Raw genomic sequence first — 71,434 nt, forward strand, 5'->3', positions numbered from 1 at the left:
GACATCTATAAAGCTGCAGCTTTTAAATAAACTCACAAAATGCTCGTGAACGTTGGCAGAGATGGATTTACGGGGCTTTTAGCTTACCCTGTTCCATATACAACTTAATCTCTCCTCACCCAAAGTGATAGCAAGAAATGCAAAAATTTCAGCTTGTAAAAAGAAGTCTGCACCTACCTTAGCCCTAGGAATGGAGCTGAAGAGACGAAAACCAGATGCCATGATCAAAACTCCCACATTCCCCCTCCCTTTTCCTGCTACGTAACAAGCTGCTCCTGAAACTCTGGGGGCTATTGAGCATAGTCTCCAATACACCACAACAAACTATGGTCAGAAGAGAAAATCTAGTGCTTCTCATGAAGAAGCATTTGGACACCCCATACACATATAAAGGTAAAGGGACCCCTGACCATTAGGTCCAGTCGTGACCGACTCTGGGGTTGCAGCGCTCATCTCGCTTTATTGCCCAAGGGAGCCAGCGTACAGCTTCTGGGCCATGTGGCCAGCATGACTAAGTCACTTCTGGCAAACCAGAGCAGCACACGGAAACGCCGTTTACCTTCCTGCTGGAGCGGTACCTATTTATCTACTTGTACTTTGACATGCTTTCAAACTGCTAGGTTGGCAGGAGCAGGAACTGAGCAACGGGAGCTCACCCCGTCGCGGGGATTCAAACCGCCAACCTTCTGATCGGCAAGTCCTAGGCTCCACCCACAGCACCACCCACATCCCATCTACACATATAAATACCATAAATATGGGGCAATATGGATCTGGGGGTAAATGCTGTATGTGCCCTGTAGCCAATCAATCCAGGGGGTGAAGGGGTTTTTTGGCATATTTTCTAGAAAGTTGTTTCAAGGAGATATTTCAACCAAGATGATTAAGGGTCTGGAAACCAAGCCACATGAAGAATGGTTGAAGGAGCTGTGTATGTTTATAGCCTGGAAAAGAAGAGGCTAGGAGGAGATACGAGAGCCATCTTCAAATATCTAAAGGGCTGTCAAATGGAGGATGGAGCAAACTCGTTTCCTTCTGCTCCAGGACTCAAACCAATGGCTTCAAGTTACAAGAAAGGAGATTCTAACTAAACATCAGGAAAAACCTTCTGACACTAAGAACTGTTTGACAGTGAAATGGTCTCTCTCAGGAGGTTGTGGATTCTTCTTTAGAGGTTTTTTTAAGCAGAATTTGGATGGCTATCTGTCATGGATGCTTTAGCTGAGATTCCTGGATTGCAGAGGGTTGGACTAGATCACCCTTGCGACACCTTCCAGCTCTACAATTCTCTGATTCTAGGGACAAGGAGAAGCAGTTAAAACTATTTCCAATTAAGAAAAAAAAATTTACTTTACTCAACCACCTTACTAAGTCTGCTCCCTTTATCCCCTCTACCTCTCAAATAATCAATTTGCCCCAAATTATGTTGTATGAATGTATTCCAACAGTTTGAACTACAACTGTAGTACAAAACAAAACAAAACAAAACGAGATAGCACTCTCACTTTCAACAAAATTCTAGCCTTGCTCTTGAAACTCCCTGAAAAAAACAAACATAAGGCATCTTTGATCAGATCCCAGCTGCTCTGCGGTCAGAACACACACAAGCCATTCATTGATTTGCTGCTTACAAATCTGCTCTCTTTGCCATAATGAACCAGCAGGCAAGCTGTCAACCGAGGCCGCTGGGCCAAAGCCTGCTCTGTCCAACCAGATGCAGAAGGCTGGTGGAAGTTCTTCCTGAAGAAAAGTCTGGCATAGTCTGTGTTTCAGAACAGGCTTGGTTCTTCACTGCTGGTAGATTCGTTTTCTTGAATGTACTGGAGGATATCAACTTCGCCCATGGTCTGAGCCTTTACTTCAGTTGGCTTTGTTTTGGGGGCTGAGGAGAATGGGGGTTTTGCATCAGTTACTGCTGGCTTCTTTGGTAACGCTGGCTTAGGTGGTAGCTTGGGCTTGGAGCTTGGTTTCCACATCTTCTCAAAATCCTCTTCCACTCTGAGGAGGAAGAACAAGTTCAGAGACGTGAAGCGAATCTTATTCCAATTGTGGGGGTGAGGGAATATTTATTTTTGGGTTAAAGATGAAACTTCTACTTCAAAACCTCACCAACACATAGTAGTAGTAGTAGTAGTAGTAGTAATAATAATAAATCATTTTTAATTTGTATACCACCTTTCTATCTTACAATACTCAAGGCGGCTTACAAGCTGAAGAAACAAAAAATGTACATCTTATAACAATCTAATGCAATACAAAAATGTGATAATAAAACATAACTTTAAAATAGGCAACCTACATCAAAAAAGTAACATTCAACAATCATTAGAATAGTATAAAATTTTATTTATACCCCGCCCTCCCCAGCCCCGACCGGGCTCAGGGTGGCTAACACCAGGTATAAAACAATTGATTAAAATACAACTTAAAAACAAGATTAAAATACAACATTAAAATGCAGCCACATTTCAGTAGAAACTCAAATCAAAAACTTTTTTGGGGATGAAAATGTCATATCTACACCAAGGCCAACTACCCAGACTGGTCCTACGTTGGCCTGGAAAAAAGCCAAGGAAGTCCCCAAATAGGAGTTCCATCACAGAAGGAGAAAGGAAAAAGGATAGAGGAGGAGGGGATCAAGTTGATTCCAAGCCAAAGGCCAGGTGGAACAACAGTACTCCTGCTACATTAGACTTTTCATACAAGTTTCACTTTATCACGTAAACCCTGAAAAATAATTGGGTGATTTCCAGTGCCCTCATTCTATCCACAGAAGGATTTTTGCTTGTGCAAAGGACCTTCTCAAAGGTACAGATTTAGGTTTGGTCAAACTGTGTGCAGAGCCTTGGGGGCATTGTAACCAGTGCGATTTTCCTAGAAAAAGGGGTGCCGGGGCTCACCACGAACTTCTCCTTTGTTCTCTTAGAATGGCAGAGAGGTGCCAGAGCTGTAAGCTCCGGCTGAAAAAAGGCCCTGGCTGTAACAATGATGTAGAATGGAAAGCGAGAGGCACCAAATTTTGGCAATGTGCAGGGTGTCGCTGAAATTTGAGACTCCAAAATCCACCACTGTTTCTCCTCTCTCCCCACCCCCACCTTCCCCAAATCTGCTCCAGAGGGTTGGGAAGAACACCTAGAACATATTGAAGGGTATGAGGGGGGGAAGTTTTCTGTTACACTGATGGAACAATAAAAAGAAGAAGAAGAGTTTGGATTTGATATCCCGCTTTATCACTACCCTAAGGAGTCTCAAATCAGCTAACATTCTCCTTTCCCTTCCTCCCCCACAACAAACACTCTGTGAGGTGAGTGGGGCTGAGAGACTGCAGAGAAGTGTGACTGGCCCAAGGTCACCCAGCAGCTGCATGTGGAGGAGCGGAGACGCGAACCCAGTTCCCCAGATTATGAGTCCATTGCTCCTAACCACTACACCACACTGGCTCTTAGCACTACTTTGCATACAACTCGTGACTCCTATGAAAGAACGAGATACATCAAACCCAGGCCAATAGAGAACAGTGTTTTCTGATATTTTATGCACACTCCATAGAACACAGGAGGCAAAGCAACTATCTGAAAAGTTTAAGAAAAGGAAACAAAAAGTGTATCTCATTGTTTATAAGTGTTATAAAGAAACATGGGCGTTTGCTGTCTATTTTTAATTTTAAAGGTTTATAAAGAGCACAGAAACCCACATTCTATTTTTAAATTTAAATATGTTAAGTTTGGTTTAAAAAAGGAAAGCATGTGTTAGAACTTCTTGTCGTAATACTGTAATGGTTTACTAGCAGCTGGGTTTGCATGGAAAATATCGGCACTTTCTAAGTAGGTCAAATAAGCTAGAAACAAGAAGTTGGTTGCCATGCCAGTTCCAAAGATTCAGCATCTCCACCACCATTTAAAAAGAGAGCAAGAAACAATTATATTTGTCGTAAGAAAATACCAAAGGATCACACCTCAGGGATCAGGAAAAGAAAGAGTGGTTCTAATCTACACCACAAGTTTCCCTATTCTGCATAATGGATGGATGAGGTTGAATCCTGACAAGACGGAAGTAATGTTTTTAGCAGACAAGGGGTAGGCGGATGTGGGGGACTCCCTGGTCCTGAATGGGGTAACTATGCCCCTGAAGGACCAGACGTGCAGCCTGGGAGTCATTTTGTACCCACAGCTCTCCATGGAGGCACAGGTCCAGGGTGGCTGTCTACCAACTCCATCTGGTCTGCCAGCTGAGACCCTACCTGCCCCCAGACTGTCTTGTCAGAGCGGTACATGCTCTGGTTATCTCCCTCTTGAACTACCGCAATGTGCTTTATGTGGTGCTACCTTTGAAGTTGACTTAGAAACTACAACTAAACCAGAATGTGGCTGATGGCTGGGAGTGGCCGCCAGGACCATATGCATAACACCAGTCCTAAAGGATCTTCACTGGCTCCCAGTACATTTCCAAGCACAATTCAAAGTGTTGGTCCTGACTTTTATTGCCCTAAAAACAGCCTCGGCCCTGTATACCTGAAGGAACATCTCCACCCCCATCACTCAGCTCCGAGGTTCAGCTCCTCGGAGGCCTTCTGGCGGTTTCATTGTTGTGAGAAGCGAAGTTACAGGGAACTATGCAGAAGGCCTTCTCAGCAGTGGCACCCTCCCTGTAGAACACCCTCCCACCAGATAAAGAACTACACAACTTTTAGAAGACATCTGAAGGCAGCCCTGTATCAGAATGTTTTTAATGTCTGATGGTTTCTTACATTTCTGTACACTGGAGCCAACTGCTTTGGCACCCACAATAATGTATTTGTGGGGGCTGCCCCCCCCCAGTCAATGGGCAAAGCTGAAGCCTTTCATTGCGGGCACCCACAATATTTGGTGCAAGATGGCACCTTTGTTTCTATATGTTTTGGAAGCTGCCCAGAGTGGCCTTTTTCTTACTTTACCAAGCTGGAAGAATCCGTATAATGTGATGCATATTCATCTGACAGATGAAGAAGCTGTTTGCAGTGGTTTATGCTTAAGGTTGCATAAGGTGGTGTTTTGCCCATACATACAAAATGTCTATCTTTGATAACTGGGATGAGACAGAAGAAAAACAATAGATGGCAGTTAATGACTGTGTGTGTTCTTCCTTCTCAAATATTCCACTCCAGTAACAATCAGGCTGTGCCCTGAAGACATCATGCCTTAGAAGATCAAATGTGTTGCCAATGCACAAGACGCAATGTGCAACTAATTTTTTACCTCCGAGTAGATTAAGGTAGGTGTTGCTGATGTGACTTGTTAATAAAAGTACTCTTTGTATAAACAAAGGAAGGCCCACACTCACATCCCAAGGGACCTCACACAGTGGATTCCCCACCCCCACCCCACTCACATTAGAAAGTAATCATTAAAGCTTTCGGAAAATCACTCAAAACATGACTTTTGGCCTGGACATTTTGCATGCAAGTGCATTCCTGTAGTTAATGAAATGTGAGTCTGTAAAATCTCCCGGATCGCTAATAAAGTGTGCAATTTATTCTAGTCACCTGAAATTCTAAATCATGTTATCATATACCTTTAACCTGCAAACAACATATTTTTTGCTCTATAAGATGCACTTTTCCCCTCCTAAAAAGTAAGGGCAAATGTGTGTGTGTCTTATGGAGCGAATGCAGGCTGCTCAGCTATTCCTGAAGCCAGGAGAGTGAGAGGGATCGGTGCTCACCGATCCCTCTCGCTCTCCTGGCTTCAGGGATAGCCGCACAAAGCCTCTTCAGGGCAACGGGAGGAACACTGCCCCTGCCCTGAAGAGGCTTGGCACGGCTATCCCAGAAGCCAGAACAGTAAGAGGGATCACTGCTTTCGCTGCACAGCGATCCCTCTTGCTGTTCTGACTTCGCTTCACTGGAAAGGCACTGCGCAGAGAGAGAAAGCTGTGCAGCGCCCCTTCAGCAAAGTGGGAGGAAAAATGGAGCCTCTTCCATTTCTCTTCCTGCTTTGCTGGAGAGACGCTGCGCAGAGAGGAAGAGAAAATATTTTTTTCTTGTTCTCCTCTTCTAAAACTAGGTGTGTGTCTTATGGTCGGGTGCGTCTTATAGAGCGAAAAATACGGTAATTGCTAAGCCAAAACTGACCACAAATATTTGTGCTACAGATGATGAGTAAGGTTGGTGCCACAATGGACAAAACTATTAACAATGGGTATTGTTACTCAGAGTGGGCCCATTGAAATCAATAGACCTCACTTAGTCGTGTTCATTCATTCCAATGGGTTTAACTCTGAATAAAGCTAAGTTGTATACTACGGTACCTCATCCACTATGAATCCTGAGGCCTAAGGGTAGCATCCAGTGAACTTATCCTGCTCACCCAACGACTTGTACAACAGAACTTCCTCTCCTTCTCCCTTTGTACCATGTGCCCCCCAAATACAATGGGGATTCCCACAACCCTCCAGAGCAGATTTACAGGGTGCACAAGGGGCGGAAGTCCCATTACACAAGTGGAAGTCCTTGCACCAAAAAGACAACTTTGTTGGATACACCGTAGCACTGAATACACCTCAACGCTCAGGCTTCATATACAAGTTATTTGCATCATGCGTTAAAAAATACAAATTCTTAGTAAGGGCTACATCAGATACCAATTTACAGATAATGAAAATCAAGGCCTCGGGCTATCGTTTAGCCTGTTGACATTTCTGAATGCGAACCCTTCCAGCATAAGAGTTGCTACATGTTTGTTGCTCTGCAAAGCTAGGGAGCACTGAAGACCCTACAACTTCAGATGCATCCAAGATTAATACTGTACCTCAAGAGCTCTTCAGTGTCCTCCTCAAGGCTACCACTTAATGCATGTTCTGTGCTTGCACAGGCGGTTGGCAACAGCAGTGAGTCACCCAGAGTCACCACTCCACCAAGGTCTGGATCTTCAAACAATTTCAGATCTGATAATTGAACAAAGAGATAACAGCTACATTTGACTTGTACACAGCAGTAGCCTGAATATCGGATCCTCCAAGTGTCCCTGTTTTCCAGTCCCGGATTTACAGAAGCCATCCCAGTTTCTGATTTGATCCTGGAATGTCTCATTTTTCCTTAGGATGTCCCTATTTTCATCCAAGAAATGTTGGAGTGTAGGGGACGCAGGTGGCACTGTGGGTTAAACCACAGAGCCTAGGACTTGCCGATCAGAAGGTTGGTGGTTTGAATCCCCACGATGGGGTGAGCTCCCATTGCTCGGTCCCAGCTCCTGCCAACCTAGCAGTCAAAGTGCAAACTAGTCAAAGTGCAAGTAGATAAATAGGTACCGCTCCGGCGGGAAGGTAAATAGCGTTTCCGTGCGCTGCTCTGGTTCGCCAGAAGTGGCTTAGTCATGCTGGCCACATGAACCGGAAGCTATATGCCGGCTCCCTCGGCCAATAAAGCGAGATGAGCACCGCAAGAGTCGGCCATGACTGGACCTAATGGTCAGGGGTCCCTTTACCTTTACCTTTTTATGGAGATATGAGACCCACAAGTAACTATATAACCTTTAAAATACAGGCAAGTTTTTAAATGTTTGATGTTTCATGATATTCTTATATATGTTGGAAGCCACCCAGAGTGGCTGAGGCAACCCAGTCAGATGGACAGGGTATTAATATAATAATAATAATAATAATAATAATAATAATAATAATAATAATAATAATAATATAGGATGCCCCTATTTTAATCAGAGAAATGTTGGAGGGTATGGAATATTGGCTTCCCGTCTTCCACCCAATGGGCATAAGCCACCACTGATGACCTCATTCAGCTTGATTCTGAATGCGTCCTCCCCACTGCTGGTCTGTAGCCACTGGAAGAATATCCCTAAGGGAATGCAATTCTCATAGGGAGAAAAAGAAGGAGATAGGGGTCTTCGCTTTTAACTCAACTCAACCATTGGAGTCATCACACATATCTAAATGAGTGTACTAAGGCATTTTCCATCTTGGAATAAATGACTGTATGCACAAGCTGGCAAAGAATGATTTGGAGTTTTGCAACTAAGCTTTGCGAAACTTTGGCACATGTTTTCGGAGCGCACATCAAGGAGCTGACTAGAAGTACACTTACTTTTTTCGGCTGCCAATATCCTCTTGCTGCTGCTGAATGAAAACCCTTTAACTGAGCCAAACAGTCCTTCATCGGGAACAGCTTCTTCGTCAAAAATCGTTAACTTGGGCTTCCCGTCTTTGGCTGGAGGAGGTGTGGGTTTCTTAGTCTTTTTTGATCTAAAGGTTTAAATGACAGCAGAAAAATCCAGCAGACACTGTTAAGAGTGTTTCTTTTTTTTCCTCTTTTCCAGAGGAACAGCCACCCTGTGGACTTACAAATTGAATTTTGGGGAGGTGGGAGATTTGTGGCCTGGAGGATGTGCCCTTTAACATTCTCCCCCATGTCTCTAATAAAAAGCAGCTATTAGCGGCAGAGAGGAAAACACGCTGGCACAATTCCACTCGACAGCTGCTTTTCTAAGAGAGAGAGAGGGGAAAAAATAACAGTGGTAATTCTTACTGTGCTGAAAGATAAGAAGAAAGCAGTGCAGAACCCTGCAATGTGCTCCTAATGGTATGAAAAGCACCAGTACCCAAAATTGTAATGGAAGACCATTCCAAAAAGAGAGCCTTCTCTGTGCTTTCTGGAGAGGGAGCCACTGAGTAAAGCTCAGGTGAATCCTGCAAAGGATTCACAATCAACCCCAAGATGTTATCTTAAAGTAGGCTTTGCATAGCACTGATCCATCAGGCTGTTTGAACTGGAAGGGATCGAAGCTAAATAAAGCAAGGTCCGAACGGCCACCCACTGTCAAGCCTTAACAAAATTCTCCCCCAAAGCTTGTGCTCATTCCAATCAACGTCATATTAGATTTCAATAGTGATCCACCTTAGCGTTGGACACAACTGCCACAGAACTTCTTGAAATGTTGCAATGATCACACTATGCTCTCCTTATTTACAGAGATGCCACATCTTTCCGATTCTTTGTAAATGTTACCATTGACACTTCCACTTCCCAAATCTGATGCTACTGGAGGTTTCAAGTGCAGAAGAAACGGCAGATTAATATTCTACAGCCTTTAAAACATGTCTTTGAGAAGGGGGAAGTTGTCGTTTTGCTGTTTTGTTCTACAATGGTACCTCAGGTTACATACGCTTCAGGTTACATACGCTTCAGGATACAGACTCCGCTAACCCAGAAATAGTGCTTCAGGTTAATAACTTTGCTTCAGGATGAGAACAGAAATCATGCTTTGGCGCCGCAGCAGCAGCAGGAGGCCCCATTAGCTAAAGTGGTGCTTCAGGTTAAGAACAGTTTCAGGTTAAGTACGGACCTCCGGAACGAATTAAGTACTTAACCCGAGGTACCACTGTACTTATTTACTTGTCTTTATCCTATATTTTGTTCTGTGAACCGCCCTGAGATCTTATGATGAAGGATGATATATAAATTGTAATAATAATAATAATAATAATAATAATAATAATAATAGGGCAGTCACAGACACTTAAGGACAATGGAAGTTTTTTTAAAAAACAACAACAACCAACCAATAATCCATCTGCAAAGTCAAATAATTTGCTGGTTTGGTGACACATCTATTTTTAGATATGCTGAAATAATAAAGACACTCGCACCCCAATTAATACATTTTAGCTACATTTCTGTGTGTGTAAAAAAAGAAAGAATAGGTGTGTGTATATCAGTGTTGCCAGTTTCTGCAACCATGTTTCATCCTGCCAATTCCCTTCTATGGAAGGGAACCTCTCATGAACTGCTTGGTGACTAACATTTTACCAGCGACATGGTTCTCCTGAGGTCACTTCAAAAGAAGGAGGCACCGTTCCCACAAATCTGCATTGAGAAAGTAAGTGCCTTCTCTCCCAACCTTTTGCAATAAAGAGTATCCATCAGCAGTGTAAAATGTACAAATGCAAAATTGTAGGGATTTGTGGGAGAGATGAATGGCGAAGCCAGCAGCAGCCAAAGGGGGATGTCTGTCCTGCTCCAAATAAGGGTGGCTGCTGAGTCAAAATCCAGTAAGAGGGATTAAACTGAGGAAGTGAAATTGATCAGAAGTGCCACCGAGCGCCCAGCATGACGTCACCACAAAGAGCCAGGAGAGCACAATGTTCCGTGGGAACAGACAGAAGCCCTCGCATTTCGCCCTGGCGCTGGTTTATTAATAGCACTGTTTGCAGCTTCCCTGAAGTAGCCCTTGCTTTTCACAAAACTGGGCCTTTGTCAAGCTTACTTCAAGAGGCTTGTTGCTGGTGGAGAGGCAGAAAGTTGGCTCTGCCAACATCCCAATGTCGTTTTTACCATTATTGGCTCATTGGTGCTATTTTCCGGAAGCAAAATAGCGATGGGTTCACAGAACGCATTCAAGGTCTAAATGCAGCAATTCTCAAACTTCTTTTTCTCTGGGTCACACACTGGGTCAGAATAAAAATTTGCTCACACTACACAGTTGTTTTTTCTTTAATTGATACCTTGGAAAGCGAAAAGGAACAACTCTTAGCAGTGATTGATTTAAAAGCATAGAACACAACCACAGTGGTACCTCGGGTTAAGTACTTAATTCATTCTGGAGGTCCGTTTTTAACCTGAAACTGTTCTGAACCTGAAGCACCACTTTAGCTAATGGGGCCTCCCGCTGCCGCCGTGCCAGCAGAGCACAATTTCTGTTCTCATCCTGAAGCAAAGTTCTTAACCTGAGGTACTATTTCTGGGTTAGCAGAGTGTGTAACCTGAAGCATATGTAACCTGAGGTACCACTGTACTTTGTAATATGATCATGGGGACTCCAAATAGTATAAAACAATGCAATGACAAGAACATGCCGCATTCATTGTGGGGGGGGGGGAGAGACAAAAATGTTACACAAAACTCTAGCTCTATTTTTAGCACTCAACGTTTCTTGCCCATCCCCCACACTCCTCCAAACATTGGTCATCTGCAAGATGCTTTATGAAACATGACAGGCCAACCTCGCTAGCTGGAAATTCTATGATGATTTCAAGCATTCCCCTAAAATTGTTTGAATGTGTTCACAACTAAACAATTGTTCACAAGAAACTGATTGGGATGGGGAGACGTTTCGGGTTCCAGCCTTCCCTAAGCTAGTGCCTTTCGCATGTTTAACCTGAAGGGCACTGGGTTGGGAAAAGATGCCTTAACGTGTTGAAACTTGGAAGCCCTGCGTGTCAGTCTCACATCTAGATGACCCTTGAAGTCCTTTCCAGCTCCATGATTCTATGTATATCAACTCTTCTCAGGATCATAGACATGACAAAGGATACCCTTGCAAATAGCCACTTGCCTGGTAACCAGTGGTGACTCTTCAGGACACCAATACAGATGACTAATGTAGCCGAATGGCCTTTGTGGGCTTATTTGCAGGAGCATTTGCAAAACACTGAGAAGCATGAGGAAATGCCCGTCGCAAACAGTCAAGACCAGACTTCTGCTAACCTACATACACTTTCGCTGCTGTGAATAAGCCTTTTCAAAAGCCAAGCCAGTTATTCATTAAAGGCTCAGCAAAACAGGCCACTGAAATCCACCCCCTATTAAGGTTTACCATTGTCAACAGAACCCACTCTGTGAATCGAGTGATTCAACATTTCCTGTTCCTTGGGCAGAGGCTTGGGAAGCTGGTGGATGAGGTAATGCCCATTCCAAATTCTATTTTGAGAGCTGAGTCATCCTATTATTGCAAAGTCCCTAAGACAAAAGGTGCTTCAATCTGCCCAGTTTGCTCAATTCCAAAGCTGCAGAAAGAAGCAGCCTTGAATTGTACTTACCTGTGGCACTAAACCTTCTTAGCTTTTTTAAAAGATCCCATTCCACATAAATTACAGATTAGCTACCAAACCTGTATCTGGGCTCTTCAATTTCCGACTGCCAACGCTCCCCCATTTCATCCCCATGGTTTGTTTTTTTTTTAAATGAATTTCAAATCTATCCCTATTTTCCATCTGTTCATTCTTCTAAATATCTAATATGTCTTACAAAAGCGATACTACATACTACTTGTGTGATGTGCAATAAATAGGATATAATGAACATACATAAGAACACACAGAATATATTTTGTTATCTTTGCTTATAATAAAACTTAAGTTCTCTCTTTTTTTCAAATAGTTCAACAGACAACCCTTCATCCAGTCTTTATTTACCATTTCCATTTTTCTTTAGAATTACTGCTAATATGACTATTGCCATCAGCTCCCACAAATGTTAAACCAGTTCTCTTTTGCTCAATTTGTGCTCATCTTTCCATTCTTTTGCATGGAACTCTCTCCCATTTAAACACAATAACTCTGTGTTAAAGAAAACCCTACATTTTTGGTAGGATTAAAGCCTCACCTTTTCCCTTACAAGACTAGTATTTCACATGTAGGAACCGATTTTACGTAAGGGGAGCATTTCACAATGTGAGCCCTGCCTGCTCACCTTGCAGCCTGAAATGTCCACACAGATAAGTGTGTCTGGCTGTTAACCAGAAGGTTGATGGTCCAAGCTCACCTAGGGATAGCTTGTGGGATGCAACCCATTGGAGCAGTCAAATACAACATTCCTTGGTTCCCTAGAGTGGACAAAGGCAGGGGGATGTTACTCCAGCCAATATAACTTCCTGTTTCACTGGTCCGGAACATTCTCCCCCTGCATGTGACCAAGCAGATGGGCATGACCCTGGCTGACTCAATGAAATAGCCGAACCATGCTGCCATCTTTCTCTTGATGCCATTTTCTTCTCTTAACATATTTTGCTGTCTGTTGGCTCTCAGCCAGCAACACATGGGCTCCATCCCCATACGGGATGAACTCACAATTTGTTCTGCAACTACTAGCGAAAGCCTGCCTTCAGGGATCATACTGTGAACTGAACGTGAGTAAACTTCTTGTTACTTTTAAGGAAAGTCTCTTGTGTCTTCATTCTTTTAAAAGAGATCAACGGGGACTTAACAGGAATAATCCAATCTGGGCAAGCCAGAGTGGATTGCTTGACTAAAGAGACTCAAACAAATCTGCAAACTAGCTTCTTGCTATGAGACACACTAGCGTGAATGAAGGATGATATTTAATCAATATATCCTCTTCTACTATCCTTTACATTCCCACACAGCTTGGGCAGCATTCCTGCATTGCAGACGGTTCCCTTCCAACTCTACAATTCAGTTCAGTTCCGTGCTACAGCTTTACCACCTCAGCAGCTGTTTGTGGAAAACAGGCTTTACAGGGATTCTCTGTATTTTCACAACAGCACAGGCCTTGGCGATTCCGTTTTTTCCACTCAGTGCAAAACTTTCCCAAGCTGCCTGCAAGGACATTAGCTCAGGCTTTATCTAGCCCTCGCATCACCATCATGTCATCTGGTTTCCCACAGCTGCCAAGCTACAAAATGTGTGATTGTTGCTAAATATACTATGAAGAGAAGGGGAGGCAAAGGGGATACAAAGACAGCTGTGGACCTGAAGCGACCAGCAAGCATTACTGCTGCCCTATTCTACATAAGCAGATGGTGTGGCAGTCCTGGGGTAGATCTGCACACAGAAAGAAAAAGCACTATAAATAAGTCAGAAATTTAATCGTTCTAACAAAAAAAACCGCTATGAAGAAAATCGCACAGAATTTCTTTGCTCTCTGGCGCCATCTGCTGTTGCAGGCTTATAACGCATTTGAAATGTTTTTTTATTATTATTAATGTGGTTGAGTGCCAGCATAGGCAAGGTAGATACAGCCTTCAGCATGGGTGAGGACTGGACAGCCTGTTCAGCCATCTACAAAAACAGAACCACACTCATTAAGTGGGGAGGACTTTGTACAACTATTTAACAGCTACCTTACCTCGCATCTGAGAAGAGTCTTAAACTGCACATTTAAATTATACTGGAGAAGGGATCCCCCACTCATATGTCTGTTTTGTATTAAACTAAGGGGATTTGCACAATATAAATAAAGTACTTAGTTCAACGGCTGCCAGATCAAAGTACATTGCTGTGCCAACATGTTTGGAGGGGAGCAAGGAAGTCAGGAAGCGACTCTGACACAAAAGGGTGCGTCACAGGGATGACAAAAGTTGCGTGTGTAGGTCCCCAGGCCACCCCTCAAATAACTTCACACATAACACATAATTTTAGTTTTGGTTTTTGGGCACTATTTTGGCCACAACTTTATTAAAATACAAAATCAGTGAGTGGTTGTTTGGACATTGGTTATGACTATCTGTCCCCCCGCCTGGGACAGAACTGACATCCCGAGGTCCGATCGGTAGCCAGTAGAAGGGAAAGTCAAACTTGGGGGTCATCTGAGCTAAGCGTCGGACCCACGCCGCTCACCCCAGCAGCTCCCCGAAAGCTTGCCGGCCCTGATCCCATGACAGGGATTCCCATGACAGGGATTGGGCGGCCCTGGTCCCATGACAGGGATTGGACGAAATTGTGGCAAGCCCCAGGATTCCTTTAACGGAATTCCCTTCAGCGCAATAGGAGGGGCAGGCACAGCCTATCCTGACCCCTCCACCACCAGCATATTATAACCAATGCCTAACCGCAACCTTACAAGTTGTGACGAATTGCTGAGTAGTAGGCAAAACCCAAATGGCACAGCCAATCACCAAATGGCAAAATTCCTACTAGGCCCCTGCGCCAAGGCAGACGACCCCATGACAGGCAAAGCAAGGTCAACCGGAAAAGAGGGTGGGCGGGCAGGCGGGCGGGTGATCCGATGCACTCTGCAAAGAGAAAGAGAAACCAGAGTGCACCAATATTTAAAGACTATGGTCCCGCCCACACAATTTGCAACATACAATTTGCCCCAGCAACCCGGTTACCCAATCACAATGCCAGGCAACAACTATTAACCTGCCTGGCAACAAGAGGGCTGGCCCGGCGGCCCACACCGCAACACGTGCTCTCATTTATTGGAGAACACGCTTTGTCTAAAAATCTGACAAGAAGCAAGAAGCTGGGATTCAAAGCACTTTCAAACACTTGCATCACTTGGCACTCGCTCAGTGGCCGAGCCCGCTTGAAGGCTTCGGCCTGTAAGCCAGCGATTGTCAAAAGTGGGGGGGGGGGGCGGGACGGGACTCCAGAGGCTTTGCAGCTGTGTGTGCTTGAAGATGTGGAACCCTTTTGAACAGGTGGCTATGTAAGTTGCATGCTTCGCACTGTGCCTCAGGACAGAGATAAGTTTTCTTGTCATTATTGAGGGTGCAATCCAGGCTAAGTTAGCTCATTCATTTATTTCAACCATTTACAGGCCCTGCTTCCTCTCCTATTTTGAGGCAGCCTACTCATTGACAAAAATCAGTTAACAGGGTGACCACCCATGCTTGCAACTAGGAGGGCAGGATTGGAAGTCAAGTAATTCAGGTCCACATCAAAAGCAAATTTGTAGATACATACATCGTTTTACAGTGGTACCTCTGGTTAAGAACTTAATTCGTTCCAGAGGTCCGTTCTTAACCTGAAACTGTTCTTAACCTGAGGTACCACTTTAGCTAATGGGGCCTCCCGCTGCCACTGCGCTGCCACCGCGCGATTTATGTTCTCATCCTGAAACAAAGTTCTTAACCCGAGGTACTATTTCTGGGTTAGTGGAGTCCGTAACCTGAAGCGTCTGTAAACTGAAGCATCTGTAACCCAAGGTACCACTGTATTTGTATGGTGCCTTTCCATAGTTAGAACCATGGCCCCTGTGGCCATATTGGGGCCATTGGGTCCAACACATTAAGCCCACTTTGCTTTGGATGTGAGGGGTATGTTTAGCCTGGAAGAGAGGAGACTGAGAGGAGATACGAGAGCCAGCTTCAAATAGCTCAAGGACTGTCACATGGAAGATGGAGCAAGCTTGTTTTCTCCTCTCTGGAGGGTAAGACTCAAACCAATGGCTTCAAGTCACAAGAAAGGAGATTCCGATGAAACATCAGGAAAAATTTTCTGACAAAGCTGTTTGCCAATGGAACGGGAGGTTGTGGACTCTGCTTGAGAGCCAGTGTGGTGTAGTGGTTAAGAGCAGTAGTCTCGTAATCTGGGGAACCGGGTTCGCGTCTCCACTCCTCTACATGCAGCTGCTGGGTGACCTTGGGCCAGTCACACTTCTCTGAAGTCTCTCAGCCCCACTCACCCCACAGAGTGTTTGTTGTGGGGGAGGAAGGGAAAGGAGAATGTTAGCCACTTTGAGACTCCTTAAAGGGAGTGAAAGGCGGGATATCAAATCCAAACTCTTCTTCTTCTTCATTGGAAGCTTTCAAGCAGAGGTTGGATGAGCATCTGTCATGGATGCTTTAGCTGAGATTCCTGCATTGCAGGGAGTTGGACTAGATGATTAATTGGCTTAGACTATCTACTGACCAGTCACAAATATCTCCTTTTCAGGGAAGGTAGCAAAAAGGGTCATGGCAGGCCAACTACAGTATACATATTCTTGAATGATATGAATCATCTAGCCCAAATTAAATCTGAGTTTGGGCCTGGTGATGGGACTGAATCAGCCTTGGTCACCCCGACGGATGACTAAGAAGAGGACAAGCAGAAGACGATTCTGTTCCTCCTTGATTTCTCTGCAGATCTTTATACCATTGACCACTCCATCCTCCTGGACAGACTCTTTGAGATGAGTATCAGGTGCATAGCAGTTCTGTTCTCACATATGGGGTTGCATGCAGAGAACCATGTTGGAAGAGTGCTCTTTGGACCCCTGTCTGTGGGGTATCGCTATGGTTATACTCCCAATGCTGTTTAACATCTACATGGAGCAGTTGGGAGAGGTCATTAGAAAATATGGCGCAAGATGTCATCACAATTCTGACGACACTGTGCTCTATTACTCCATTAAAACTGAAATGGGAGAGGCTGTGAAGGCCCTTCACCAGTGTCTGGGTGCAATGTTTTGTTTTTTCAAGCCAGAGCTCCATGCTCCATTGATGTTTACAAAAGTTTGCCCAGGTTTCAGGAGTGGCCTGTTGAATGAGGAAAGGTGGCAGAGGCTTCACCGGGAAGAAGGCCTCCCTCTCTCAGTTAGAAGCTTTCCTATGGTCCTCTGAACCCTGAACAAAAGGCTTTTAAGAAAACAGATCGGCCAAAGCCCAAGAAGCAGGTTTTCTGTTTCTTTGGACATTGGGATATTATTATTATTTTAACTACATATCTTTCGTTTCAGCAGAATATCCAGGAAAACATAATGCCCAGTTCAGAAAGACCTTTTTCCTATCCAAATAAGGACACTCCCTTTTGTATATGCCTGCAGCCAATGACCACTTCACGGAAAAACAATGCTTTATCAAGGTTCTCAGCAAAAATAGCAACCCAGCTTGTGGCGTGTGTGAGTGTGTTTTAAATCCAGGCATTCTGGAATTTTAGATATCCAGAGGGACAGTTTCAGTTTTGAGCAATATAGAAGTTGTTAAATGAAAATGCTTAGAGTGCATAATGACTAGACAGAAAATGATAACCACTCAGGAATCTTTTAGGAATCGTAAAATCATTGCAGTATGGCTATATACCTTAAGCAAAAAAAGGGGGGGATCCCATATCAATTCTTAATTACCAAGTAACATTTTGTTCTTATTCTGAGTTGCCAAAAATAAAAAGCATTCCTTCTTCCTTTCTTGCATTTTCCATTTTGAAGTGGAACACATGAGGAAATGCCTTCGTTTTGGGCCAACATGGATGGATGCAGATTTTGGAATTAACTGAATACTTTTTGTCAGGGATGTGCAGAAAAAACAAAGGAAAGTGAAAAAAGTGAAGACACACTATAGCCAAAAGTTTAAAACTTCAAAGTGCTATTTACACATGCTTAACATTGGCTGGGATTTGCCCTAGTTATGACCATCACTCCTGCTCATATGTTTTCATGTAAATAATCTAGTCCAGCTTGTGGGGGCTTCTCATAGAGAATTCAGAGGATTAATCAAGAGCTCCTGATAGCTCCATCCTTGGATTGGAGCCCCACATTGCGCAAAAGATTCCTAGGTGATCTAGGTGCCTTCTTTGATTGCTACCAGCACTGAACACAAGCAAATATCTTTAAGCACCTGTCAGGTGGTGGTGTGGTTGCTCGAGAGCAAACAGGCAAGACTCCAACCTGTCTTTTCCAGGCTTTATTATCTGTACAAACTATTTTATAGTGCAGAGCGTCGCAAGTCCATGTCTGCTCAGTCGCTAGCAGAATCTGGGAGTGGGTGGTCCTTATACCTTCCCCAGCATAACAGTTATGTGACCCCCACCCTTCTCCTCCCCTCTCTGCACGCAAACCTACTGCGCAAAGTGGGCGTTGGCAAAGGGGGACTTGCCTCCCCTCCGCTTTGCTCAGACTCGGTGTTGCGGCTCTCCCTAGCATCTTCTGATCCCTGCGCCCCTTCCCCACTGGAGGCAGGGCTTCCCTCCTCGCCAGAGGAAGAACTGCTTCGCAAGATCTTCGGAGGCTCCCTATAACACAACTGCCCTTCCACCTCTTGTCTCTGAGCTGATGGCAGTTCCCTGACAGCACCTGAATTGGAGATGCTGCAAATGGAGAGATCTTCCCCATACAATTGAGTTGTTTCTCTCTCCTTTCTCTAGCCTTTCTTCTTTATTGGGCATCAACGCAGCTACTACAGCTCAGAAGTACACACTAGGACAGTATGGCAGAACAGATTAAGTTTGAATTACTGATGGACATTTTGCATAAGGAGCACGGTAAAATTAAGAAGTCATACTTGATAACACCAAGTGGGTCTCCATCGTCATCCCCGTCCTCCTCTTCCTCTTTTTCTTTTCTCTCTTTAACACCCTGCTCTTCTGAGGATTTGAACAGGGGAACGGGGTCAGGCGTCCTTTCCTCTTTGAAGAAATCAAAGGCTTCGTTTTCGTCGTCCTTGTCTTCCGCATCGGGGAGGTTTTTACTTTTGATGTCCGTGGCACTGGTGGATCTGGTTCCTGCAGAAGCACAACATGGAAAACTGAATGCAGAGGCTTCAAGAGAGGGTATTCTGGTCCCGTGCCAACGTCACCAACTTCTGACTGTTTGGCAAACAAAATGAAGAACTATTTCATCAGTAGCAGCAGCATCATTAATTAGACTTGTTAGCCACTTGTTGGCCAAAGGCCTCCAAGTGACTTACAACACATTTAAAAACATGAATATAAATACTTATACAACAAAAATAGAACAAAACAACCCTCATAGCAGCTGCAGGAATCTTGGCAGCACATTAGAAAACATAACAGCATCCCAGTCTACTAAAGGCAGGTGGGGGAAGGTGCCAGGCAGACCTCACTGACAACATTGTACTGTATATGGAATTATTATTATTATTATTATTATTATTATTATTATTATTATTACCCCGCCCATCTGGCTGGGTTTCCAGACATTTTAAAATTTCCCCATTACAGGGCCTCAAAACAGTACATTTGAGCATCATAGAGTTTGTCTGGCTCAGTTGTTAGTTGCCTGTCATTTTTAGCCACTCTGATGTGTGATTTCAAAGAGTGCCATGGACACATTGCAATAAACCACCTGGAGATCTCAAGAAAACAAGATAGGCTTCATTTTTGTAACCTTGCATCATGGCGCCATCTTTAATAAAATATCCGGGGGGGGAGGGGGAACAAGTAAGCCCCACCCCACACAATCAATCACATGACAGGGCACACCCACATCATTTTAATGGCAATGTCCATCAACTTTGGGGCCCCAGTCCCCTCAAATGTTTTAGGGGGGGCAAAGAGACCTCAGCCCCTAGGAGTTGGCGCCTATGCCATGTATATACACCAATGGGATGCGGGTGGCACCGTGGTCTAAACCACTGAGCCTCTTGGGCTTGCTGATCAGAAAGTTGGTGGTTCGAATCCCCGCAACAGAGTGAGCTCCTGTTGCTCTGTTTCAGCTCCTGCCAACCTAGCAGTTCGAAAGCACACCAGTGCAAATAGATAAATAGGTACTGCTGTGGCAGGAAGATAAACGGTGTTTCCGTGTGCTCTGGTTTCCGTCATGGTGTTCCATTGTGCCAGAAGCTGTTTAGTCATGCTGGCCACATGACCTGGAAAGCTGTCTGTAGACAAACGCCAGCTCCCTCGGCCTGAAAGCGAGATGAGCGCCACAACCCCATCATCGCCTTTGACTGGACTTAACTGTCCAGGGGTCCTTTACCTTTTTACATTTATACACACTAATGGCAGTGTCATAAATTGTTGAAAGAAATGAATGCTTTCCTGTAATTCAGATAGAATTTTAGAGTTGGAAGGGACCATGAGAGTCATCTAGTCCACCCCGCTCCAATGCATGAAGATGTTAGAGCCCCAGACCAGCAGTGTTTTGGAGGCTGCTATGCAGATGGTCACCTTGCCAACAAAGGTCCGTATAGTTAAAGCCATGGTTTTCCCAGTAGTGATGTATGGAAGTGAGAGCTGGACCATAAAGAAGGCTGATCACCAAAGAATTGATGCTTTTGAATTCTGGTGCTTCTTGAGAGTCCCATGGACTGCAAGAAGATCAAACCTATCCATTCTGAAGAAAATCAGCCCTGAGTGCTCACTGGAAGGACAGATCCTGAAGTTGAGGCTCCAATACTTTGGCCACCTCATGAGAAGAGAAGACTCCCTGGAAAAGACCCTGATGTTGGGAAAGATGGAGGGCACAAGGAGAAGGGGACAACAGAGGACGAGATGGTTGGACAGTGTTCTCGAAGCTACAAACATGAGTTTGACCAAACTGCGGGAGGCAGTGGAAGACAGGAGTGCCTGGCGTGCTCTGGTCCATGGGGTCACGAAGAGTCGGACACGACTAAACAACTAAACAACAACAACAACATGCAGATGGTTGCCTGCCACCCAGTTTCAACCCCAAACAGAAGCTACTCTCAAAAGTAACCAGGCGCCTAGTCTTCCCACAGTGCATTTGAAGCGGGAGTGATGAGCTTGTAGCCCTCCACAACAACTCCCTTCCCACCTGCCCACACTTGGCATGCTGACTAGGGCTGGTGGGAGTTGGAGTTCATCCACATCCTAAGGGCCAGAGGTCAGCCACCCAATTTTAAGCCATGCATACATATAATGAGCAGCTGTGCAGGTCCACCACTGGCAATATCACTACAACAATGGCAGTGCGCATCCTGCAATTCTGCTATCATCTGGTGCAAACATAGTAGCTGCATTCCATGAAGAACTCAGTGTTTTGAAAATGCCAGGGGGGTCTATCTGGCATCTATCTCATTGTGTGGATAACGCCTAGAGAAATCTCAGTGGAAAGATCCTGAGTGATTCAGACAGGGATTTTACACTTTACATCGCTCTCTGCCCTCCGTACAGTGAGCAAGCCGTATTGAATAAATTATATAAAACAGGAAAATACACACACACAAAATTAAGGCTGCAAACTCTTACTGGAACACTTGGGTTACCTTAGTGTAGAATTCTGGCCTTTTTAAAAAAAGAAAATTACACAGCCCATGTTGCCTAGACAGTTTCTCATATTAATAACGAAGGTGTGATTTTTTTCTTCTTAAATCACATTAACATGTCTAGGTCACGGGGTGCTTTTACAACCAAATCTCACAATGAGGCAATGGAGTATTTATGAAATTCAAGACCAATCTGAGCACAGGGTTTGTAGGAAAGCAAATCTAGCAGGTTTGCAGAGGGGCTTGGACATGAGAATTTAATACCTGAAGGGGAAAAGTGTCTTGAAAATTGATAGGAGATGCAGCTGACTTTGCTAAATTTCTCTGGTATTCAAAAGCTTAAAGGGTCACTGGATATTGAATAAATGACATGTTACGATTACAAAAGCATGCTTGGGAGTTACCTAGGAATTCCATTAACTCGGGACTTGTTGCTAGATCTGTGTCTTTGGAAATGGATCTCATGATCTCATTGAACGCAGCTCTCCGTTCCCGGATGTCAAACTCCCCAACAAACAGAACTTTCCTTGGCAGTGGTGGCAGAGAGGATTGTGGGTAATGTGTAGCCAGCTTCTGATAAAACTCCTCAATCTCACTGTACTTCTTTGAAACCTGTAAGCAGAATAGGCAGAATTTGTCTTGCTTGTTAAATGATAAATATGGAGAAGCTTGAAAAGTATAAATAAGAAAAGAAAAGAAAAGAATGCTTGCAAATTTTATGAGCTTAGGAAGGCAATGGTTGCCAATGAAGAGCCCATTCTTCTGCTGGTGGCTGCTATATGGGAGCTTCTGAACACAGTTTCTGCCTTGTTTACAGAAGTGCCTTTGTTTGTGGCCCCAGAAATGCTTACAAGGGATTATCTGTACAAGGAGCAAAAAGCTTCTGTGGATTTGCATTGACCACTTTGACAGTCTGTTCACACGCTGATTTAAGGACAGGGCTATTTCTTGGCTGACAGAACTAATCAGCAATATTCTGAGCAAGATACTTAATAAGTGATACATGAGTGATACTTATTCAGAGCATGGGTGGCCAACTGTCAGGAATGCTTTATTGCAGATTCAAAGCTCCTTCCAACTCTATAATTTTAAAGACTGAGAAGAAAACCATAGTAGTACTGAAACAAACAAAATCTGAATGGGAACACAGATCCATAAATCTCATTTTGTATTTTAGGATGTAGACCATGGGTAGGCAAACTAAGGCCTGGGGGCCGGATCCGGCCCAATCACCTTCTAAAGCCAGCCCGTGGACGGTCCAAGAATCAGTGTGTTTTTACATGAGTAGAATGTGTCCTTTTATTTAAAATGCATCTCTGGGCTATTTGTGGGGCATAGGAATTTGTTCATCCCCTAATAGATAGATAGATAGATAGATAGATAGATAGATAGTCCGCCCCACCCCATAAGGTCTGAGGGACAGTGGACTCCCCCCCCCCCCCCCGCTGAAAAAGTTTGCTGACTCCTGATGTAGCCTAAGCTCACCACCAAACGAATAGGAGCAAATCTGGTTTGAACCAACACCAACTTTTAGTTTCCAAGTATGCTTGTATTTAACCTTAAAGGGCAGATCTAGATGGGCAGTTTATTCACACAAACTTTGAGTGCTAACTTGCACTACCTAGTACAAACATTGAATGATTTTTCTTACTGGAAAAAACTCTGATAACAAAAATGATAGAAAATTGCACTGGAAAAGTGTGAGATAATCACCAGAACCTGGCAATTTCATATAACGTCCATGATAATGTATCAGGATGAATGTTTAATAAACTGGTGGTGTTGCAAGCTTTATGCAAACATATTATTTTCAATAAACAGCCACACTGGAAGCTCCCATTCTTATAAATTCATGGAACAGAACTCCTTCACCATCACATTGGATAATAAACAGATTGATTGGTGTAGAAGATCCATTGATTTCAAATAAGAACAAGCTTGGATACCTCAATCAGTAGAGCATGAGACTGTTAATCTCAGGGTCATGAGTTTGAGTCTCGCACTAGGCAAAAGATTACTGCATTGCAGGGGGGCTGGACTAGAAGACCCCTGGAATCCCTTCCAACTTTACCATTCGGTGATTCTACGATTCCAAGCACAAGCACTCAGTGCATTCCCTGTTCTTAACATCACCAGAATGAACTCTGTCTTTCTGGTCACCTCCAGGCCTAGGTAAGTATGCTCTTGAATGGTGTTTGAGTGCCCTCTACTGGAACCACCCATCATATACCGCTCAAAAGATTCAGGCTCTTCTACATTTCTTAGTTTTCCTACAGAAATGACATCCTTAAAAATAAACCTGTACACACAGAGAACAGTGTATGCTCCCTATTAATGGTCGATCCAGCAAGATATGTCACAGTAGAGCTTGTCACTGCATCAAAGGTGCTATAAATATGTCTCCAACCCTAAAGTACAACATAGGAAGAATAATAGCTGGGAGAAAGTTTGCATTAAGTTTAGCAACTTAGGCAGCAAAGTGGGTGTCTCCTGGTCTGAAAGCACCGAGAGCTCATGGTCTCACTTCTGCACAAGGCAGGGTGGCCTATGGAGTCTGAGGCCCATATCTTTTGCTCCAGCCCCTTCTCACCCCTTTTTAACTGCATTTTCTTTTCCAGGGGTGGCTGGTGACATGGCAGTAGATTCTGCCACCCTCCATGCTGATCTGGCCAGAGGCAAATTTATCCATGTGTCCAAAGTCTTTTAAAGTACCTAAAATGATAGTATCATAGAATTGTAGAATTGTAAGGGACCACAGAGAGCCAGTGTGGTGTAGTGGTTAAGAGCGGTAGTCACGTAATCTGGGGAACCGGGTTCGTGTCTCCGCTCCTCCACATGCAGCTGCTGGGTGACCTTGGGCCAGTCACACTTCTTTGAAGTCTCTCAGCCCCACTCACCTCACAGAGTGTTTGTTGTGGGGGAGGAAGGGAAAGGAGAATGTTAGCCGCTTTGAGACTCCTTAAAGGGAGTGAAAGGCGGGATATCAAATCCAAACTCTTCTTCACAAGAATAATCTAGTCCAACCCCCTGCAATGAGGGAGTCTTTTGCCCGACGTGGGGTTCAAACCCACGACCCGGAGATTAAGAGTCTCATACTGACTGAGCTGTAACGCCCCTGGATGTTAGCCTTCAATCCTATACTCACTTGCTGGTGGTCAACAAAAAAGGTTTAAAGACTCGCTCAAGGCAAATCTTTAAAAATGTAGTATAAACACTGACAACTGGGAAACACTGGCCTGCGAGCACTCCAGTTGAAGAACAGCCTTTACCAAAGATGTCATGAACTTTGAAGACACTCGAATTCAGGGTGAAAAGGAGAAACGTGCGAAGAGGAAGGCAGACTTGGCAAACCCTCACCGTGATCAGCTCCCATGCGGAAACCTATGTCCCCACTGTGGAAGGAGGTGTGGATCCAGAACTGGCCTCCACAGTCACTTACGGACTCCCTGTTAAAACCGTGTTCATGGAAGACAATCTTACTTGGTTAAGAGTGATCGCAAAAGATGACGACTTGCCTGTGTGTAAGCTCCACTGAACTCAAGGGCGCTTGCTTCTGTGAAGACATGTATGAGAGTCCAGGCCAGGGGTCAGCAAGGTTTATATTGCCTGGGCTGGATCGGTCCCACAGAGATCCCTCTGTGGGCCGGATTGCATGCGCACCCGCAATTTTTAGCATCTGCGCAGACACGATTTTCAGAGCTGCGGAAGTGAGTCTCTGTGCGCTGCACCAGGGGCAGCTTGTGGGCCAGTCAAACAACCTCCGCAGGCTGCTTCCAGCCCATGGGCCTTAGGTTGCTGACCCCTGGTCTAGGCTGTTGGCTTTGTATGTTTTTTACAGTGGTATCAGAATCATAGATAAAAATGCCACCTAAATGTGTTAGGAGAAAAAGAGAGAAAGAAAGAAGAGAAGGAAAAGAAAAGATCAAATTCAAGACAGCAAGGAAAAGAGTAAGGAATGCTCAAGCATAATTTGGGGAGGGGGGGAACTGCAGCTTTTGCAAGCTATGAGGGTTCTGGGAAACCTTATAAATGTTTACTCAAAGAATCATAGAAATGTAGAATTGGAAGGGGCCCTGGGGGTCATCCAGTCCAACCCCTGCAATGCAGAAATATGCAGGTGTCTCGTACGGGAATCGAACCTGCAACTGTGGCATTATCAGTGCCACACTCAGAAAGTAAAGCCCACTGTGTTTAATGGACCTTACTCTCCAGATAGTATGCACTGGATTCTGGTCTCAGATTTGCTACAGTATATAATTGTGTGGCGTGCTCTGGTCCATGGGGTCACGAAGAGTCGGACACGACTAAACAACTAAACAACACAACAACATAATTGTGTGGATTTTTATTTCTGAGGGTGGAAGCATACATTGCACCCAAAAGTATCTAAGAGAACCCAACTATCTGATAAGCCCACCAGCAAATACATGAAGCAAACCCACACTGAAAGAATGGGTGAACATTGGCTAAAGACATAGCCCTGGCATAAATGCTATTGAAAACTCACCCTGTTTATGTTCCCAGTGCCGCTGGCAAAGGAGAAGAAATGGAGAAATGAAAAGACGGGTGGTGGGATTAAATGAAACTACGAGGAAGAACAAGCCCCTGAGATAGAAAGAAGTAGAGTAGAAGGAGAAAAATCCCTCTTGCCCTCTGCAATTTCTTTTCAGACTTCACTTGTGCTTTATTATCCAGTGTTAAAAACTCAGATATATTAACTAGGTGCCAAATGGCTCCTAAAACCAGGGTTTCAGACACCAAAACAGAACGTCTAGTTGCCATTTGGGGGCCGGATGGCTCAAAGACTACTTCCTGGTTCCTGAAATTCGTTCCGATTGTGCAGATAAATTATCGCAGAGAGAATTCTAAAGGATGTGTTGTCGGTGTGTGAAAATAGGCAAGATCCTAGGTTCCCCAGGAATGCACCTCCAGATGGGGGAGACGTCAGGCGCCATCCTGGCACCTGGGCATCGTCACTTGGTCGCAAGTGGCCTATAGCCAGGCACCAAATGCGCCTGGCGCCTGGCAAATTTTGAATGCTGCTAATCTCTCCCATAAGGGACACTGGTGGCACTGTGGGTTAAACCACAGAGCCTAGGACTTGCCAATCAGAAGGTCAGTGGTTCAAATCCCATGATGGGGTGAGCTCCCATTGCTCAGTCCCTGCTCCTGCCAACCTAGCAGTTCGAAAGCACATCAAAGTGCAAGTAGATAAATAGGTACCACTCCAGCGGGAAGGTAAACGGTGTTTCCGTGCGCTGCTCTGGTTTGCCAGAAGCGGCTTAATCATGCTGGCCACATGACCCGGAAGTTGTACACCAGCCCTCGGCTAATAAAGCGAGATGAGCGCCACAACCCCAGAGTCGGTCACGACTGGACCTAATGGTCAGGGGTCCCTTTACTTTTACCTTAATCTCCCCCATCAGACTTCTACTGAGTCAGGTGACTGCTCCCTCTAGGTCAGCACTGGTTACAATGCCAGTCAGGGCCTCCCTAGGATTTGAGACAAGGCTCTCTCTACCTGGAGATGCCAGGGACTGAACTTAGAACCTTCTGCATGCCAAACACGAGCCCTGCCCCTGAGCCCTACCCTAGGGCCTAGGAGATCTCAGGTTCGTTATGGTCGTATTCCAGCTTTTACTTATTGCTTAGGCTTAAAATGAAAACAAAAATAAAAATAGAAGGAATTTTACTAAGTGTGCTGCTGTATATAATTACAAACATACACAAGACTTCAGAGGTTGGTGGCTGGCAAGATGAAGCCGCTCAGATAAGCTTTAAATAGCTCTGGATAATGTAACGGGTCATGGTGAAACTGAGTAGGTTTCCATGCCACAACTACTTTGGTTGGAAACACCAACGCAACAGAATGTGACATCTCTCACTCATGTGGGGAAAGAATACCTTCTTTCCCTTTCAACTGCCTGCAACAAGCTCAGAAATTAAGATTAGCTACACCGGCTAAACTATTTAAGGTATTTGACCATGCCACAGCGACCCAAAAATATTTCGCAGGATGAAAATACCATTCCAGTGGGGGACTGGAATGTTTAAATTCATTATCTCCTGAGAAAGGGATGGAAATCGGAGCAGCCGAGGTGTCTAACAAGGAACCAAGGAACAAAGTCGCTTTAATGTCACATGGCTTTGTGCAAGTATAGGGGACATGTGGTGTCATCAGTGCCAGATTACCAAATAGGCAGAGAAGGCACTGCCCTATGGGCCCCACACCTTTTAGGGGCCCTGCGACAAGGGATCAAAATAATATTGACTACAATCAAGTATTAGGAGATAATTTGCAAGGCCAGATTTTGACTGCCTAGGGTCTCCACAGGGTTTAATCCCGCACTGGGTGTCAATAGGACTACACCTCCCATCATGCTTTACAATGCTGGCTAGGGATGATGGAGCTTGGAGTCCAACAACTTCCAGAGGACCGCAGGTTTGCCATGCCCTGCATAAAAACTGAAGCTGAAGAAAACTTAAGCACTGTTCATTGCCGCAGATAGGGGTGTTGCAAGACTCCACTTCCCATTCTCTCTGGTGACTGGGCATATTGGCTGGGACTGATGAAAGCTGGAGACTGACAATATCTGGAGGTTGAAAAATTGTCCATCCCTCCATTAGAGGCAAAGGAATGGTTCACAAGCATTTTCCTCACTTGATGGCATCAAGTGACGGCTTGCATGTGTGTGAATGAGTCATGACAGAATCCTTCGTCTCACATTAAATGCAAAGGTAAAGGGACCCCTGACCATTAGGTCCAGTCGTGACCGACTCTGGGGTTGTGACGCTCATCTTGCTTTATTGGCCGAGGGAGCCGGCGTACAGCTTCCGGGTCATGTGGCCAGCATGACTAAGCTGCTTCTGGCAAACCAGAGCAGTGCGTGGAAACGCCGTTTACCTTCCCGCCGGAGCGTTACCTATTTATCTACTTGCCCTTTGATGTGCTGTCGAACTCCTAGGTTGGCAGGAGCAGGGACTGAGCAACGGGAGCTCACCCGGTCACGGGGATTTGAACCGCCAACCTTCTGATCGGCAAGTCCTAGGCTCTGTGGTTTAACCCACAGTGCCACCCGCGTCTTCTCACATTACCTCCATGCAAATCATTGTTTGACAATACGGTTATCAAAGGATGGGCATGTATGTAGGAACCAGCTTACAATTATCCATTAACATAAACTGCCAAAAAGCTTTTGGTTTCCTCTGTGCTACAGGCAAACATCTTAATTTGTCTTCTAAAATCAAATGCTTTCTTCACACCCAAAGTCTATTGGTGCAAGATATAGATCTTTCCCTATGAAACAAGAAACCTGCACAAATGGCCGGTTTCTTAAACCGATCTGCTTCAGATATTTCGCAGTATGAGCATTTGTTTGCAGGGTGTGCTTACAACATAAGTAGCTGCTACATTGTTCCACTGAATACTTAAGGCAACTCTTCTTCTTATTTTTAATTGAACCAATTTTTGTAGCAAAAGGGGATACAATCTGTCATGTTTTCCCTCGAAATACAGTCACACCTCTTGTTGTATTTGCTTCACGTTGCGGCTTTTCGGGTTGTGAACACTGAAAACCTGGAAGTATATACTTCCGGGTTTCGCCCTGCGCGCGCGCACAAAAGCGTTCTGCATACTTTGTGCATGTGCAGAAGCATTCTGCACATGCACAGAAGTGCTCTATCGCCCTCTGTGCTTGTGCAAAAGTGCTGCTCTAGTTGTGGACTTTTCAGGGTGCGAACAACACCCTGTAATGGATTCTGTCTGCAACTAGAGGTACCACTGTAGAAACATAATGCCTTAAATCAGTGATAGCCAAACTTGGCCCTCCAGCTGTTTTGGGACTACAATTCCCATCATCCCTGACCACTGGTCCTGTTAGCTAGGGGTGATGGGAGTTGTAGTCCCAAATCAGCTAGAGGGCCAAGTTTGGCCATCACTGCCTTAAGTCCTAGGAGAAATTACCAGACAAAGGTCCTTTAAAGTCCAGGGTCCCTTCCTCCCCACATTGATCAGAAAGGGGCCCCAAGCCCCCAATGAGGCTCTAGTCATGAAATTAAAAGGTAAAGGACTCCTGGATGGTTAAGTCCAGTAAAAGGTGACTATGGGGTGCAGTGCTCATCTCACTTTCAGGCCGAGGGAGCCGGCGTTTGTCCACAGATAGCTTTCTGGGTCATGTGGCCAGCAGGACTAAACTGCTTCTGGCACAACAGAAGACCATCACGGAAACCAGAGCACACGGAAACACTGTTTACCTTCCCACCACAGCGGTACCTATTTATCTACTTGCACTGGCGTGCTTTCAAACTGCTAGGTTGGCAGAAGCTGGGACAGAGCAACAGGAGCTCACTCCATTGCGGGGATTTGAACCGCCAACCTTCTGATCAGCACACCGAAGAGGCTCAGTGGTTTAGACCACAGTGCCATCCGCATTCCTACACCCGCATCTCTAGTCATGAACATCCTAGATTCACAGTGTCGCTCATGAATCCATATGCACTCTCTCTGTTACATAACAACAGCTCAGCAGAAACAACAACTGATTCACAATGGATTACCATAAACTGAATTATGTCTTCTGGCTTGTGCTTTGCTGATTTGAAAGCAGGCAGCTGCGTCACGGCGACAATATTATATTCCACATGGCCTGACATCATCTTCCCCCGGATTTCCTGGTACTCTGGAACGGACAGATCGATCCCTGTGTGGGTGTTTTGAAGAGGTCTGCAAATGAAAACACAGAAAGAGTTCAATCAGAGTTCAATGCCACATTTCAGTGCCAACTGACTCCCAAAGCTGGCATCAGTTTTTGATCCAGAGTTGGGCAAAAGGACTCTGTGTTGCGACTCCTGCATTGCAGGGGGTTGGACTAGATGACCCTCAGGGTCCCCTCCGCTACAATTCTACAAATCTCCATTCAGCCATGAAGCTCACTGGGTGACCTTGGGCCAGCCGCTCCCTCTCTGCCTAACCTACCTCACAGGGTTGTTGTGAGAATTAAATGAGGAGGATTCCACCAAAGAAGAATGGGTAAGTAAGATAGCAGGTGGTGCAGAACTGGCAAAATGAACAGCAAAATTAAGAGAATCCAATGAAGAGTGTTTTATGGGAGAAAGGATGCCTTTTTTGGACTACTTAAAGAAATATTATAGTACGATGAACTTGAGAGCAGGATTTGAGCTAAGAGCAACAGAAGTAATGAGAGTATAATAATGTGGTTATGATTTAATAGATAGAAGACAGGGTGAAGCAGAAGGGGAGAAATAACAACTCCATTGAAAATGGGGTGGGAAGTCAACAAAAATAGGAGAAAATAGTTGATTGTGTTTTGATTGTATATGTTGAAAATGTCGAAAGGGTAACATGTAACTGAAAAAATAGAATTTGAATTGCTACGTAACAGTCCTAGCCATGATATGAAAGGGGCTGTTTCTTTAAATATCATAATATTCATTTAAAAGGTAAATATAAAGGTACCCCTGACAGTTAAGTCCAGTTGCGGATGACTCTGGGGTTGCAGTGCTCATCTTGCTCTATAGGCCAAGGGAGCCAGCGTTTGTCCACAGACAGCTTCCAGGTCATGTGGCCAGTATGACTAAGCCGCTTCTGGCGAACCAGAGCAGCGCACGGAAATGCCATTTACCTTCCCACTGGATTGGTACCTATTTATCTATTTGCACTTTGACATGCTTTCGAACTGCTAGGTTGGCAGGAGCAGGGAGCGAGCAACGGGAGCTCACCCCATCGCAGGGATTCGAACTGCCAACATTCTGATTGGTAAGCCCTAGTCTCTGTGGTTTAGACCACAGCACCACCCGCGTCCCTCCAATATTCATTTAGCCAACCTTAAAATATCAGTGACTTCCCTTCTTCTCTTTCCATGGTTCATTTTGCATAGCAGAAATCCCTGCATGTTTCATATAAACTTCAGTATTCTATTGTTTCTGAAAGGGGCAGTTTCAGTGATATATGGTATGATATTAGACAACTTTGTGGGCAACACAAAAGATATTTGAATGAGATGGGAAACTGACATAGAAATTTCAGTAAGTGAGAAAGCATGGGAATCTATATGGCGTAATCCATTTTTAAAAACAATTTTGGCTCACCTTCAGGAAATTTCCCTTAAAATTTTGGCGGTATTGGACCCCCACATGCCTTGCAAAGATAAATTCTTCAAGCTCACCATTATGTTGGAAGGGCTGTAGAGATCAAGGGTCCTATATTCATGTTTGGTGGGGGCGTACCATGGTCCATGCCTTTTGGGAAAAGGTTTTTATCTGACCTCCAGCAATCAATCCCTCTTAATTTGGCACTTGCCTTATTATCACTAGATTTGACCCCAAATTCTACCTTTAAATCTAAAGAATTAATTTCCTTCCTGTTCAACCAGTAGACTAGTTATTGTCAATGATGAAAGGAAACCTCTAATATACCAATAGAGGCTTGGGTTAATAACATATGGAGCATTGCTCTATCAGAATGCCTCACATACCATCAATGACTAATCAACCAGATTGGTAGTTGGGTTCCTATTGAGGGTATTTGGGGAGCCAACATGACAGTGATGTGGGACTGAGGATTGAAATGGTCATTCTGAGATATTATGGCAGTGGACAAAGCTGTATTGTAACATTTGAATAATCAGGGAAAAGAATGAATTAAATGAGGAGGAGAACCATAGTGGGGGGGGGGTACTGATTTTGTTTTGTTACTATGTAATGCATTTTGTGCTTTTCTATTGCAAACTGCCCTGTGATCCTTGGATGAAGGGCGGTATAAAAATGTAATAAATAATAACAATAAAATGCACGCCCCCTCCAGCTCCTTGGAGAAAAAGGCGGGGTGGTACCACTGCACCGAACAATAAATTAACCCCCCACCCACCCAAGGCTAAGATGGAGGGAGCTGGCTGCCAGTTCCACACGCTCTGGACTTGCTTGTAACCGAAGCAGGCGGACGGGTGCGCAAAGATCCCCGTGCGCCCTGACGCACCAGCTACCCTTTGGGACAAGGGGAGCCGCGGGGGAGAAGGAAGGAAGCGCACTGGACAGGCAGGAGGCGCAGGCAGCGAGGCTCGTCCTGCTCGGCAGGAGGCGGAAAGGAAGCCCATGCCAGCTGCGCCGGGCCCAAGGCGCACATCTGGATCCCGGGGATTGCTCGGCCAGGAAGGCTCCCCAGAACTCTCCAAGCCCCGCGCCCTCCTCGCTTTGGGAAGCGGCAAGAGGCAGGCCGGCAGAGCAAAGCGAGGCCCCTGCACTGCAAGCCGCCTTACCTGGTGGTGACCAGCACGGCAGGCCCCGAGCTGGGCTGCATGGCGTCGCCAAAGCTCCAGCGGCGCAGCGCAGACTTTGCTGGGAGTTGCGCGCAGCGAAAGTGCCGCTGCTGTTGCAAGGCTGGAGAACAGGAGGAGGAGGAGGAGGAGATCGGCGTGTCACGAGTTTCCCTTCCCAAGAGCTGGGCTTACGCTGCCTCTGGCGGCCCCATCCTGGTTCTTCCGGGAAACCCCCGCCCTGCTGGGATCGAGGCGCTTCAATTAAAAGTTTGGCCCTTTGAAAAATAAATCCGCGCCGTAGTCGGCAGGATTCGAACCTGCGCGGGGAGACCCCAATGGATTTCTAGTCCATCGCCTTAACCACTCGGCCACGACTACTCCTAGTGGTGAAGGATTTCTGAACAAGTCTTTTTAAATTCTCCTTTCCCCCACCTCCTCCTCCTCCTCAAGGATTTTTATACAGTTGTTAACAGTATAGAATGGTAGAGTTGGCAGGGAACCTAAATTGGAGGGTAATCTAGTCCAATCCCCCAGTATCGCGATTCGTATATTGCAGAAGGAAATGAAAGTTAACCCCCTTGTCCCAACAAAACGTTTAAATCTGCATTGGAAAAAACCAAAACGCCTCCACGGAGAGCAATTTGCACGGAGCTATTTACTATTTTGCCACGTCGACCTTGCTTTACATTGTGAATTCGGGTAAGGTTCACCAAACCCTTTGCAATATCGTAGTTGTGCCTCTTCCTTGAAAACCGTGGTATCATGGGCGGAGGCAGTTGCCCGCCTTCCGTCAAGTAAAACATTAGAAATACTTAACTAACTGACCAATCATGTCGGTTCTGCCTCCCCTAACAAAAGTCCTGCCCTGCCCCGCCCCCGCCCCGCCCCCCAACAAAAATCCTGGCTACGCCCACGCGTGGTTTTTCATTCTTTCATTTCTTAGTATTGCTGCGGATCTGGAAGCGTGGCGTTCGGATGAAGCAAGCCACTTTATCCTGATGAGTGTATTACTGTATTTGGGGTTGGTCCAGGATCCGGAGGAAGTGGCTTGTTTCGGTGGCTTCCACCGAAGTCAATGGGGCTTCCTTCCCCTGACTAAGCAATCATCTGCTCTGGCTTCAGGATTGCCAGTGGAGGCAGCTGAGAGAGAGGGAAAGAGTGCCGCTGCTTTGAGCATCTCCTTTGTGCACTGTCTAGGTATAGTGTAGTAAAATAAATGCATTGATATCCCGGCTCCCTCTGGATAAGGACAGCATATTTCCTGGAATTATACACATTGAAACAGAATGCTTGGCAAGGTTTCATTTCATAGTGTAGCACACCAGTGCCCCCTAAACTAGGGATGGGAACTGTGTGGGCCTCTAGGTGTTCATAGAGTTGAAAGGGATCCCAAGGATTAGGATTCTAGTGTAATCCCCCTGCAATGCAGGAATCTCAACCAAAGCATCCATGAGCCTCAGAGTTCTGTCCTCTCCCCCAGGCTTTTTAACATTTATATGAAGCCGCTGGCAGAGATCATCAGGGGGTTTGGGCTGGGTGGTCATCAGTATGCAGATGATACCCAGCTCTACTTCTCCTTTAAATCAGAACCAGTGAGGGCAGTGAAGGTCCTGGAGGCGGTCAGAGGATGGATGGTGGCTAATAGATTGAGGTTGAATCCTAACAAGACAGAAATACTGTTCTTGGGGGACAGGGGGCGGGCGGGTGTGGAGGCTTCCCTGGTCCTGAATGGGGTAACTTGCCCCTGAAGAACCAGGTGCACAGCCTAGGAGTCATTTTGGACTCACAGCTGTCCATGGAGGCGCAAGTCAAATTTGTGCCCAGGGCAGCTGTCTACCAGCTCCATATGGTACACAGGTTGAGACATTACCTGCCCGCAGACTGTCTTGTTGGAGTGGTGCATGCTCTGGCTATCTCCCACTTGGACTACTACAATGTGCTCTGTGTGGGCTACCTTTGAAGGTGACTCGGAAACTTCAATTAATCCAGAATGCGGCAGCTAGACTGGCGACTGGGAGTGGCCAACGAGACCATATAACACCGGTCCTGAAAGACCTACATTGGCTCCCAGCACAATTCAAAGTGTTGGTGCTGACCTTAAAGCCCTAAATGGCTTCAGCTCAGAATGATGGGGCATCTCCACCCCCATCATTCTGCCCAGACACTGAGGTTCAGCACCAAGGGCCTTCTGGTGGTTCCCTCACTGCGAGAAGTGAGGTTGCAGGGAACCAGGCAGAGGGCCTTCTTGGTAGTGGCGCCTGCCCTGTGGAACGCCCTCCCACCAGATGTCAAGGAAATAAACAACTATCTTAATTTTAGGAGACATCTGAAGGCAGCCCTGTTTAGAGAAGTTTTTAATGTTTAATACTGTATCATGTTTTTAATATTCAGTTGGGAGCCACCCAGAGTGGCTGGGGAAACCCAGCTAGATGGGTGGGGTATAAATAAATGATGATGATGATGATGATAGATGGTCATCTGGTATACATTTAACCTGGTTGAGCATGACTAGTAATCTAACTAACTAACTAACTAACTAAATAATGCCAGTGGGGATAATAGCTCTGAGAAAAACCATAATATCTGGTCATGTATTATCTAGGGTGGCAGGGCAGAATTATGCAGATACAGAAAATTAGAAACAACAATTCACCACTGAACTGAAATCCTATTAAACCTCATTTAAATTCTATTTATTTCAATCAAGCTTTTGCTAAATAAGTGTGTTTGGGGCCGATGTGTCTCTCATGAAAGCTGTCTCTGAGAGAATTGATCTCAACTACCTCTCTGGCTGACAGTTACAAAAGCCAGATGTGAACCTGTATAGGGCCTTTTTTATTATTATTACATCAGGCCTTGTTTGGTTGAATTGCAAGATTTAAAGTCTGCTGTTTTATAATGTGGTAAGGCTATTGATGGTCTGGCAAGTCTGTTTTTTGTGTGTGTGTTTTTTAGTCTATGCACACATTCTCGCCCCCGCTGGTGTTCTCCATTATCTCTGATGTCCTTCCATCTCCATCCTTAAACATTTCACTTTTATGCCATGCAGAACACGTCAGTTCCAATCAAGGCAAAGTCCTAAGCAATCCCCCTTGAAAAATAAACCTGCCACATGCCTGGCTTGAGACATAACTCCCGTCTCAAGTTTGGGATGCCCCATTTCTGACAGCCTTTCAGGGGTCTGCCTAAATCACCCAACACATTTCAGGGCACCTGCGATGCAGAAAAAGCTCACGTTTCATTGCTTGCCGCAGATTAATACAAGATTCCTGCGGAACCAAGTCCCTGACTGACAGTATTTGCAGGGGAAGGACTGTGTTTGGGGGTGAGAGAGAAAAAGGGGGAGCCTGACGAGGAGGTGTTAAGGGCTTGACTGAACAAAGATGAGGCGACAAAGTTTAGAATGGACTATACTAATTTGGAAAGGAGAAGCTCAGGGACATCCCATGAGAGAGGGGAAAACACTCAAGAAGGGGGTGTGAAATAGGGAGCTGTTTAACTGAGCCTTCTCGCTGTCAAATTATTTTTCTCAGTGCATTGGAGTCTGAGGTCCAGCGCCGAGGGCCTTCTGGTGGTTCCCTCACTGCGAGAAGTGAGGTTACAGGGAACCAGGCAGAGGGCCTTCTCGGTAGTGGCACCCACCCTGTGGAACGCCCCCCCCCAGCAGATGTCAACTATGTGACTTTTAGAAGACATCTGAAGGCAACCCTGTTTAAGGAAGTTTTTAATGCTTGATGTTTTATTGTGTTTTTAATATCCTCTTGGAAGCTGCCCAGAGTGGCTGGGGAGGCCCGATCTGATGGGTGGGGTATAAGTAAATAATAATAATAATAATAATAATAATAGTAGTAGTAGTAGTAGTAGTAGTAGTAGTATATTTCTCATCCATCCACCACCACTTATTTTTTTCTCTTTCTCTTTTTTTTGCAACCTACCACAGACCTGTTCAGTTTCTGTTAATTGATTCTCATGAAAACTTACAGATTCTGGCTTCACACAATTAACTCAAGGCAGTGTCAATTTACTCTTGGCAGAAAGCCAAGGTCTGCTTGACCTAGAAACTACTCACTCCGATTGGTTAACGACCAGCACTCAACTCTGTTATCTAGGAATGCTAGCACAGTTTGGGGTGTGGTGTGTTAGGAGTAGGAGTGCTGTGTATGGTTAAGAGAGAGAGAGAAAGAAAGGATTTATTTTACTTTGTTTTGTATGCAGAAACTCTGCTGGTTTCTTTTTCCTTTTAATAAATCCTGTAAATAGTTATTCTGAGTCTAGCTGACTAGTCATTTCCACCTCAACTAGCTTCTTCGCTGTGCAGGAAAACTCTGCTACGTTTGGGCTAAAGCCATTAGAGCTATGCCTGACACTTCAAAGTTCCAAGAAGACCCTCCAAGTGCCCCTATTTTTCAGGGACAGTCCTAGATTTACAGAAACTGTCCTGGTTTCTGATCTGATCATGGAATGTCCTGCTTTTCTTTAGGATGTCTCTATTTTCATCGGAGAAATGTTGGAGGGTATGGAGTTATAGGACCCCTGAACCAAGGAGAAAAGTAACTATACACCTTTACAAGACATCTGAAGGCAGCCCTGTGTGGGGAAGGTTTTTTATGTTTAATGTTTTACTGTGTTTTTATAAATGTTGGAAGGCATCCAGAGTGGCTGGGGCAACCCAGTCGGGCAGGGTTTAAGTAATAAAGCTATTATTATTATTATTATTATTATTATTAAATAGGACGTCCCTATTTTCATCAGAGAAATGTTGGAAGGTGTGCCTATCACCTGCAGCCTGATGTGATAGAGTCCAGGAAAAAAACTTTATTGCTTGTGTAACTAGCTCTTACACCAGTACAATCTGAAAGCAGTGACCAAAGGTCTGGATCTTTGCAAAAGCAAGGTTTCCTTGATAGCAATCTCAGTGCGCAGAAAGTTGAAGAAGAAATCAGCAACGGGAACGTTTTCAAACATTCCCACTACAGTCGCACCTTGGAAGTCAAACAGAATTCATTCTGGATGTTCGTTGAATTTCCAAAACATTCAGAAACCAAAGCACGGCTTCTGATTAGCTGCAGGAAGGTCCTGCAGCCAATCGGAAGCCCTGTCAGACATTCGGCTTCCAAAAATAGTTTGCAAACCAGCACAGTCACTTCCGGGTTTGCGGCGTTCGGGAGCCAAAATGTTTGAGAACTAGGCTGCTTGAAAACCAAGGTACAATTGTAATGACAATTTCTAGCATGGTTGCTGATGGGACACGAACGTTTCCAAAGCCTCGCACGATGGGATTGTAAAATAAAAATGCAGTTTCACTTGAATTAACGCTGCAAAAGTCTGACAAAATAACAAAGTGGTTCTCTGCAGCCGCTTCCCCAAATAGCTTTATTCAATATTTACAATGACTCACCTTGCGAAAACATGTTTCGGGATCTACTTATTAACGGCAGCATGACTAACGTTTGCAAAGAAACGGAAGGCCACACATCTAAATTTCTCAGAAATGGGGGCAGCAGGAAATTTGGAACATTGCATTAATGCAAGAAAAAAACACTAACTGATAAAATAAAAGCTACGGAGAATGGCATGGAAGCAGGCAAATTTGCAGACGTTTGGCACTGCTCTATTGAAAAGGCATCCTGAGAAGAAAATAACTATGCAAGTATGACTCCCATGGAAACTTATAGAAGAATGACTTTGGTTAATTACATAAACAGACAACTGGAAGCCTACCATGAAACTTAATGATCTTGCTATACTGTTGTGATAATAGGTTTATTTCTCCAGACGCTGTATAATGATAGCTGTTTTTGTAATGTTCAATTTGTCTGAAAGTTAAAAATCTAATAAAGTCTTTTTATTTTTTATTTTTAAAAAATCAGTGGTAGACCATCGGCTTTGCATGCAGAATGTCCCAGGTAGCACCTGGGAAAGATTCTCTGCCTAAAATCCTGGATAGCTTCTGTAAGTCAGGGCATCAATCTGAGAACAGAATAACTGGAAAATAAACATTTTTCTTATGTTACATTGGATGCTAGTTTGTCCAAACAGCCATAGTCAAAGAAATAGCAATATATATTTTTAAAAACAGTTTTATAAGTTCTGCATCTTTGTTTCTCCGTTTGATCCTTTTAGATGGCTTTGTATGTATTGTGGTATTTTTATTACATCGTGACTTGCAGTTCTTTTTATTGATCATAGTTTAGTAACTAGTTATTGTAATTCTTCAGAGTTAATTTCTGTTTAATTATTATTTGCTGATGTTTTGAGAGTTGATTTTATTGTGTACTATTAGATTCTAATAGATTATTGAATATTACTTTATTTTATAAAAGTTGTTTGAAGATGTGTTCTATTATGACTTTCTGTATTGGATCAGATTATTGTAAGGTATGTGTTCTTTGTCATATATTTTGATGATGTAAACTTCCTTCTGCATAGTTTACAGTGAAATCAAATGAAGAAATAAGAAGAACTTCAGTTCTGTACCCACAGTGGACCAGATGGACCTACTATCTCTTGCTTCACAGATCCTTCTTGTACAATTATTGTTTATTCTTTAATATGGAGCATGTATTGAAGGATGAGAAAGACACCATCAGCCACCCGGTGGAGCTCTTTTCCTGTGTATGACTTGGGAAAGGCTTTTCCTTTTTTTTTTTAAAATATATTTTATTAAGGGTTTTCTTGTTTTACAGTGTAACTGTAATGCCTCGTGTATTTTTTTTTCCCGTGTAACATTTTTACAAATCCATTTCATTTGTTGAGGCATTAGGGGGAGAAGAAAAAAGAAAAGAAAAGGAAAAAAGAAAGCAGGGTGGAAGGAGGGGAGATGGAAGGGGGTGGGGTCGGGTAGCGGTGTTTCTATTATGCTTAATGTATGTAGTTTGGTGTCAGCGTGCTTGTGTTGTTCACTTGTGTTCCTTTGGTGGTGAGAGAGGTTGGGGTTGGCCTAGGATGTGATTGTTTGTTTGTGATTGGCTGTGGTGATCTTTGTTTTCGTGTGTGAGTGAGGTGGGTGGGTGTTTTGGATCAAGTTAGCCATATTGATTTGTATGCTGTTGGTGGATTATTGTCATTGTCCTGTTGGGCTGTGTATGTGATAAAGGGGAGCCATACTGGGGTGAAGGTGTCTTCTTCTGTTTGTCCCCGTGTCAGTTTCAGTTTGTTAGTTAATTTTTCTAGTAGGGCTGTTTCCCATACTATTTGGTACCATTGGTCCATGCTTACTCCTGACAGGTCTCTCCAGTGTCTGGTTATGGTGTTTCTGGCTGCTGAAAGTAGGTGGGTTATGAGTTCTTTGTGGTGTAAATGGGCATTGTTGTCTTGAGCAAACTTCTAGGAAGAGTCTTAAATTCAGATGCTATCAGTTCTGGGTGCTGATGTTTGAAAAGGTTTGGTAAGTTGTCTTCTCATAACAGGAACAGTTGTACATGTTTTATACAAAGGAGCTTATCCAGTTCAGTGCCAAACTGATGTTATTAGAGGCTGTAGAAATGTACAGGACTGAAAACCTGTAGGTCATCTGTAATGTGCATTCTCTGATGGTGCATAAATAATATATATTTTTTCATCCTAATTTTTTCAATTTTTTTTAATAGAATTTCCAAAAATACAATACAATTAATCAAGCAGTTTCCCTTACTGATCAACTTCCTTTCTACCCTTCCATGGTTTCCTCTCTTGCCTATTGCTGCTGTATATTATGATTAATCTATTCCTTCCTTTTCTCCACCTGGTTTTCTGAGTAGCTTTTACTGCTGAGCTTGCTCCAAACCAGCTAGTGTTTTAACATGTCTACAGTCATTTTTAAAGTACTCTACAGTTTCCAGCCCTCCTTGAAGGTTGTCTCATATCATTCTCTAATTATTTTACTAATTATTTAGTACCCAGAGTTGTATTGCGGTCCTGAGCCTTTATAGGTCAAAACCAGCACTTTGAATCGGGCCCAGAAACTAATTGGCAGCCAGTGCTGTCGGGCCGGGATCGGTGTAATATGCTCAAACCGCCTTGCCCCAGGGAGCAACCTGGCTGCCAAATTCTGCACCAGCTGACGTTTCCAAACACCCAGAAAACCACAGGTTCCATTTCCCTGGTATAATGTAACTCATAGGGTTGCTGGAAGTCTTATTGATTAATTCTACCACAGACTCAGTTATGCAGACACTATTCGTAGGCAAGTAGAATTTCTTTCGTCACCCAGACTAAGCTTAGTGGGGGACCAAGATTTGTGACCACTGTCACAGAACCCAATAAAGTTTTCTCTGTTAGGATATAGGGGGTTTTTTCCCAGAGAAAGAAAATTGTGCATTGGTTGCCTGCATTTATTTATTTACTTACTTACTTTTCATTGTAACTGTGCTTTCAGTAGAATTCTAGTTTTATTTTAACACTTTGTTGGCTACTGAGAGAGCCTGTGCTCAAGAATAGTATATAAGTATACTACTCCTATAACCAGAGCCTCATCCATGAGGTAAAATGAAGACATTTATTCCCCCCCCCCCACACACACTTGTTCCTGATGTAGATCTTTACGTGGGTGCGCTGTGGGTTAAAGCACAGAGCCTAGGACTTGCCGATCAGAAGGTCAGCGGTTTGAGTCCCCGCAACAGGGTGAGCTCCCGTTGCTCGGTCCCAGCTCCTGCCAACCTAGCAGTTCGAAAGCACATCAAAGTGCAAGTAGATAAATAGGTACCGCTCTGGTGGGAAGGTAAACAGCATTTCCATGCACTGCTGTGGTTCGCCAGAAGCAGCTTAGTCATGCTGGCCACATGACCTGGAAGCTGTACACCGGCTCCCTCGGCCAATAAAGTGAGATGAGCGCCGAAACCCCAGAGTCGGCCACGACTGGACCTAATGTTCAGGGGTCCTTTATACTACTCCTTTAACCAGAGCCTCATCCGTGAGGTGAGATGAAGATCTTTATTCCCACACACACACTTGTTCCTGATGTAGATCTTTACTCACCCCTTCTTCTCTGGCAAGAAGGGGGTGTCATTTTGAGTGTTTGCCTCAGGTGCCAAAATGTCTTGGGCTGGCCCTGGCTGGCTATGCTGCTATTGTAGTGGACACAACATGGTGTCATAGAATCCTAGAATTGTAGAACTATAAAGGATCCCAAGAGTCATCTAGTCAAAACCCCTGCAATGAGGGAATCTCAACTAAAACATCCAAGATAGATGGCGATCCAACCTCTGCCTTAAACCCTCCAAGGAATGGGAGTCTGCCACCTCTAGTTAGAGTTTGTTCCACTGTTGGAGCTAGAATCTCCTTTCTTGTAACCTGAAGCCATTGGTTTGAGTTCTCCCTTCCAGGGAGAAAACAAGCTTTCTCCCTCCATGTGATAGCCCTTGAGATATTTGAAGATGGCTCTTATATCTTCTTTCAGACTCTTCTTTACCAGTCTAAACATACCCAGCTCCCTCAGCTGTTCCTCGTAAGGTTTGGTTTCCAGAACCTTGATCAGCTTGGTCACTCTTCTTGGCGCTCATGCCAGGATGTGCGCTGGAAGATTGAAAGAAATTTACGAATTATTTGAAGAGCAACTGTAATCAACAAATTACGCTAGCAGGACTACAAGAAGTTTTGTAAGGCGGAATATAGGAAATATTGCAAAGAAGAGAGAAAGAAGAGAGACATTAGTTATGATATTTAAATTTAATAGTGAAAGTAAGAAATGTATATTAAGTCAAAAAGATTGGAAAATTTTCAGATGTGATTGATGGAAGTAAAAAAATTGTATAAGATATAAAAGTATGTTTAATAATGGCTGAAAATGATATGCTAAAAAACTAATTTTATACATACACACACACACACCATATATATATATATATACCATATGTATGTGTGTATATATATGTGTGTGTGTGTGTGTGTGTGTGTGAAATTTGACCCATCATCTGTGTTTACGCTACTCGGTTCAAAAGGATTCCTTCTCAGGGTTGCTGTCTTTCCGTCTTATTTAATGCTGTTGTAAAATATGAGCAGTTCACCATCTCTGACTTAGGAAAGAAGGAGTGGTTACTGGCACAGACAACTGGGTGTTATTCATTAGGAATTTGGGGGTGGGGTGGAAAATGAAAACGGAGAAGAGGAAGAACGCAAAACACCACGGCCCCCCAGTTGGTAAGTCATACCATAGTAGTTTGGGGGCAGCCTAAATCTGTGGGGTTGCTCACATCTTTAAAGCTTATAGATTGCAATATCCAGAGATGACTTCCCGGTGTTAATAAAAGGCCACCACAGATCCATGTAATACCAGCACCAATTGTTCCTTCTATGTCTTGTGCAAGGCTCTTCCCTGAAGTCAGTCCACACAGTCAATAGCCAGGCATCAAGTATACAGCAAGCCTGTATGGAGGAACCTAGGGACTGCATGTATGTGTGAACAAAGCAATGATTAATTTCTGCTATGTGAAGTGTGGGGTGTAACATAAGCAGTCAAGTACAACACTTCCTGTTTGGCCAGAGTGGACACACAGGGGGGTGTTACTTCAGCCAAGAGGACTTCCTGTCATACCTGATCTGGAGCATCCGCCCCCAGCATGTGACCAGGTCACATGACCCTGTGAGACCCCATCAAAGGGCTGGTCATGCAGCCATCTTCCTCTTTGACTCTTGTTGTTCTTCAACTCTTGATGCTGTGCTCTTGATGTTATTTAGCTGTCTGCTGGCTCTCAGCCAGCAGCACATGAGCTCAGTCCCCATATGGGATGAACTCAAACTCTGTTCTGTAACTACAAGCTAAAGTCTGCTTTCAGGGAACCTACTGTGAACTGAATGTGAGTAAACTTCTTGTTACTTTTAAAGAAGACTGTTGCATCTTAATTCTTTTTAGGAGGGATAAAAGGGGAATTTACCAGGAAGAAACCCAATCTGGGCAAAGCCAGACTGGATTGCTTAAGTAAAGAGATTGAAACTAAGCTACCAACTAGCTTTCTCCTATATACTGGGGAATGTACTCTGCTACTGACTCTCTAGTGTGAATGAGGAAGGATAATATTTATTTAATCAATGTATCCTCTCTAATAATAATAATAATAATAATAATAATTTATAATTTATACCCCGCCGATCTGGCTGAGTTTCCCCAGCCACTCTGGGCGGCTCCCAATCAAGTGTTAAAAACAGTACAGCGTTAAATATTAAAAACTTCCCTGAACAGGGCTGCCGTAGGATGTCTTCTGAATGTCAGGTAGTTATTTATCTCTTTGACATCTGATGGGAGGGTGTTCCACAGAGCGGGTGCCATTACCGAGAAGGCTGTCTGTCTGGTTCCCTGTAGCTCACTTCTCGCAATGAGGGAACCGCCAGAAGGCCCTTGGTGCTGGATCTCAGTGTCTGGGCTGAATAATGGGGGTGGAGACGCTCCTTCAAGTATACAGGACTGAGGCCGTTTAGGACTTTAAAGGTCAGCACCAACACTTTGAATCGTGCTTGGAAACGTCCTGGGAGCCAACAACATTCCCACAGGAAGCAGAAGACGTAGGTAGCAGAGGTAGCAGCTCTGAAGACCACTTGCTAAAAGGATTATTTCCCACTCTGGGAATTGACTGGCCACTTGGGGAAACAGGACGCCACATGAGATCTGGCAGAGCTCTGCCTGTGTTTGACTCTTTTCACATTTGCTGGCTTAAAATGCAGGCAGGTCACTCTTTTTTCGGATTGAATTGAAGCCGGTTTGGGAGAGAATGCATCAAAATGCAATGTGTCATAAGAGGAAATATAGATGCAGGCTAACACCATACGTCAACAACTTCCCAAACCACAGATGTGTACACAGCCTCAATCTGAAACGTCACTTGATTTGACCAGAGAAGGTAACAGACAGCCAAACGCTGAGGTTACAATGTGAGACCCACTTACCCGGGAGGAAGTCCTATTTAACTCGGTGCAGTGCTATTTTTCTAGAAAAAGAGGTGCTGGAACTCACCATGAACACCTCCCTCGTCTTATAATGGCAATGGCACCCACCCAAGAGTGCCGATGAGTTCCAGCTGAAAAAAAGCCATCACTGTGGGAATTACCCCATTGTTTGCTCTATAAGACTCACTTTTTCCCTCCTAAAAAGTAAGGGGAAATGTGTGTGCGTCTTATGGAGCGAATGCAGGCTGCGCAGCGATCACAGAAGCCAGAACAGCAAGAGGGATTGCTGCTTTCACTGCGCAGCGATCCTTCTTGCTGTTCTGGCTTCTGAGATTCAGAATATTTTTTTTCTTGTTTTCCTCCTCCAAAAACAAGGTGTGTCTTATAGAGCGAAAAATACGGGACTTCTGAAAGTTGGGGTGTGCAGGGTTTTTGTCAAGGGGAAAGAGTGGGAAATCTTAAGTTGTGGGGAGGAATCCCTGCTAGTTTCAGTTCCATTTTAAGAGTGACCAGGAGGACAGTTAAATGATTTATCATCTGTTGGAGAGTTCTCCAGAGAATGTGTTAGTACGAAGGGAAGGAGATGGGCATAGACTTTTGGCAGTCAATGAAGCCATGGAGAGGGAGGTTTGCCTACATCTGATTAAGGGCAGGTGTCGGGGATTAAGGCTGAGACTGGCAAGTCCCTCGGAGTGGAAAGGGATGTTATCCTGAGCTGGAACAAGTTTCTGATTGTTGGAAAGTTCAGATGAGTCAAAAGAGAAAAGTAATAAGGCTTGGCTACATGTGTATGTGTGCCCCCCCCCCGCCCCTGTCCGTTAACTCACTAATTGAGTTATAAAATAAATTGCAGCTTTTCCTCTCCAATTTCTGTTATGGCAATCTGTTAATGAGGCTTTTATTTTTATATAAAAAGAAAGAAAAGCAGTGGCAGGTCCAAGGAAGCGGTTTGCCAACAGAACAGTGTATATATACACAAAGAAAAACAAATGTTTGCATTATTACCCAAAGCAGTCCCAATCTGTCCCAAGGAGGGACGGCGGAACGGGGGTGGGGAGGGAAGGGGAAGATTCGCTTGAGGAACTTCTGAGCCACAACAGCATTGGAAGGTCCTGCAGCTGGCCTAGACTGGGCAGGGTAGATGGAAATTTAAGAAAACCCAAAAGGGTTTCGATGGAGCTTCAATGCAGAACAGATGGGGGAAATGCACTGCGTTTCCTCGTTTTGATGGACACTCTGGGACGGAGAGGACAGAATGTTCAGTTACCACGTGCATCCCTCAGAACACATCGGCGGAAGATGGAAGGGTGGCGATGGTTGACTGTCAGCATAAATCAGAAGAAATCTCGCTGAAGTCCATGGGATGCGGACTGCGGAGCAACCAGTGAAATTATTAATCAAGCCACATATCCAGACCTGTACGAAGGGACTTCCCGGATAATCCAGCTGGTGGGTCGGGCATAGTGATAAAGTAGCACAGGCGTTCTGTGTAGGGGGTCTAAAATTCATTGTTCTCCAGAGAGGAGAGGGGTGGGTGGGTCTCGGACAGCAAACCTGGGTTAAATCTTGGCCTAAGAACTTGGAGAGCTAGTGATAGCAGACACGACGACAGGCAAATGAGGCCAGTAGCTTGACGTAGGCCTAACCACACTATGCGTTTAAATTGCTACTTCTCCCAAAGAATCCTGGGAACTGTAGTTTGTTAAGGAGACTCCAGATACATCGTTTAAAACTTGGGTGTTGCTCCTTCTCTCTGCTGAGCAGTGGGAAAAGTCTATGGGGTTCCAGTCACCCAGGGTCTGTGTTCCTTTGGAGAACTGAGACAAGATGGAGACTGTCATAGCTATAAGAAATGTGGTTCATTCACCCATTTACACATTCACTCTTCATGGAGGTAGTCCAGATCTTACACCATGGTTATTTCAAGAAAGCTTGTTCCCCACAGCAGGGCAGTCCAAGGCATCTCTCCCAGTCAACCTGCCCAAGATGGATCCCAGTCTTTCTTCTTCTTCCTAGGCTGCATCAATAGGAGTATTGCATCTAGATCAAGGGAAGTAATAGTGCCACTGTATTCTGCTCTGGTCAGACCTCACCTGGAGTACTGTGTCCAGTTCTGGGCACCACAGTTCAAGAAGGACACTGACAAACTGGAACGGGTCCAGAGGAGGGCAACCAAAATGGTCAAAGGCCAGGAAACGATGCCTTATGAGGAACGGCTAAGGGAGCTGGGCATGTTTAGCCTGGAGAAGAGGAGGTTAAGGGGTGATATGATAGCCATGTTCAAATATATAAAAGGATGTCACATAGAGGAAGGAGAAAGGTTGTTTTCTGCTGCTCCAGAGAAGCGGACATGGAGCAATGGTTCCAAACTACAAGAAAGAAGATTCCACCTAAATATTAGGAAGAACTTCCTGACAGTAAGAGCTGTTCGACAATGGAATTTGCTGCCAAGGAGTGTGGTGGAGTCTCCTTCTTTGGAGGTCTTTAAGCAGAGGCTTGACAACCATATGTCAGGAGTGCTCTGATGGTGTTTCTTCTTGGCAGGGGGTTGGACTCGATGGCCCTTGTGGTCTCTTCCAACTCTATGATTCTATGATTCCTCCTTCCTCCCAAAACACCTTGCTAAAAACGCTGTCCCCTCATACCCAGTTACACAGGCAACCTTCCAAATCCCCTGTCTCTGGTCACACCTCAGGGCAAGGGGGAAGGAGTTCTCTTGCATTGCCAATGGCTCTCAATGGCCCTAGTTTGGCCAGGTCATTTTGCACAGGCTAGCCCAGGGATTCCTCTGGAGCTGGTATTTCTCCCTTCACACCCCAAATAATCAAAATCCTACCATTTATTCATTTCTAGGGAATTGGGGGTGCCCCAAATCCATAACAATATGTTAGACTCCAAACCCCCTCCCCACTTCAGCCACCATGGGCAATGGTTGGGTTGTTGGGGAATTGAGTCCAGTGTCCATGGAGGAGAACAAGCTCTCAGTCTAAAACAAGGAATCTCTTTAGGGATAATTGGTACAGAGATACCAAAAATTACAAAAATAAATAAATACGTGTTTATGTATGCTACGACCGCAACCAGGGTGATTTATGCTCAGAAATGGAAAGCAGTTTCTGTATCAGCCAAGGAAGAATGTCAGACTAAATTAATGGACTATGCCAAAATGGCAAACCTTAAGGGAGCATTAAGGGAGCGAGACAAAAGTTTTGTGGATTATCTGAAATGTTATTGTACCATTAGCAGGATTAACTTAAACCAAACAGTTAAAATTAATGTTAAAATATAACTAGGGAGTAATTATTACAGTGGTACCTCTGGTTAAGTACTTAATTCGTTCTAGAGGTCCGTTCTTAACCTGAAATTGTTCTTAACTTGAAGCACCACGTTAGCTAATAGGGCCTCCAGCTGCCGCCGCACCACCGGAGCACAATTTCTGTTCTCATCCTGAAGCAAAGTTCTTAACCCGAGGTACTATTTCTGGGTTAGCGGAGTCTGTAACCTGAAGCGTCTGTAACCTGAAGCGTATGTAACTCGAGGTACCACTGTAATTTGGAGGAATGAAGGAGATACAGTGTTATTCATCTAAAAATATAAGAAACTGCAAAAAAAAAAAAAAAGAGCAGGGGAAAGTCAAAATACATATATTTGTTGGGAAATGTTGGGTTGTATTTTTGTCAAAATATCACTGAAGAATTGAAAAGAAAATATAAAAATTAAAACAAAACAAGGAATCTCTGCACTTTCTGCAGCTGTGCCTACCCCTTTGAAGAAACAGCCAGCCTAGGCTGTGTCATAGATGGTCCAGGCTAGATTCAGGAGCGATAGCCCCACGCTTTGTGTGAGCCGGCTGGTTCAGTCAAGCAGAAGGGTCTGTCTGTCTCATCTGACTGGCAGATGCTCCGATTTGTTTAGCCTCGTGCCTTTTGTTTTTTAGGGTGGGGGATCCTTCTAAACATAGATAGCCGAGAGAACTTGGAAGCGTGCGTGGCGACTGATGCTCACAAAGCGCCTCTCTCTATCCGTGATGGAAGCATTTCGGCGCCATGGGAGAGGGAGAGGCCGCGGGGATGTGTGAGGGAGAGAAGCGGAGGAGGAGAAGGAAACGTTTTCTCCTTTCGCCGACCCTTCCTCAGGCCTGAGACTCTTCTGAAGGCTACAGCCAGCCTTCAGCCACCTTCTTTGCAGCAGCGTGCGCCCTGAGCCTCTTCGGCTGCCCAGCGCCAGATGACCCGACGTAAGAGACCCGTCACTTCGAGCGAGGAGAGAGCAGGAGGCGAGGCGGCGGGACCTGTCGTCGGGGAGCCTCGCGATGATAATGAAACACCTTCGGGGGCGCAAGAGAGGTGTCTGCGTCTATCTCACTCGCACTCCCGAGAGGAAGCGCTGGAGATTCTCCCCCGTGCGCAAACGGAGGAGTCCAGTTTCTCTCTCCCCTCTTTGTGCATCCCAGATTTCGGGGAGCTAATAGCGCATTGGCCATTCATGGTTTTTGGTTTAGCGACTTTATCCATTAAGGGATGATCTGAGGCAGAGAACTCCCGTCTCCTCCACCCAAACAGCGCCCCTTTCTCTCCTGCATACAAAGGCAGCCACATATATAATTTTTTTATCATTACACTTTCAGAAACTTTAACAAACTAACTTCAATTTCAATATTCTGACAGCCTAGTCAATGACCTCCGGTTGTCACTGCCATGGGACAGGTCAAGTCTCCTTCCGCAGGGCATCTCCACTTTCCGTGAACCTCCCCGAGGTAGAAACTTAGAATCACAGAGTTGGGGTCCAGGGGTCATCTAGTCCAACGCCCTGCAATGCAGGAACCTTTTGTCCAACGTGGGGCTCGAACCCACAACCCTCAGATTAAGAGTCTCATGCTCTAATGACTGAGCTAACCCAACTTTTTTATTTGATTGTTTGCTTGCTTGTAGTTTCTAACTGTTGAAGAAGCGTCGTTCAAAGGAGTAAAGAAAGAGGATTTAAGGCTTCTGGTCCGCTTCAAGCACCCTGATATAACAACATATTGAGCAGGACTAAAAAGCAGTGGTGAAGAATCAAGTTTCCGTCTTCTTTCCCTTTCCCATCCTCTCCCCCTCTCATTACATGTGGTACCTCGGGTTACATACGCTTCAGGTTACATACTCCACTAACCCAGAAATAGTGCTTCAGGTTAAGAACTTTGCTTCAGGATGAGAACACAAATTGCGTGGCAGCAGCGGGAGGCCCCATTAGCTAAAGTGGTGCTTCAGGTTAAGAACAGTTTCAGGTTAATAACGGACTTCCGGAACGAATTAAGTACTTAACCTGAGGTACCACTGTATATGTAAAACCTGCTTTTCCATTTAAAACAGACACCGCAGCTCACCGGTGTTTTGCACTGCCTTGCAGCATAGACCACAAGACCCTGGCACCTTAAAAGCCTTAGCAGCGCCAAACCCGATTGAACTCTATGACTTTGATAGCCTGGGCAGCCCAGGTGGTTAGAGCATGGGGCTGATAACGCTTGGGAGTAAGCCCTGTTGGGCAGAGTGGGGCTCCCTTCTGCGTGGGCACTGTTAGGATGACATTGTCAGGCTGCGTTGTGCTGCTTTCACACCTGGAAGTAAGCTCCCTGGAGAGACTGACTTCCGCTGCAAGAGAAGCACTGGGGCAGGAGAGCATATATTCGAGGTATGTATATATATATATATATATATATATATATATATATATATCCCCTAGCCTTTAACTTATCTTACTAAGAGGTTGCCCATGGCATCAGCTCAGGGGCAACCTCAAAGGAAAGTGCGTTTTGGTCTGCAGTGAACTCCGTTGCGCTGCGATGTTTCTCCGTGGCGCTTCCGTTCGCTCAGATTTGCTCGAAGGGGCGTCCCGGGGTGTCCAGAATAAGCGCGCAGAAAATTGTCTTGAAGGGAGAGGCGATGCCATCGAAAGCACTGAGAAGCTCTGTATGACTCCAAAGAAACTTATCTCCCAGCAAGCGTGTGTTGGCTGCCCTTGTTAGGCTGACACCCAAACAAGCAACCGGGCATTCATGGACATCTCATTGCTGATGACTTGAATTGTGGGGCCGAGGCTCGGGTTCAGAGGCGCCTAAGTAACTTCTGTTGGCATCGGATAAACGAATAGATTTATAGGCTGTCTTTGCAGGCTCGGGTCTACCCGTCTAGCTGGCTGGCATACTCCCAAGTAGACAGAGACCAAGATAGAGAACTAGTTAAGGTGGTCTGTAAAGCGTTTGGAAAATCAAACCCCGTTTTGGGTTGCGAACTGGGTTGGGAGGCTGGAGAAAGCCTACTTGGATTGCTAAACTCGCTTGCAGCCCCAACCACAAAGTCTTGAATGCAGTCATGTTGGGGGGTGGGGGGTGGGATTTTTTAAAAATTTATTTTTATTTTATTTTTACTGCATATGGGATTTAGGATTGCAGTCCTCCATTGAGGCTAAATGAATCCCGTGGGGTTTTTAAAGCATGGACTGGGTTGTGTGTCGGGTTAACATCGGGAGCCCGCTGAAATAATTTATTGTGTGTTTACTTATCAAACAAACAAACGTACGTGAAGGGCATTCAGACGCGACGATTGCTACCCTTCGGGGAACACAGGTGAGGTCTCAGAGGAAGCTTCGCGGGGGTGGGGAGTGTAGTTGGCTATCGCTTCTGTCCTTGGGGTTCAGCCTAGGACTGAAATGCGAAGGGTTCGCTTGTGTTCCTTTCCCACTGTGTGGTCTAAAGATACGTGAAGCCAACGCGTTGCTGAGATGAAGCAGGAGGACTGGGTCTGGTCCTGCACTTAGATGGGAGATATCCTGGGTTCCATTCTGGAAGACAGGCGAGACAGACAGACAGACAGACAGACAGACAGACAGACAGACATTTAACCTTGAGACAGCTTCAGCCTCCATGTTAAGAAGGGCCTGGGAGAAGAAACGCCGATATTTCGTCTCTTTCTCCCTGTTCTGCTTTACCCGACGGTCAATTGCTCACGAATCACCAAGCAGATTAAACACAAAACAAAACAATGCAGGGCAATCGGAAGTTTCCAGGGGATGCAACAAGGCCATCCACATGGCGTGGAAGAGAGGAAGCGCCATGGTGTTTGTTTTTTTGCAGACTGTGTGGTTTGGATGGACTGGGCGAAAGGCCACTCTCCTCGCGCCGCAGAACTCGCCATTCCTCTTGCTGACTGCATTATATTTTTATTATACAGGAGCATCATTTGGACAGGAGACTGCTCTGGTGGTAAGGAATCCAATCACGGCAGCTTGTGCCAGGGGCAAGAAGAAGACCCCCGCAAACAACCAACAGAGAGCCACAAGCCCTTAGCTTGGCCAAGCCCTTGCAGAATGAACGAAACGAACCCGGATCTCTCAGATCTGTTCCCTAGCAGCGCGCTCCCAAAACGATTGATGGCATTAACCGCCGCCGATCTTGATGCTTTGGGTGTTGTTTTATTATTTGTGGAGAAAACAGACATTCCCCATCTCTCTCCTTTCCCCCTCCCCCCCCCCACTCCGCCCTCCACATACACACCCCGCAAAGGGATGAAAAAACTTGAAATAACATCCGAGTCAATACCGCGGTTTGTTATTTTAACTGGGATCCAAGGAAACATCTGAATTTTACCAAGGAAGCCCTCGAGAGGAGAGAAAACAAAACATTAACGCTCAGGCAGGCGGGAGGGCGGCTTTGCGGGGGCGGAGAGAGAGAGATTTGATCGACTTCATTTCCCCCCTTTCAAGCGAGGATCTCCTTCTGTCCTAAAGATTAACGACCATTTTCTGCCAGCATCACCAACAAATTCTTGGTTTAAGGACGGCGGTGCCAAACAGGCCACAGAAGCGAGGAACTGGCTTCTGAAATTCTGAAATACTTTATTTTGGCTGGTGATGGAAACCAGCCTCGACTTTAAAAAAAGATCTCTTTTCTCAGTCTGCCCCTGAACATACAGACACGGAAAGAAATGGGTCCCACTCTATTGAAGGGGAGGAGGAAACAGGCAGCCTGGCCCTACATCCTGGAACGATTTTTGTTGTTGTTATTTAAGGCGTGTCCAATTTGGGTGCCACTGTTTCCTGCATCATTCAGGGTTGGGGTCCCCAGAAGTTGGCCTCCAGCATAGCTTTTACTCCAGTCACATCTGGAGTCACACAGGTTCGTCCCCGTCTCCGTCCCCCACACGATCCCTGCGTAAATGAAACGCTTCCAACTTGCACCCGCGCGCGAAATGAACCAGGTTTAGGTTGGTTCGAAATCAAGTTCGCAGGGGAACGAATGCGCGCTCCTTATGGTTAGGGTGGTGGCTGTTCTGTGGCTTAATGAGTACGTGGATAGACAGCAGTAGCATTGAAAACGCAGCAAAGATCTGTGGAGGAGGAAAAGCACAGCAATAGCACTACAGTGGTACCTCAGGTTACATACGCTTCAGGTTACAGACTCCGCTAACACAGAAATATTTCCTCGGGTTAAGAACTTTGCTTCAGGATGAGAACAGAAATCGTGCTCTGGCCGCAGGCGGCAGCAGGAGGCCCCATTAGCTAAAGTGGTGCTTCAGGTTAAGAACAGTTTTAGATTAAGAAGGGACCTCCGGAACGTATTAAGTACTTAACCCGAGGTACCACTGTACTGCAATACTGGTAGTAAGAGTAACAACCTTTCTGTCACTTTTTTACGCCTTCTTTTATTGCAAAGGCGGCTTACAAAGGATAATGAAAACTATCAGTTGTTGCCCCTCCCCAAAGACACACACAGCCCACAATTGCACAGTGTGTCTGGCTGTTAATTGGAAGGTTGAAGGTTGGAGACCCCCCCCCATTGGCTGTGGGCAGGATTCCTGCACTGCAGAGGGTTGGACTAGATGACCCTGGGTGTATCTTCCAACTCTGCGATTCTGTGATGAAAAACTAGAAACAGCAGCGGTTTAAATCGAGCAGCGCCCTTGGTGCAAGGAATGCTAGGAGTGGTCCTCTCTGCGACAGCCAATTCGAAGCATGGTTCTTGGAAGTAACTCCTCACCGGGGCCTCACTCCCAGAGCAAAACGATGCCACTCCTCCTAACACACACACACAAACACTCATGCTTCTCCTGGATTAAACTGCCAGGGGGTGTCTCTCCCCCCCCCCCGCGCGCGCTCTTTTTTCCCTCCCCCTTTTAACATCTCTTTTGTTGGTGCTGGCGAAATGATCTCTGATTTCTATCGAAAAGGACACAGAGCAGGAGGAGGGGGGAAATCAGCAAACGCAGCGCGTTTCCTCTGCAAGTTCAGGGAAGTTTATAAAGTCTGTGTAACTTCCTCTCGGGTGCGTCCAATTCCTGCCACCTTGGGAGAAAGAGGGACCCCCGCCCCCTCGGGCTCCGGGTGAAAACCCCTCTCTGGACATCTCTCTAGCTCTTTCTCCGCACGATCCGGGTCCCTTTAACGTGTCCTCCGAGGCGCTCCTCTTGGCACCCGGCTGCGCTCTGCCCAGTTGGCAACGGGCGCACGTCGAAAACACCTCGGCCAGTTTGTTACGGGTGTTATTTCCGACGGATTCAGTTAAAAAGGGGTTTTTCTTTTTTTCCCCTTTTTTTAGGAGAGAGAGAGAGAAACATTTTTTCAAAAAAACCGAAGAGGGCAGGCAGGAAGGAGCTCTTGCAAAAAAAGCAAATATATGACTCAACAATGTTTGTGTTTTGGTTCTGGGTTTTTCGTTGCGCGCGCGGCGGAGCGGCGTCCGAGGGCTTGAGCGCCGTCGTTGCCAAGCGGCGGCCGCTCGGCAGGGGGCGCTGCGCGGGGTCCGAAAAAGCCTCCTGCCGCTGTCGGCGGAGTCGGCGTGGATTGTGAACACAATGTTAAAAAGCGGCCGGGGAGTCCGAGGAGCCCTCAAAGCCCCTGCGCGAGCCGCCCGGAGCCCGCCGAGCTCTGTCTGCTGCTGCTGCTTCAGACGGCAAGGACGGCGAGAGGATGGAGCTGAGGGCGGCCGCGGCGCTTTGCCTCTACTGCCTCTGGAGCGCTTGCCGCCTGCGCCCGTGGCAGCTGGACGCCGCCGCCGTCAGGCCCCTGCTGCCCGCCTCCGTAGCGCAAGCGGCAGCCGCCGACAAGGAGAACCTCGACGTCAGAGACGCCGCCGCCTCGGCAGCCTGGAAGGCGAAGCGCGAAGGCGCGTTCCGCAACGGCACGGTGGTGCCTCACGACTACATGGTAGCGCTTTACCACAGCCTGGCCCGGAGCAAGGAGCCTCCTGTGCCCGCCGTCGAAGGAGGCGGACGAGCGGACACCGTCACGGGCTTCGTCGACCAGGCGCAGCCGCGAGGTGAGCCAGCCCGGGTAGGGTGGTGGGTGGGATGGGTTGGGATGCCCAGAGCGCACCTGCGCCCTGGAGCAGGAGCCGTCGAGCCCCGCGCGAGGGGACAGGTGGGACTGCCCAGGACAGGTGGGATCCTGTTTGTGGGAGCCGGTTCTTGCGCTCATTGTCTCCGAAGTGAGTCCCGCTTCGCTTGAGACGCTCCCCCCTCTCCTCCTGTGGTCAAATCCCCAAGTAGGATTGCGTAGGATTGCAGGCTTCACCCGCCCCCTCCCAGCGAACAAAGAATCTGACCGGGATCGCCCCAGTTAAACCCAGTTCTTGCTCTAAACGGTGGAGGACCTCGATTTGCCTCGGGCAAGCGCCCGGCCTTCAGTTACGCCGGGTGTTCTGATTTGGATTGGATACCTTGCAATTCCACTCCAAAGCGAGAATCGGGATTCTTGCTCGGGATGGTTAGTTTGAAATCAACATTGCCAACCTCTTGGGGTAGGGTAGCAGTCCAAATCTGATGCAAAGTACTTGGAAAAGTTACTCTCGGTTCTTTCAGCTAATACTCTAAACGATCTAAAATATTAATCTCGATCTAATGCAAAGCAACAAACGCCCCTAGACTGTGTAATACTGACCTCGTCTCTCTGCACTCTGCGAGTGAGAGGTTGGTCTAAATTTTGCTAATTCGAAAGAAAAAGAGAGTCGCTGCTTAGTTGTTGTTGTTTTTTGGTGGTTTTAAATGGCAAAACATTAATATATATAATATTTGTGTGTACATCACACCCCACAGGTTTCGAGAAAAATACACCGTGTATCCTCAAGCTGGGGCGGGGCGGACTTAATGTGAACCCAAACTGTTAAATAAATGTTGGCCCGAAGCAAAAGCATATAGGGAGAGGAGGGGGAAATTCAGAGAATTGCTGCCGCTACAGTCCTATGAGCGTGTAATTCGACCATACGAAAACAGCCAAGGAAATGTAAAGCTGGAAATAGTTTTGTTTTAAATCCAAGGCGCGAAAGCAGAGGGGGTCTATCTAAAACTGCGGTCAGCCCAAACCTGATAGGACACAACCCCACAACTGCGGAGGATTTGCTCACCCCAAATCCAAGGGGTTTAATGGGAAGTCAAATGTTGGAGTTCTGCTCAAGAGCTGCAGAGGCTGGCATTCGTTCTCTGACAATCGGTTGCTTTTGAGAGCCAAAGGGAGCTGCAGAAGGAAAGGAAGGAAGGAAGGAAGGAAGGAAGGAAGGAAGGAAGGAAGGAAGGAAGAGAGAGAGAGGGGGGGGGGAGGGAGGGAGGAGAACTGGACCAATATTTTTTTTTGAGAGCAGAAAAGAGGTCAGACCGGACCAGATAAGATTTTTCAGCTGAAGCGAGAAGCAAGAAAAATCTGTCCAAATGCACTGTGTGGCGGATTTTCTGCAGACTGCAGAGAGCTCAGCGCTGTCCCGCCGCTTCCCTCTCTGGGCCCCCTCTCTTCTGCCAGTGGGTGGGCCAGCTTTTGGCACCCAGCGAGCGTGACAGCTCAGCGGCCCGCTTTGACTCGGGAGGCCACCTGGCGTCGGGCAAAGAGAGCTGAGGTGCATCTGGTTTGCTGGCTGGACGACGGAGTGGGTGGAGATAGCAGGTGTAAGGCAAAGGAAGGAGGGGGGAGGCGGCAGTGGCCGCCGGGCGACCAATCCTCGGGGGCGTCTTCTTCCTCATGCAAATACAGCTCCGCCGCGGAACAGAGCGCAACCTGCCTGCAAGGGTCAGGAGGAGGGTTGAAGCACCTTCTTCCCCAGAGCATCCCTGGGCAGGCGGGACTCTTGTCCAGGCAGTGCGCTCCGCGCTCCTGCAAAAGACGCACGGTTCCAGCCGCCTCCCCACGCGTCGCGCGCCACTTTGCGCCCTCCTTCTTCCTGGGCTAGCACAGCCAGGTTGCTAGGGAGGGGGCAGCCCTCTCACCCCGTCACCTGGGGCGGTAAGACTAACGTAGAGCAACTTTAACCCCCCCCCCCGCACCCACCCACGTCGCTTCTCTTCCTTTAGCTTTGGGGGGTCCTAGTCTTGGGTGGTGGCATTCCTCTTCCCCCAACCTTGGCAAGGTACGGAAGCGGTGCGGTGGGGTGGGGGAAGGGTGCGCGCGGTCGCGCGCTTTGTTTTACAGTTTGGTTCATCTGGAGCGCATTAATCTGCGCTGGAGGAGCCATTAAAGTGTGGAGAGGTTCAGGACGCTGTAAACGCATTTCGAGTTGGGGGGGGGGCGCTTCAGCCTGCCTCCCACCGCACTGCCTTCCACCGCAACCCCTGTCCCGCTTGCCCTGCCCGGAGCCATTTGGCACGCGACCCCTCTTGGGAAGAAGGTGACACGCAGGAACTGAAGGGAGAGGCCAATTTCTCACCAAAAACGTAAAAAAATCCAAAAGCAAAACAACCCACCGCGCCTGCTCCGCGGGGCGGAAATGGTTTGTTTTCGCCTGCAGCGGACTAACCAACATCTCAAGCCGCTTTTGAGTGCTCCGCTCCACTCTGCTTCTGACAGCAGCTATTTTATTTACTTAACCGGCCACAATCCAGCCAGTTTTAAAACAATCAGATTGAAGATGGAGCGATGTAAACACGCGCTCAGTAGCCATCTGTCACGGATGCTTCAGTTGAGATTCCTGCATTGCAGGCGGTTGGGCTGGATGGGCCTTGAGGTTCCTTCCAATTCAACAATTCTGTGATTCCTCTGCAGAGCCCCGGCGCTTAACGGCGCTTTAATTGTGTTCGGCTTTGGGACACCTATTTATTCGTGTGAGTCCCCTTCCCATGAGTTTGCGCCGAGGCTGACGCACAAACCCGTGTTTCAAAACGGGATCAAATGAAAAATAAACGGCGAAGTCGCAGAAATAAGAGACAGAACGCGCGACCCAACCGAAGTTAAGCATTTAAAAAATAAAATACAACTGTGTATCTACTTTGGCTGTAACCCTCTCTGCCATAGGAGTTCCGGGACATTATTCGTCTTTTTGTCAAAGGCTGCGCTGCTAAGCATTCTTATTGGGGAGCAAACTTCCCGGTAAACGCGCGTGGTGCCCCCCCAGTCGTTCTTTATTGCGGGTGGTGGAGAGGAGACCGTAAGCCCGGAGTTAATTTAGTTTTGGGGTGGGGTGGGGTGCGGGGGAGCGCCAGAGTTGCGCGCTATTTCTAGCAGAACGAAAAACCCAATTTTTCAGGCTGATGGGGGCAGTTTGCACCGATCAACCTGGCTGGTGGAGACATATAAACGTGGAAGGGTTCGATACGCTTCAGAATAGAATACAAGCGAATTAAAAAAAGAGAAAGGACAAAAGGGGATCCCGGGCTATATAGCTGAAAGGAAGTGCTATGTGAGTTCGGCGAAGTTTTGTTATTTATGGGTCCCCCAGAGCCCATGAAGACGGTCTGCCTCAGGGAGAGAGAGCCCAGAGCCCTCAAAGGGAGGCGAGCGCGCGAGTCCGTGGTTCGAGGTTCCGCTGTCCTTAAAAAATTAGGGCGCCGCCAGGCTAACCATAACTCCGGCTTGTCCCTTTTGAGGTGAAAAGGAGGCATGTGGGCTTTGGGCGCAGGATAACTGAATTTAGCATAACTGAATTCAGGGTAGCTGAACACTTAGCACGCACGCACATACGAAATTCCTCCTGAAATTGTAGTGTCTGAATGGGTTGAATAGCAGGTCATCATCGCCAGGCGCTGTTGGAAAGATCTCCCCGTTCGTTAATGATTGCTCGCAAATAATCTAGCACGGAATATCAAGGGGAGTTAACTTCCTAGTGAGAATGTTTAGGAAGGGATCCAACCTATATCCCTTGGTGGATATAACCTAAGGGGGCATTTGTAGCTATGGTGTAAGTTTTCCCATAAAGGATGCTATCCGTCCCAGGAGGACTGAAAATGCTCCTGTTGTATCTGATTCAGACTTCAACACTGAAGTTAACGGAATTAGACCGATTTATGCTCTGCAATTTCAGAGGTTTAAACGGTAGATCGGTGACCTGGTTTTAAAGAGAGGCAGACCAAGAGATCTTGAGTCGCACGAGCTCCAACCGTGCAATATTTAGTCGTTTGATCGATTGATTTAATTACGCACCGAGGTTTGCATATGAACAAAATTAAAGTACGTATGAATGAAATAAAAGTGAACTTCGTTTCCAGAGGATATATATAAAATCAATCTCATCTATCAGCTAAATCCAGGGGTGGGGATTGGGGAAAATGTCCCATCCTCCCTTCTGATATTGTTGGACCACCTGCCCATTGGCCAGGTGTTGGTTGAGCTGGAAGTCCACCAACATCTGGAAAACCACAGCTTCCTCGCCCCTGCATGTATCTAGGTCTAGGTCTAGGGGACCAGCTGCGTGGCTGGACCTTCCCGTTAGTAAATATCATAAGCAGCAGCTTATTTCTTCCCGTTTCTACTAGAAGGGTAAACACGAAAAAGTGGGTCTGTTTGCATTCTGGTCTGCGAGTTTACCCACATTCATACGCGCGTTTCACTTCATCCCCCGCCCCCGCCCTAAGGATTCTATACATATATAAATTAATCCACCCCGCCTGGGGGAGTTGAACAGGTGAAGCACCTGCTGAAAGCAATGGGTTTTGTGAGAACTTAAAAACCGGAGCCATTTATTGCAGCATAAGCTTCTGAAGACTGGAAGCTTATGCGGTTCCTGAAAACTTTCGCCGCGGTAAAACTGCCGGCATTTAAGGTGTCTCAATACCCTTTTGGCAAGTTTTTGCCGCAACCCGGGAAAACCCCCACTCTGAATATGGTTACTGGAATCTCGTGGGACTTGGGCTGGGTCGCGGCTCTGCTCAGTGCCAGCTTTCACAAAGGAAAAGGAAAGCCTTCGTCGGAAGCAGCCCGGTTTTCAGGCCCATTGGCTTCTGAGAGGCCCCCCCCCCCCCACAATCTGTCTTTGAAGGCCAAGAGGAAGGAGGACTCGACGCCGGGGAATATCTATCCGAGCTGCTTGCTTTCCCTCTTAGGAATCTGTTTCCAAGAGCGCAGCGCAGGGCCCGCAGGCTGCGGTTTCTGGGAGTTTCAAAGCAAAACTGAAACCAGCTGAGCAATTCAAAGGGGTCTCCTCCTCCCCTTATCTGTTCCTATCCAGACTTTTACGTCAGTTTTTTTGGGGTGGATGGGGGGAGCAAACAACTCAGCCGGTGTTTTCCACCCTAGTGGAGATGCTTTCCACCCCAGTGCGTAAGGGGGTCTTTGATTTGAGTTCCCCAGGAAAGCCCTGGGCTATATGAATTAAGACATCAATGAAAGGTTCCTTCTTATCATAGAATTGTAGTTGGAAGGGGTCCTTGAGGATTCTGCTCCAAGCCCCTGCAATGCAGGAATCTCAAACAAAGCATCCATGACAGATGGCCATCCAAAATCTCCCCCAAAACCTCCAAGGAAGGAGAGTCCACCACCTCCCGATGGAGTCCGTTCCACTTTCTAACAACTCTTACTGTCGGAAACTTCTTCCTGATATTTAGTGGGAATGTCCTTTCTTGTACCTCGAAGCCATGGGTTCGAGTCCTACCCTCCAGAGCAGGAGGAAACAAGCTTGCTCCATCTTCCATGTGACAGATTTTTAAAGATGGCTACTGAACAATCAAAGTGGGAGGCGGGTGGCACTGTGGGTTAAACCACAGAGCCTAGGACTTGCCAATCAGAAGGTCGGTGGTTCGAATCCCCGCGACAGGGTGAGCTCCGGGTGTTTGGTCCCTGCTCCTGCCCACCTAGCAGTTCGAAAGCACATCAAAGTGCAAGTAGATAAATAGGTACCGCTCCGGCGGGAAGGTAAACCGCATTTCCGTGCGCTGCTTAGTCATGCTGGCCACATGACCCAGAAGCTATACCCCGGCTCCCTCGGTCAATAAAGCTAGATGAGCGCTGCAACCCCAGAGTCGGCCACGACTTGACCTAATGATCAGGGGTTTACCTTTACCAAACGATCAATACTCAAGCGTCCGCCCCACCAGGTATTAAAGAGCTCCACTTTTCTCTCTCTTCCAAGATATGATCACTTTTAAAAAACAGCAGCAACAACAACAGATCTTTTAAATGATTCTCAGCAGCTCTCCATTCTTTCCCGTTCTCAAAGTCAACCTGGAAGGGTGGGTTATCATCACCCTTTCAGGATTTACTTAGCAAGGGAAAAATGGAAGAGCGAGTCAATCTGGAACAGGGAGCAAGTTCAATTGAAATCCCTGGACACGTATCCTCTCAAACGCGAAGCTGTGGAGCCAATACAGGCTCCTGGCTCCTAGTTGGAAGACCCAACTTCGATCGGACCCAACACCCCCCCCCCCTTTGAGAGTGGCTTCCCCAGCAATACACTTAAGATCGTGATTCGGAGGCAGCAACCTATTGGAGCCAATGAATAGGATCGCGCTGTAAGAATGATTCCAATAGACGCTCAGCGTATTTTCAGCAATGCCCTTTTTGTGCGTGTATATAAGAAGCGACGCGTAGTGGTGCTGTGCCGGAGGGGCCGCATTTGAGAAATCTTCTTTCCCCTTCCCCTCCTCCCTCCTTTTATTTATTTTAATCCGATTATGTTTATTTGTTGTCACGTCTGATGGGTTTAATCAGTCCCAGGAAAAGGGCCACGTCCGGCTTGGAACATTTACATAGGAGGGCGGGTGGGAAAGGGTTAAGAATATGTGCGCAGGGTCAGACCCCTTCAACAGCAGTCAGACCCCTAACTAACGCGGCTCAGTCCTCTTTCTCCTCTCTGCGCCCCCAACTCCAAGGATATAGATGGACACACACGTGAACAAAATGATCTTTGGCAGATTGGGAAAATGTTTAACTTGGCACAGAGGAGGCAAGAAAGACATGAAACAACCTTCCAGAACCTGCTCGATCTGAGGGCTGGGAAATAAATACAGATGGTTACTGTAAAGATCTTTCTCATTGTCTCTCCCCGAAGGAAGGCGCGGGCTGGCGAGAGGAGGGAGGGACCCAGGGCAGCTCGTCTGTTTCAAAGACAAGCCTCTCCAGGGGCTTGTTTTTCGAAAATGAGACGAAAAGCAGGTCCAAAACGCACGGCCCTTTTACCTCAGCCGCGCTGTCCGCCCGGCAACCTTAGACCGGGTTTTCTGCACACGCTCAGAGGTGGCGTTGCACATTCCACCAGGCCTGAGAAGCGAGAACGAGTTTTGGAGGAGCGGCTCTGTAAACGGTCTCACAGTTGCCCACCCTGTCTATATATGAGAAGCGCGGGGCTTAACTGAACTGTCAGACGCATCCCTTCCCCTTGAATGTCCGGAGCTGCAGCAGTAGGGATCAAAGGGCCTCTGGGTATGTTCAGAAGCCCTTTCTTTCTCCCGTAACAAATAGAATCGTAGACTTAGAGGGGATCCCAGGGTCATCTAGCCCAACCCTCTGCAATACAGGAAACTCAGCGAAAGCATCCATGACAGATGACCATCCAATCTCAGGACTGGGGCGCTACTGGCCCGGCAACAGACAAAGTAGAGTTCGCTTCATAGGCAGCAGCTTCCTATCAGCCAATTAGGCGCGTTCAGGGGCCATGCCTGGTAAGTACGCATAGCCTGATCCCGGAGAATCCAGACTCGCGGCAGAGGGTTCCCGGGATCCTGCTGGACGACAGCTCCCACCACTGGCCCTGCTGGCTGGGGTTGATGGCAGTTGAAGTCCCCAAGAGACACTTCCAGGTTCCAGGTCTGAGTTGGAGGGAGAGGCTCGGGTAACAAGGCAACCGCGCCATCGGGCCAGGCGCGGCTTTTAGGGCGCACAGCTCTGCGCTTGCTCTTGATTCACGTTTCCTTCTGTCCCCCTCCTCTCTTTCTGCAGATGACTCTCCGTCGGAAGCGGCGCAACGCTACCTCTTCGACATCTCCAGCCTGCCCGAGCTGGACGAGGTGGTGGGCGCGGAGCTGCGGATCCTGCGCAAGCCCCCGGGAAACCGGAGCTTGGCCACCTCCCCAGAAGGCCTCCTTCACCGGCTGCTGCTCTCCTCCTGTCCGGAAGGGGAAAGCCACCAACCGGGCCTCTTAGACTCCAGGGCCGGCGACCTCTTGGACTCCGAAGGCCTTTCTTCCTCGTCGCCCAACAAGTGGGAAGTCTTCGACGTGTGGGCAGCCTTGACGGGTGGGGCCGAGGAAGGCGGCAGCCGCCGCCAGCCCCGTCCGTCGCTTTGCTTCCTCCTGAGGGTCGTCTCGGAGCAGTCCGGGAGACTCCTCCCGCCGGGACAGCTGGGCTTCCACAGAGAGCAGCCGTCGGAGCCGCACGAGAGGGCGCTGCTGGTGGTCTTCTCGCGCACCAAGCGGAAGGAGAACCTCTTCAAGGAGATCCGAGAGAAGATCAAGGCTCTGGGCGGCGGTCCCGGGCTCTTGCTGGAGCCCCCTGACTCGGGACAAGATCCCCTAGCCAAGCAGCAGCGGCGCCGCCGTCGGAGGACCACGCTGGCGGGCCGGGCAGCCGGGGGGCGAGGCCACGGCAAGAAGGCCAAGAGCCGCTGCAGCCGGAAAGCCCTGCACGTCAACTTCAAGGAGCTGGGCTGGGACGACTGGATCATCGCGCCCCTGGACTACGAGGCGTACCACTGCGACGGCGTGTGCGACTTCCCTCTGCGCTCGCACCTGGAGCCCACCAACCACGCCATCATCCAGACGCTCATGAACTCCATGGACCCCGACGCCACGCCGCCCAGCTGCTGCGTGCCGTCCAAGCTCAGCCCCATCAGCATCCTGTACATAGACTCCGGCAACAACGTGGTTTACAAACAGTACGAGGATATGGTGGTGGAGACGTGCGGCTGCAGGTAGCGGCGTCGGAAGAAGCGAAGGCCTCTCCTCCTCCTCCTCCCCCACCCTCGCCTGCTTCGCTTCTTCGGCTCCGTGGCGCGCCTCTTGCATGCAGCGAGTTAAGAAGATGCCTCGATGTCCCGCTGAAGGCCTGCCTTTGGCTGCCAGGCCCGATGGCACTTGTGCATTGTGCATGTGTGGCATAAAGAGGAGCCATCTCCTAGGGCCCTTCCCCATTTAAAATTCGAGGGCGCCTGCCCCCTCCCCAAAGTTGATAGGCATTGCCATTCAAATGGTGTGCCTGCCCATCATCATGTGATCGATTATGTGAGGCGGAGCTTCCCTGCCCCCCCCCTCAATATTTTGTTTCAGTTGGCACCGCTGGCATGTGGAAAAGGGGGGATTTTGCAGGCTTCGTCTCTCTTTTCCTCCCTCCCTCTGCAGATGCTAGTGACCTTTTCCCCCTAGACAATGAGTGAGTGACCTAGCACCCTTCTGTAAGTCTGCACCCCACCAAATGGGCACTTTAAGAGAAGGAAATGGGATGACAGTCTCAAGAACACCTTTGCCAACCAGTCTAGGAGGTTAGCTGAGGTGAACCGTTGTGCGTGTGTGAGTGTGTGTGTGTATGAATAATCTGAAGTAGTGGTTTTCAAGCTTTTTATCTCCAGTGAAGCCATTTCACATTCACTTTTGTTCATGGTTTTGTTTTGTTTTGAGAGTGTTGGTGGTAGATTGTCTAGGCGGCACACAGTTCTCAATAGTCAGTTTCCTGTGTGAACAGAGGCCTGCAACCCACCAAACATCTCTCTGGGGCTGCATGTTATGGGGGAAGATTGAGAGTGGTGGACCAGCCATCTCTTAAGGCAGTTTGTCTGCCATTACCCATCTGCGATAACGTTTCGGAGGAGCCCCTGAACACAGTTTGGACACCACTGCTCTGTGACACCTCTCTTTTCCCTTTTCCCCTCTCTCTCCCCCCACATTCCTTGACTTTTCTTTCTTTTGGAAGATTGCTTGCCTCTAGTGGCATATCAAAGAAACGGGCAGCATGTTGTTTAGCTGCACAATCTCTTAGGCATAATCACCAGGAAGTGGTTCCCTCTGCGTTCAGTGGAGTCTGATCTCAGGTGAAATCTTGAACGCTTACATGGAGGCAAATCCCACTGAAATAAGAAGGTCTTACTTAAGTACTGTGGTACCTTGGTTGTTGAATGGCTTGGCTCCTGAACAAATTGGCTTCTGAACGCCTCAAACTTGGAAGTAAGTGTTCCGGTTTGCGAATGTTTTTTGGAAGCCGAACGTCCAATATGGCTTCTGCAGCTTCTGCTTGAGTGCAGGAAGCTCCTGCAGCCAATTGGAAGTTGCACCTTGGTTTTCAAACAGCTCCAGGAGTCGAATGGACTCCCAGACTGGATTAAATTCAAGAACCAAGGTACCACTGTACACACATTTCATATTGCAGTGTAAGGCTGATATTCTTGTGTGTGCATAATTGCCTGGGAGTAAGTACCATTGAATTCCTTGGGATTTCTGAGTCAACATGCATAGGGATCATGTGTTGCTAATCAACAAATCCTTGGCGGCCCCCCCCGAACCCTGGTGGATTTTCATAGGACTTACAGTCATACCTTGGGTTACAGACGCTTCAGGTTGCGTTTTTTTGGGTTACGGACCAGCCAAAACCTGGAAGTACCGGAACGGGTTACTTTCAGGTTTCTGTGGTTGCGTATGCGCAAAAGCACTAAATCGCTTTTTGCGCATGCGCAGAAGTGCCGAATCGCAACCTGTGCATGTGCAGACATGCCGCTGCAGGTTGTGAACACTGCAGGTTGCAAACATGCATCCCACACGGATCATGTTCGCAACCCAAGCATCCACTGTATTTGGAGATGAAAATCCACTGGCCATGCTTGGTGGGTGGCCAATTTCTGAATTCTCAGGGCTTCTCTGATGGTTGTCCTGGCCTGGAAGTGTATTGTGAATACATCCCTTATTCCCTGTTAGATATAAAGCTGCTACATGTCAATGAGGGTTTGACAGTTAAAGGAGCGCATGTTCTCAGAATTTATCCGTGCCCGGAGAATGACTCACAAAATGCAAAGACAGCAAATGTGGAATCTTTTGTCTGCCCATCTCACTCTCTCAGCTTGGAAGACATTTTCCTGCTTTTTCATAAGTGATATAGGTTATCATGTCTTTGTACAAAGGCTCTCAGTCTAGGCAGGCAAGGCTTCCACGGGCAAGAGCATGGGCTAGATTGTGTTCACAGGCTGCTAGCTGACCATTCCTGCTTTAAATTCCTCTTTACCCCTGTCAGATGTTTCTTCACTGGCCTGCAGATGGGAGCAGGTTAAACAGCATTTGGGGCTGAGGACTCCAGATGTTGGCCTGGGCCCCTCCAGATGATATTGGACTCCCATCAGTCCCAGCCAGCATGGCGAAAGGCCAGGGTGATGGAAAATGTTGTAGCAACATCTGACCAGCCACAAGTTCCCCATTCCTGCCATAAGAAATCCCTCTTTCCCTGATGTTGACAAAACCTAATTGTATAACTGGCCTCATCTTGGTTTTCTGTTTCTTCGTTACATTAGAGCAGCAGTCTTCAGTTCTTCAAAAGACACAGAATCCGCCTTTAACTCAAACATGAATTTGAGACCTGTTCCATATAAAACCATATATAATTGTATGCTATGTTCGAAACTCAGACATTTAATCTAATAGCCAAATGGCACCTTAAACCAAGGTTGCAGTTGCCAAAATGGAATGCCGAGTTGCCGTTTTGGGAAAGACTTATTTTTCAAAGGATTGACTGGCTGTGATTTATCAGTTAAACATCTGGCTAGTTCAGATGACAACCTTGAGCCAGGTTAAGAGCTTTGACATCTTAAATAAGAAAAGTCACTTGATCCAGGGACAGTCCACATACAATATATATTGGCCTATTCCAACCTCTTTTTCTCAGTTGGTGACACAGACCATTCATAATGTAGGAATATTTTTCACAACAGTGAGCAAGGCAGTTGGTTGGGGTAAGTGACGACAAGCTACAACAATTCACTATAACACTGTTCACTGCTCCTACTCAGGCTGCACAGAAAAAGCATTTTGGTTCCTGAAATTCATTCCAGTTGTGCGGATAAAGTATAATGATAGAATTCTGAAAAATGTGGTATTAGTGGGTAAAAACAGTCCAGAACCAATGACCACCAGGCATGCACCTCCTGATGGTGGAGATGTCAGGCACCATCCTGACACCCAAGCATCTTCGATAGTCAGGTGCAAAAATACACCTGGAGCCTGGCTAATTTCGAACGCTGTTTGTATGCTGTTAGTGTTGGTGTTCTGACCCACCTTAGATGATGCTGCAACTTGGTAGAGTAGCTGAGGAAACCCAGTCAGATGGGTGGGGTATAATTAATTACTGGTATAGGTAAAGGTAAAGGGACCCTTGACCATTAGGTCCAGTCGTGACCAACTCTGGGGTTGCGGCGCTCATCTCGCTTTATTGGCCGAGGGAGCTGGCGTACAGCTTCCGGGTCATGTGGCCAGCATGACTAAGCCGCTTCTGGCAAACCAGAGCATGGAACCATGGAAACGCCTTTCACTTTCCTGCCAGAGCGGGGATTTGAACCGCCGACCTTCTGATCGGCAAATCCTAGGCTCTGTGGCACCCACAGTGCCACCCACGTCCCAATAACCTGCATTATTATTGGTAGTGGGTCCCAAAGCCAGCAGCTAAAGATCAATGTGCTAGAGTATAATGGCATGCTAGGAAACAACTTTTGTCTGTTGTCTATATCTGTTGATATAGATATAGCAGAAAGCTCACATTCATGGCTACGTTTATTGCCTTGCTGTTAAGAAGAATGCTTTAAGTAGCCCCAATAGCCTTTAAGCCTAGTGGCCAACTCTTGCTAAATTATATTAAATAAATAAAGGTGTTTAGGTAAGAGACCTGGAAGATTCCCCAAGTAAATGGCTTTGGCGCTGAGTCTTAGAAGGTCCATTGGTTATCATCTCCTGCTTGTACATAAATGTCGCCAGTAACCAAACATGCTTTCCCATCCAGAGCAAGTACTGCCTGGATGGTTATGTCGGTTTAATCATGTTCATGTTTTAAATGAAAGACTCTGGTCTGATTTGATATACATTAGCTTCTTATTTCTCCATGTGTTATTTTCCGCTTGTGTTAATTGTGGTGGTAGAGAGATGCAGTGTTTCATCTCTGAGCAGTTAAAAAATCTTTTTAGTTTATCCGAAAGCTGGAACATGCTCATTTCATTGGGTGCCTTCTGCTTCTAGGTGAACGAGTAAGAATTTTTACTGTTTGCAGAAAATAAAAATAAAAATGGACTTTTTGGAGCAGAATGAGTAGGAATGTGCTAGGTAGAAAGATTGCTCTATTGTCCTTTGTACTGCATGTCTAGAACTTCTCCCCCTCTCTCTGTTGCCATTCACTTCAAAGGAAGGACAATTCTCAACATGCAGCCTGGGAAAGGGGCTAAAATTCTCACCATCTCTGATAACTGGCCGTGCTGGCTGGGGGCTGATGGGAGACAAAGAGTTATCTCTGTCTTAACAGGCCTGGAGCTGACATCTCAGTGCAGAAGGGAAGCCTCATGCCTGTGTCTCTAAGGGCCATCTTAAGGTCTGGGTGATTCAAGGCTTGTAAGTAGCACTTTTCTAGCAAAATATGGTTTTTCTCCCCCTGCGAGAGGAAAGAAACTGTAGCAAGCGCTTCCGTGGGAGAATCAACAAACCTGTTTTGAGGCTTGCGCATAGAATCACAGAATTGTAGATTCTGTGTTATAGTTAAACTATTCTGAACCCAACAGGGTCAGTGGAGCGTATGGTGTCTTTATAATATATGGTTTATTTACACATATATACAACCTGAGCCTACGAGGGAGGAGCTCACAGCATTAACACCCGAGAAGGTCTTGCTTCTCCCAGAGTCACAGCCTTGTATTCAAGCAGAAATCAGGCATGGCTCGCTCTCTCTGGCTTCTGTCCGCTTCTAGCTTCTAGGTCAAGCACACCAACTCTGGCCTTTGTCTTTCTAACTAACAGATAGAGCCACTTCTTCTGTTATCTTAATGACCTATACTTGGCCCATTACCCAGAAACACCCCTGGCTATTCCAGCAATTGAATCCCTGTTGGATCCAGGAATTAGGAGGAACTCCGGAATGCAGTCTATTCCCCAAATCACATGACCTGGTGTGTGTGTGTCATAGAATTGTAGAGTTGGAAAGGGCCACAATGGACATCTAGGGTTGCCATTTTGAAGAGCAAAAAAAAAGAGGACATGTCCTGGAAAAAGAGGACATATGGCAACCCTAATATTCCAACTTCCTGCGGTGTAGGAATCTTTTGCCCAATGTGGGGCTCAAATCCATGACCCTGAGTTTAAGAATCTCATGCTCTACTGCCTGAGCAGGGTCATTGCGATACCTGCTATTCAGGTTGCAACCTCGTGCTACGGCAAGCGCAACTTGAACAAGCGAAGCTTATTCCATCACTGCATCTCCTTCCCAGGAAAAGCGGCAATTTTCACCAACCCAGATGCATTTTTCAGGAGCAGAAACCTAACAATCGCGTTCAGAATTTTATCTGGGCTGGCCCACTTCTAACTTTTCCTGACAGTAATCCGAAACTGGATTGCAAAATCGAACCCACCTAAATTGATTAATGTAGAGAAGCAAGCCCTGACGTATGCTTATTTGCATGTGAGTCTCTTATTTGATGCACATTCACTCACCTGCCTCAGATCAACCACAAAATGGTGCCTCCTTCCCACCAGGGAAGAAAAGGTGAGTGAAGACTTGCATCAGGAACAAGGAGGGAGTGATGGTCTACATCAGGATCCCTATAGGACCTGCTGCCCCCTGAAGCAGTCACCTCACCTTCCCTCATGGGTCGTTGTGTGGACGCTTTTCTTGCATGTTCTTCTTTTTGCTGCATGGCCTGCATGGAAGTTTTTTTGTTTTTGCCAAACCCTTGCGTAGCAAAGAATTCTGAATGGAAAATAAGGATGCTAACATGGCCGTTCATTACTTGCATCTCGGAAATTCGCCAGACACATTTTGCACCTGGCTATTAGCCACTTGTGACCGAGTGACTGTATTGAAAAATGCAACGTTTGAGCCGTCTGGCTCAGAAACAGCAACTAGGCTTTCCTTTTTGGTGACTGTAACCTTGGTTTAAGAGGCCATTCAGTGCCTAGATTATATGTCTGAGTTTCTAAACACTGTCATAGCTGTCAACTTTCAGATTTGAAAATAAGGGATCAGCAGCCTCACCTGTCCCGGGAACAGTCTATGGGATATCTAACAATCTGGGATAGCAGGAGGAAATGGCACTGGAATAAGGGAATTTCCCGCCAAAAAGGGGAAGGTTGACAGCTATGAACACTGTAACTAATATATTGTTCTCCCTTTTGGAGGTATACAATAAAACCTAAGGCCTAGTGCTACTCCCTCAAAGTGATATTTTGTCATCAAATTTCTGGTGTCCAGAAACTGTTAGTTTTTCAGACAGGAATTTTGTTCCACACTAGGGATGAGGGAGGAGGAAGCCAGAAAGCCTGTGCACACTTCAAATTCGGGGGAGAGGAGAAGACTTTAGTTATAGTTTGAAGCCAGCACTGGAATGAACATCTTGTCAACTTGTTTGATGTTGGTCAGTCGGTCCCAGGGAGTGATTATAGAAGATAGGGGATATCTTTTCCCAATGAGCTTCCACAAGCAGAGTCATACAAACCTTTTACAAATAGATTCCCTGCTGTGAGTGCATTAGAACAACAGTTCATATTACTATATGGTTTTAGAAATTTGTTATCAGCATTTTGAATGACACAGTGCTTCTTTGCAGGCATAAAACCAGTGTGTTCCGCGTCTAAGAAACTGATCCGAATTCAGCAAAGCTGAGGGTGGATCCGAGTGATCTGACTGTGAAAGGCAAAGTGCAGAAAGAGCTAGGTGTCTTGTGTGTGGGTGTTTTAGAAAAGGGCACGACAGCCTAGGAGGAAATATTAAGAGCAGTATGCTGGTGAGATGGCAATGGAGGATAATGGGGCAAAACTAGACTAGAGGAAACATTAGGTAAAGGGACCCCTGACCATTATGTCCAGTCGTGACTGACTCTGGGGTTGCGGCGCTCATCTCGCTTTATTGGCCGAGGGAGCCGGCGTACAGCTTCCGGGTCATGTGGCCAGCATGACTAAGCCACTTCTGGCGAACCAGAGCAGTGCACAGAAACGCCATTTACCTTCCCGCCGGAGCGGTACCTATTTATCTACTTGCACTTTGACGTGCTTTCGAACTGCTAGGTTGGCAGGAGCGGGGACCGAGCAACGGGAGATCACCCCGTTGCGGGGATTCGAACCGCTGACCTTCTGATTGGCAAGTCCTAGGCTCTATGGTTTAACCCACGGTGCCACCCGCGCCACATTACTGATAGGCTAAAACCTGTTATAAGGAAAGGGAGAATTGATGATGTGGATTAAATTTTTAAAATACATTCCTAAGAGGAGAAAGAATTTTAGGATAATTCTCTTTTTCTGATCACAGCAGTGGAACATGAGCAGTGTTTGGGACTGTTGATGCCATGCTAAACAGCTGGAGCACACCTTGTTGGAGGAGACTAGCTTAATTTTTTTGCGGTTGAAAGCCAACTTCTGTCGTGCTCGCAACCTGCAAAGCTCTGCTTTCACACCAGAGGCCTCACTAAAGTTTGGGATATATGTAAAGGCTGCTCCACACAATATGCATTTCCTGCACAACAGATGTTGTGTGTCACTATAGATTTACAGATTGTGATTTAGCCTCATCTATGATCAAATGGTTTTTACA

The 71,434-nt window shown here is 46.4% G+C and overlaps 2 protein-coding genes across 2 annotated transcripts; one reads left to right on the forward strand and one right to left on the reverse strand.

Moving 5' to 3' along the window:
• Positions 1-712: 712 nt before the first annotated feature.
• HS1BP3 (HCLS1 binding protein 3) lies at positions 713-32,829 on the reverse strand. Its single transcript, XM_081857314.1, has 7 exons — positions 32,672-32,829; positions 29,955-30,120; positions 21,803-22,010; positions 18,714-18,933; positions 8,078-8,235; positions 6,786-6,921; positions 713-1,998 (listed from the first exon to the last, which is right to left on the reverse strand). Exons 1-7 carry the CDS (start codon positions 32,710-32,712, stop codon positions 1,770-1,772), a joined length of 1,158 nt encoding a protein of 385 aa, XP_081713440.1. The 5' UTR covers positions 32,713-32,829; the 3' UTR covers positions 713-1,769.
• Positions 32,830-54,454: 21,625 nt separating this feature from the next.
• GDF7 (growth differentiation factor 7) lies at positions 54,455-64,749 on the forward strand. Its single transcript, XM_081857426.1, has 2 exons — positions 54,455-54,818; positions 62,627-64,749. Exons 1-2 carry the CDS (start codon positions 54,470-54,472, stop codon positions 63,598-63,600), a joined length of 1,323 nt encoding a protein of 440 aa, XP_081713552.1. The 5' UTR covers positions 54,455-54,469; the 3' UTR covers positions 63,601-64,749.
• The last annotated feature ends 6,685 nt before the right edge of the window (positions 64,750-71,434 follow it).

Source organism: Podarcis erhardii, assembly GCF_964252035.2.
Source record: "Podarcis erhardii genome assembly, chromosome: 3".
In the NCBI taxonomy this organism is placed as follows: domain Eukaryota; kingdom Metazoa; phylum Chordata; class Lepidosauria; order Squamata; family Lacertidae; genus Podarcis; species Podarcis erhardii.

What these genes read in the sequence shown, in the direction of transcription:
- HS1BP3 (XM_081857314.1), bottom strand. Translation starts at nt 32,712, where the DNA reads ATGCAGCCCAGCTCGGGGCCTGCCGTGCTGGTCACCACCAG. An exon ending in CGAGTTAATGGAATTCCTAG is followed by an intron (nt 18,934 to 21,802) that starts GTAACTCCCAAG and finishes GTGCTTCTGCAG; the next exon opens with GAACCAGATCCACCAGTGCC. An exon ending in GACCCACTTGGTGTTATCAA is followed by an intron (nt 8,236 to 18,713) that starts GTATGACTTCTT and finishes TTAAACCTTTAG; the next exon opens with ATCAAAAAAGACTAAGAAAC.
- GDF7 (XM_081857426.1), top strand. Translation starts at nt 54,470, where the DNA reads ATGGAGCTGAGGGCGGCCGCGGCGCTTTGCCTCTACTGCCTCTGGAGC. An exon ending in CGACCAGGCGCAGCCGCGAG is followed by an intron (nt 54,819 to 62,626) that starts GTGAGCCAGCCC and finishes CTCTTTCTGCAG; the next exon opens with ATGACTCTCCGTCGGAAGCG.